The sequence below is a fragment of the Hevea brasiliensis genome, chromosome 2 (assembly GCF_030052815.1).
Source record: "Hevea brasiliensis isolate MT/VB/25A 57/8 chromosome 2, ASM3005281v1, whole genome shotgun sequence".
NCBI lineage: Eukaryota > Viridiplantae > Streptophyta > Magnoliopsida > Malpighiales > Euphorbiaceae > Hevea > Hevea brasiliensis.
This window is the reverse complement of record NC_079494.1, coordinates 121,400,418-121,472,100: the sequence shown is the minus strand read 5'-3', so window position 1 is coordinate 121,472,100 and position 71,683 is coordinate 121,400,418. Positions and strand designations below refer to the sequence as shown.

The following is a 71,683-nucleotide window of genomic DNA, read 5'->3' as shown; positions in this document are numbered from 1 at the left end:
TAATTTATGTAATTTGATTATAAGAAGAGGCCTACAAATGGTCTTAGCGGCGACTCTCAAGCGCTCTACCGTAAGACATGGGAAGATTTTTCAAAGCCTGATGAAAATATCATATTTTCAAGCCAGTTTCGGTTAGTGGGCTATTTGTAGTTTTGATAGGGTGAAGGGGAGCCGTCGGGATCTCATAGAGAGTTTGGTCTTTGCACGATGGGCTTCAAAGTCTGTTACAGCTTCTGCAAGTTGTGTTCAGAAAATGGTCGTCATTGTGTCACATTTCAGAGTCATCATTTCGGGAGAGGGAGAGATCGACTGATTGCCATTAAAGATTCGTTAAAGGAAGTTGGGGACGTGCTTATGCTCTTACAGCCACATCAATATTGTCTGTCTTTTTCTCCTCTTTTTTCTGACAGATAGCTGTTTGATTTTGCATCTGCTGGGCACAATTCAGAATTTCAATTTTCAGGCCATAGTTTACTTTCAAATCCAGGAGGTTTGGCTCCTTCTTAGATTCAGATAACTACGAATTAATGCGCATAAGATAGTAGCAAAATGTCTCTAACTTGCATAAATTTTCTCATTGAATAGGTTGTTGGGAAATTTTTGGAATCTGAAATTTCAATAGGATGTTGGCTTCAGAATTATTAGTCATTGACAAAGTTTGAATAGCTAGAGTGATTTTGGCATTCTTTGTACAACCATACGCACATTCCACAAGCTACTTACAGCTGTAAATTATTGATCCAATTTCTGGCTTCCAGCGCATTCCCATTACAAAATAAACAACACATTTAGTTTCAAAAATAATACAAATCTATTGACAAGGACTACTTTCTCTACTTCTCTACCCTGTTGATTAACTTCGTATGTGGAATGCTTTAATCTTTATGCAGAGATTTTTTTTTTTTTTTTTTAATTAGAAGATAGAATTCATTCATATTGAAAAAGTTATACAAATAAGAGCTTATAACCAACCAGTCCAATTACAACACTACAATTCTCTATATCTATAAGGCCCACAATCCATACAAAATAAATCTAAAGGAAACAGTTGACCGCGAAAGGAAACGAGCATGGATCCTGAGAATGTTGTAGGGCCGCTGGGGAAGAATGGATTGGTGGGCAGAAGGAAGAACAGGCTATGATGCCTGAAAAGGTCCTAGCAGAACTCTTGTCTTGTCGTCTATCCTAAGCAGCAAGACCAAGCAATCCGACCAGAGCATGAAGACTATGTAACCCAAATCACCTTTACATGCAACAAGCCACTCGCAGAGAGTGATGGAGAAGAGCTCGACTGGCAATAAGAATCGAAAAGGTCGGCCATGGATGTCAGAGCTAGCTAAAGACCCTTGAGATACCCACATCTTTTAAAACGTTATCCTCTCCTAGCCAAAAAGAAGGAAAAACCAGTTAAAGAGCTCATTGGACCTGCATGCAAACATACTCAACAAAGCCAATCAAGAAAAGTCCTCTTCTTTCAAGCACCAAATCGATGAGCACAAATCAACAAAATACCATTATTTATGCACACACCCCTCCTGAAAGATGGCGAGGGCAACACCCACTTTTAAAACAGTGAAAAGGAGGTCTCCCCCTAACCAGATCGGACAGGTGAGACCACTCGTCGACAAAGAAAAAGCCTGGTGCCTAGAGGTAAAGAACTGAACCGAGAGGAAAACAAGAGAGTAAAGATTTTTAACTAGATAATGAAGACTTCGGACTAGAATACTAGCCGGTGAAATAACCTAAGTATATTTTATGCAGAGATTACAATCTTGGAAGACAATAGATAGGCATGCAACCCTTAATCGCTTAGAAGAGAGTAGAATAATCCTAATATCAATCTAGCAAAAAAAAAAAAAATCTAATATCACGGAAGATCGCTTGATGTTGTGAAAGAGCTGAATGCTTGTTTTAAAAGTGGAAAGACTGCTTCTGATTGGAACAGGAGTGGAAAAAATCAAGAACAAGACGGGCTATGATATCCAGAATAAGGAAAAGAAAACAAAAACCGGGTTCGTTAGTTTTTATATTAGAATGCTAGTTGATTCATGTTAACTGGCAGAAGGCAATTGGGATAACAGCCAAATTGGTTGTCGTTTCAGCAAGCATTTCATCGATAATTAGGCTTTGTCATGCGTGAAAGATATATAGATGATAGTGGGTACTATACAATTATAACTATCGATTAGCTATTTATTGAGTAATTATTAAAAAAAAAATCATTTCATACAATTGTTGTATAATAAATAGATTTTGACCATCGATTATAATAAGACTCACAAGAATTATACTACAATCAATGGCTATAAAAAATTTATCGTACATACAACAATTATATTATGCTTTCTGTTACAATCACATGAGTTTACTTTCCATATTATAAAAAATATCTACAATTTTATAAAAAAATGAATATTATTTTCATGTAAGGAGTATACTATAATTTCTTATATGTATTTTATCTTTTTATTTTTAAAATAATTATTTTTTTATAAATTTAAAGTCTGTTTTTCTTTGAATTATTGATGCATACATTTTACATAGTTAATTAAGTTAGATTTCATGACCATTTTATTAATTTGTTAGTCATTTTCAATTAATTTTATTAGTCATTTAGTTAACTTTACATAATTGTCAATTTCTGAACTAATTTATAATTTTGCTTTTGCTTTGTAGATAAAATGGTGTTTTGAGGGACTAAAATATAATTGTGTAAGTAAGGAGTAATTTTTAGATCCAAAAGTGCTAAAATGAAGCTTAGAAATTAAAAATTATGAAGTTGTTGAAATCCGCATTACTTATTGCATAATCTGTGCAGTTTTTGCATAGAAATTAGAAGGAATTGAATATCTGTCGAAAAGTGCATAACTTGCTGCATAGCTTATGCGGGTTCCTTATGCAATTTCACGGAAGAGACCTGCACCTGCTGAGACTTACACAACCAGCAGCATAACTTGTGCACTTTCACACTTTCCTTATGTGTAACACCCCAAATTTTTAAATTTATTATTTTGTGAGTAATATTAATGTTTTAATTTTATTTAAATTTTAAGAAATTATTTGAAATTTTTTGGATTTTAGAAATTAGGTTTGATTTTACGAAAATATAAAACTTTGATGATTTTTAAATATTAATTTAAAGACCACGTGGCAAAACTAAAAATATATTTGGATTCTATGGATTTTTCTGAGTTTTCTGGAATTTTTTCGAAATTTTTGGACCTCGTTTTTTATCCCAAGGCAGAGTAAAAATTCAATTTTGGGTACCCTGAATCGAATCAGCCGAATCGAACTGGACCAAATCGAGCCAGCTCATTCTTCTTCTTCTTTTTCTTCCTGCGAGCGTTTCCTCTTCTCCTCTCTCTCCCGTTTTCTCTCTCCTCCCTCACCCCCAGGCCGCGTTGCTGCCTCCCCAGCCTCCCCATCTCGCCGGTGCGTCGCCCCAGTGCCTCCCCACGGCCGGCCATCATCCCAGGTGGTCGAAAAACGTGCGCGAACTCCTCCCCTGTGCGCGCGCGATGCTTCAACTTTCCGGTCGAAATCCGGCCGATCCGGCCACCAATTGGGCCAGGTCTTGTGTCAAACACCATCTACACCTCGAGAGCTTTCCATAAACACTAAGAACACCAAAATCCATAGAGCGGTTTGTCCAATATTTGTCCGGGAAGTTTTAGCCTATTTCGAATTTTGGACTAGATTTCTCGTAAATCGTAAACCCCACGAGGAAACCGAGAGTACCAGAGCGCTCCACTCGTCGAGAGCTTCGCGGCAATATAAATTTCGAAATTTTTCGACACCGTTTTTCGGTGGGTCCCATGAAACTTCACAGCATTTTTCCGAGCATTAAATGAGCTTAGAAAAATTCCTTAAAAATTTTATACTAACCCCCATGTTGTGGGCTTCGTGTAGGTACCTTCAATTCGAGGAAATTCGATAGTTGTCCGGGTCTGTGAATTTCCGACCAGACAGACTGGCTACCGAAAAAGTCTTGGAATTGGATCGAGATTTTGGCTACCCCACCATTGTCCGACACCCTAAGCGCGTTCCCGAAATCGGAATTGGCATAGATAAACCTGAACCTTGCTTTTTCATAATTTTCTAGTGCTTAAATGGGATTAAAAATCCATAAAATATTCATGGTAGCTCAGAAAATTATTATTCTTTTTGCATTAGCCTAGTAATATTGCTAAGGACCGCAGGGCAAAGTTTTAGAGTTTATTTGGGTAGTTTTTGCAAAAAGGGTCAATTATAAGGATTAAACTATAATTTTACATATTGTAATTGATGACTGTTTAGATGGGCCTAGGAGGGGCTGTGTGATATGATTGAGTTATGGGTGTATAATTGGTGGATATAGAAGTGTGTTTTAAACCCATTTGCAGGTTGGGTAGATCCTAAGTATAGGAGAGACTCTGCCGAATTTTCGGCACGACCTAGAACGTCTTTGGTCTTTTTCTTAGTTTGTATTGAGTCAAATTTATTAAATGATTTTAATAAAACTGTCAGGTGAGCCGGGACAACCTTCTTCCTCCTCCCAGCCACCACAGTGACTTCGGTTAAGTCTGTGAGTAAAATATTAATTTTAATTGTAATTTCGATATTATTATATGTTCAAGCATGCCCATGCATCACTTATATGTATATATCTATGTAGTTAAACTCTAAGCACGTTTAATGTTGCATTCACAACTGTTAAAGTGCCATGGATGTTATTGTGGTAATTTGGAGCAGTGTGCGTGCGTTGACGTGCGTGTGATGTGGTGTTGGCTATAGATAGGACGGGTAGATACTGCTTGAGATCTTCGCTGGGACCCGGTCCTTCTGGGTAGACACGGCTTGAGTTCTTCGCTGGGACCTCGATTTGGTTTATTAAGCGAAAGTCTGACTTGAGTTCTTCACTGGCACAGGTTGGATTAAAGAGAGCTGTATGGGGGAACAGCTCCCATATATTTATGATTTGACATTACTGGGTGTGTGAGTCCTCCAAATTACCTTTTTGCGGTTATGATTTGAAAATATTACTGATATTGCATTTCACTCTACAGGGTGCATTAGCTTTATATAGTTATAAAGATTATGGTTAAAATTGATATTTTACTCTCTGAGTCGAACGCTCACTCATGTTCATTATTTTTGTAACACCCCTATTTGTATAGCCTGGTATATTTCACTGTTCCGGTGACCGATGTCGGTCCGGACAATTAAGGGGATTAGAACCATACTTAAGACAACTAGAGAAACCATAAACACAAATAATTAGTAATGTTCAATTAGTTAAGTATAAATAAGAAAAACAGAACATAAGAAGTTAAACGAGCCAAGAGTCACAGCGATGGGTGACCTCCTCGGGAACGACTGCGAAGTCATTTTAAACTCAAATTTCGAACCGTAAAATGTGACGTTGCTGTCCTTAGAACCATTATGAACACAGTGGAAAAGAGAAAATCACGAAAGAATCGTTAAGCTACCAAATAATTAGGTCGTGAGCCAAGAAATATGGAATTATTTGCAACCGGGATGAACTACGAGGGGCAATTTGGTCAATTAACCCCGAGAGCTGACTCCTGACCTAACTGTCAAATAAAATTGGAGAAAAGAAAATTTTGGAATCAAGAATTAAATTAAAGAACTAATAGAAAAAAAAAAGAAAGAAAATAGAAAAGTAAAAAGGTGATGACATCATGCATGATCTCATGCATGATGCCATAAAGAAATTAATTAATTTATTTATTAATTTGGATTTTTAGTCTTCTTAAAGTGATAAAGATAAAAGAAAAGAAAAAAAAAAAAAAACAAAAAGTCATCTTCATCTTCTCCCAAAAATGTCACTCTCTTCTCTCCCTCACAAAACCACCATGAAAGCTCTATTGTGAGCTTGAAGAACTAAAAATCCCACCACAAAAAAATAGTCTACCATATATAAGACTTGTTTGGGCAACTAGAAAACAAGATCTAAGGGAAAGAAAGAAAAGAAAACTTGAAGAAAAGGGAGAAGAAAATTCTGCACACAAGGTTAGTAAACTAAACTTGATTTGTTAGTTGATTTAGTTATGTTCATAGCTTAATTAACCTAGAAATATACTTGAAATGAAAAGAAAATATCTCTAGAGGACCAAAAGAAAATTCGTCCAACCTATGTAGGGGTGAGAATTGCATGAGTTTGGTTGGATAAAATATGTTAGAAAACTTGAATGAGTTGAGGAATTGTGTTTGTATGGTTGGAATTAGTATAATGTAACAAATTAAGTGAGTTAGGGTTTTGGGACTTAGGGTTTGTGAACCAAAAATGCAAGAAATGAGTAAATGGCATGTTTGACTTATTGTGAAGTGAAAAATGGTCAATTGTGACCAAATGAGTTGTGTTTGAATTGTTGGAAGTGAAGCCAAATTCGGAGATTGCAGCATGACCAAGTCAACTTTGAAGGACCAAAGCTGAAATTTTACAAGTCCAATTGATATGGTACCAATTGGGGATGAAAATAGACATAAAATGACACAATTTTCATTTAGAAACCATGCCTAAAAAGTGACCAAAACTTAGTGAACCAATTGACCAAAGTTGCATAAGAGCAGGCTGCCACTGTACAAACTGACTAAATGAACAGTGTTTATTCATTTGGTCATAACTCGAGCTAGGCAGGTCAAAATGACCTGAAATTTTACCAGTGGTTATATGAGATATAGACCTAAAACTTTCATGAAGAACACAAGTCCAAATTCTGCCAGCAACCAAGCCATTTGGCCACCCCAAGTTGGTGACTCAAATCTGCCAGCACCAAAATTTGCCTAGAAAATCTGGGTTGTTTCCAATCCGGCAGCCCTATTTCAAATGGCCATAACTTGAGCTACAAAACTCCAATTGGAGTGATTCAAAAATGAGAATAAACTTAAGACAATAAAGAACATTTTCTATGAAGAAAGGTTTGCCAAATTCCAACAGTAGATTGACTAATGGAATAGTGCAACTTGGAGCACCAAAACTGAAAATTTGACAATTTGGCCAAAAGGACTTAAGCTTTGAGAAAATGACCAAAACCAACAAATTTAATGACCAAAATGTGGTATGTGGGTGAAGTTGGAGTTCCCATACCTATTAAGCCTTAAAAAGTCAACAATTTGACTTGAATAGTGTAGTGAATAGTAACCCGAAATACAAAAACTTCGAGAACGTCGAATTTAGCGCAATAAAGCTAGTTATAAATGAAGTGGAATTTATTTTTGGATTTATGCTAAGTTATGGTACTGAAACACTGTGAAATTGTGTGTTTCAGCTGAAAAAGACTTGGAAGCTCTGAGAGACTGAGTCAAGGCCTAGAGGCGACTCACGTCAGGTCTGTGCACAGTAATTGTTGTTTAAATATATGATTCTTGAAATTTTGATTTTTCTTGAGTTAATTACGAATTGTGTTGCCATTTATGATTGTGAATATGACTTTGAAAATTTGCCAGATTTCCAATAAATTATTTGCATAAATTGTTTTGAATTGATTTTATGTTCACACTTAGCATGACAGTATCACATTATTCCTCCTCCATTTATGGGGTTGAGATCGTTTATTTTCCTCCCTCTCTGGCTTGCCAGTTGAGGTTGAGATCGGATGAGTACTCATTAGCTAGCTAGCCACCTCCCTCATTGATTTTCATTAATGGGGTTGAGATTGCTTTGTCGTGGTGTACAACACGGCATTGATCGGAAATTTTGTGTTATGGCTTAAGTTGTGTATATGATTTTGGCAACACTGTGTTTAATAAATTATTTGACTAAATGGAATTGTTATGAGCTTTGATATTTGTGAAATGTGATTGAGAAGTATTCAAATTGTGTTCATCAATGAATGATTTATGTATTGCATTTTAAATTTTTATTGTGCACCACTGAGTATTTTTATACTCAGCGATAGCTCATTTTGCTGTCGCAGATAAGAGCAAGGAGAAAGCAGCAGAGTGAGCTGCTATCAAATTGTGGACCACATCGATCATTTTGTACGGATATTATTTTATACCCTTGTAGATAATTTTGATGTAAATATGGAAATGTTGTATGTATCAATATAAAGTTGAGCAGTTGTAAATAAATTGTAATAATAATATTATTTTTGGATTTCCTTCTGTAAATTTAATATTTGTACATATGAATTTCATGTTTTATGCATTGTGAATGAAGTATTAAATATTTTGAGATGATGAATTTTGATTTGTATTGTGGAATTACTTTGAAATGATTTGAATTGAGTTGATTGAGATTTATTGGAGGTTGAGAGTTGTGAAAAATTTTTGGAAGTGTTTTTCTCAGGTATTTGAAGAACTGTTTTCTCCAATTACAAACGGAACTCTGTCAAAATTTTTATAAAATTTGCGGCAAAATTAAAATGGACAAAAATTTTTACTAGTATTTAAACTTTGAATAAATAGTTTTTAATTCCTACCAAAATGCTCACCACTTTCAAAATGTAAGAAAATTGTTTTAAAATCCCTTGTAGGTGAAGTTCTCCATTCCACCTATGGGACAAAACCGTGAGGCTTATGGCCAAAGCGGACAATTCCTCTAGTGGCTGGTTCCCGATCGTTACAGTAGGGTACTTAATGAGTTATCGGTAGGTGAAGTTCGGTAGTTCATTAAGTATTCTACGGGATCATATTATGCCTTACAGAGGGGTAAGGTGTGACATGTTTTAGTGGTATCAGAGCATGGTTTTTCAATAAATTTTGACTATGTGTATGAACATTTTATTGATAAGTACAACTGCTCAAGTGTCTTTAATTGATATATATGACATATTTACATCATGAATATGCACTAATGGAGGTCAACCTCCTTGTGTTTGATCTCAGGAAGTAGAAAATTTGGGAAAACGGAATGGAAGGAGGAGATCATTCCGAAGAATAATCTGTTGAGGCCGAGGTTCAAGAGGAAGCCCAGCACTCCAGAACGTGAGTGGGTCAGCCACTCCAGCTCCTGCTCCAGCGCCGCAGTTCCCTGCTCAATTTGCACAGCAGATGGTTGCGTTCTTCCAGCAAATGGCGGGTAATGTGCCACCCCAAGTTCAAATACCGATACATAGCGCAACCATTTCTCGGCAATATGAAAAACTGATGAAATTTGGGGCCACCGAGTTTAAAGGCACTGTGGATCCACTGGAGGCAGAACAGTGGTTGGAAAGAATGGAACGAGTTTACAGAAAACTGCAATGTACGGAAGAGATGAAGTTCGAGTATTCTATTTCCTTGTTACAAGGCGATGCATATGAATGGTGGAAGACCATCCCCCACAGCCTGGTTGAGCCGCTTGTGCTGACATGGACAGACTTCCTGAGGGAATTCAGGCAGAAATGGGTTCCTGATGCATATGTAGATAAGAAATTGCAAGAATTCCTGAGTTTGAAACAAGGGGACAGAACCATAGCAGAATATGAGAGAGACTTCTCAAGGCAAAACCACTATGCTGGAAGCTTAGTCTCCACCCCCAGAGACAGATGTAAGAGGTTTGAGTCCGGATTAAGGCCGAATTTGAGAATGCAAGTCGTGGGTTTTCGACATCAGAATTTTGCTGAATTGATCTCACAGGCCTTGGAACTAGAAAGGATAGAATCTGAAGGGGCAGTGAAGAAGGGTTCACAAGAGAAAGAGAAGGCTGAAAAGACTACGGGACAAACATCTGAGAGTGGTTCTGGAAAGAGGAAACAGTTTGGGGGATCCAGCTCCCGTAGATCCGGCAGAGGCAGATTTTCTGGCCAAAGACCACCCCGGTCTGGTCAGCCGACCCAACAAGCTTCTCGAGGATCTCTATCAGTCCGGCAGTGTGAAACGTGTGGTAGAACTCATGGTGGGGTTTGTTTCAAGGCTACTGGTGCATGTTTTAACTGTGGAGGAAGCGGACATTTCGCTAAGGATTGCACTAGTCCGCGCCGGTCTGGATCTTTTGCCACATCTGAAGGATCAACCCAAGTCTCTGCACCTAGAGGGTCACCGTCAGTTGCTAGAGGTAGAGGCAGAGGTAGGGGTCCTGGTAACACCCCTGGAAGTCAGAGCACTGTTAACCAGCCAGCATCCAGTGGCGCACCAGTTAGAGTGTATACCATGCGTCAGAGGGAAGAGGCTGAAACATCAGATGTTGTAGCTGGTATTTTCTCCATCCTTGACCAAGATGTGTATGTGTTATTTGATCCTGGCTCCACACATTCATATGTTAGTGCTAGTGTGATGTGTTCTACTGCTATTCAGTGTGTACCAATGGATTATGATGTGCTAGTAACTAGTCCATTAGGCCAGGAGGTCAGGGTAAATAGGCTATATAGGGACTGTCCTTTGGTGATCCAAGGACACACCTTTTTGTCAGATTTAATTGAAATGCCCTTCAGAGATTATGACATTATCTTGGGCATGGATTGGTTAGCTGCATCATGCCATGATTGATCAGAGACTAAAGATCACTTTTGGTCTTCCTCAAGATGGTGATGTAGTAATACATGGGGAGAGACGATTATTGCCTTCAAACATCATTTCAGCATCGCGGAAAAATGATTAGAAAAGGGTGTGAGGCGTACTTGGCACATGTGATAGACACCCAAGTGGGGAGTCCAGCACTGAAGGACATTCCTACTGTGTGTGACTTTCCGAATGTGTTTCCTGATGAATTGCCAGGATTACCTCCAGAAAGAGAAGTGCAGTTTGAAATTGATGTTATGCCTGGTGTGGACCAAATCTCCATAACGCCATACAAAATGGCACCAGCAGAATTGAAAGAATTGAAAGTGCAATTGCAAGAATTGCTTGACAAGGGCTTTGTAATGGCCCGGCCCACTAGTGATATTGTCCGCTCTGGGCAGAAGCCCTCACGATTTTAAAATGCGTCAATAGGGGTTAGGAACCTCCATCTTATGAACCCAGCATCTCTCCCGTGTTTTGTCGATGTGGGATTTGCCTAGGGTGTTACAATCCACCCCCCTTATGGGACTCAAGCCCTCACGAGGTTTGCCCCACCATAGTTCAAGGTTGCACGCGAGCGCTCGATCCCACAAATGTAATGGCCCGGCCCACTAGTGATATTGTCCGCTCTGGGCCGAAGCCCTCACGGTTTTAAAACGCGTCAATAGGGGTTAGGAACCTCCATCTTATGAACCCAGCATCTCTCCCGTGTTTTGTCGATGTGGGATTTGCCTAGGGTGTTACAGGCTTTATCCGCCCTAGTGTGTCACCTTGGGGAGCGCCAGTATTATTTGTAAAGAAGAAAGATGGCACTCTCCATTTGTGTATTGACTATCGGCAGTTGAATAAGGTGACAATAAAGAACAAATATCCATTACCCCGCATTGATGACTTATTTGATCAGTTAAGGGGTGCAGCTGTATTCTCCAAAATTGACCTGAGATCAGGTTATTATCAGCTAAAAGTACAAGAGCAGAGTATTTCTAAAACTGCCTTCAGGACCCGCTATGGCCATTATGAGTTCTTGGTCATGCCATTCGAGTTAACTAATGCTCCGGCTGCTTTTATGGATCTGATGAACACTATCTTCAGACCATACCTCGACCAGTTTGTTGTTGTATTTATCGATGATATATTGGTCTATTCGAGGAATGCAGAAGAGCATGATAGACATCTGCGGATTGTACTGCAAACTTTGAGGGAGAAACAACTATATGCCAAATTGTCGAAATGTGAATTTTGGCTGAAGGAGATATCCTTTTTAGGGCACATAGTATCAGCAGAGGGTATTAAGGTAGATCCTAGCAAGATTGAAGCTGTCCTTAATTGGAAGCCACCCAGAAATGTTACGGAGATTCGCAGTTTTCTAGGGTTAGCTGGATACTACCGTTGATTTGTGAAGGGATTCTCCATATTGGCATCTCCATTGACCAAGCTACTTAGAAAGGATGTGAAATTTCAGTGGATAGACAAATGCTAGCAAAGTTTTGATGAATTGAAAAGATGTTTGACTGAGGCTCCAGTCTTGACTTTACCTACACCGGGTAAAGAATATACAGTTTACAGCGATGCTTCTCACAATGGGTTAGGTTGTGTGTTGATGCAAGATCGAAATGTCATTGCCTATGCATCACGCCAGCTAAAACTGCATGAGAGGAATTATCCGACACATGATTTGGAGCTTGCAGCTATCGTGTTTGCTCTTAAGATCTGGAGACATTATTTGTATGGGGAGAAGTGTTACATCTATACAGATCATAAGAGTTTGAAGTATTTGGGCACCCAGAAAGAGCTTAATTTGAGACAGAGGATATGGTTAGAGTTGATAAAAGACTATGATTGCCTGATAGACTATCAGCCAGGGAAAACTAATGTTGTAGCTGACGCCCTAAGTCACAAGACTATGGCAAGTCTACAGGTTACTCCTTTGTCTTTGGTATATGAGTTGAGATTATTACATGCCAGTTTAGAGATTAATGATGAAGGGCGCAAAGAATTGCATGGCATGTACAGTTGTTGATTGATCGATCGTAATGGTCGCGTAATGATGAAAAGTATCAGAAGCTGTTGGAAGAAGTTCGGCAGGGCAAGAAACCAGAGTTCTCAATCAGAGATGATGGTCTATTGCTACACCAGGATAGAATATGTGTTCCTAATGATGTTGATTTAAGGCAGATTATTTTGAAGGAAGCACATGAGTCTCCTTTTGCTATGCACCCTGGTGGTACAAAAATGTACAGAGGGCTAAAGAAGCATTATTGGTGGATGGGTTTAAAAAGAGACGTGGCAGAGTTTGTATCCAAATGCCTAACTTGTCAGCAAGTAAAGGCAGAGCATCAAGTACCAACTGGGTTGTTACATCCACTGTCAGTGCCAGAATGGAAATGGGAAATAATAACTATGGATTTTGTAATGGGACTTTCAAGGACACAGAAGAGTCATGATGCAGTATGGGTTATTGTTGACAGACTGACTAAGTCTGCTCATTTTCTCACAAATCAATGGACTACAGTTTAGACAGATTGGCCAGGTTGTACATCGATGAGATTGTGAGACTTCATGGAGTGCCAGTATCCATTGTATCAGAAAGAGATCCTAGGTTCACTTCTAGATTCTGGGGTAGTCTTCAGAGAGCCCTAGGAACTAGATTGAACTTCAGTACTGCATTCCACCCACAGACAGATGGCCAGTCTGAGAGGGTAATTCAGATCTTGGAGGACATGCTACGGGCTTGTGTGATTGAGTTTGAGGGTAGTTGGGATACACACTTGCCTTTGATTGAGTTTGCTTACAACAACAGCTACCAATCAAGCATTGGGATGCCTCCATATGAAGCTTTGTATGGCAGAAAATGTAGAACCCCGTTGTGTTGGGATGACGTGAGTGAAAGAAAAATGATTGGACCCGAAATTGTTCAACAGACTGAAGAGAAAATCAGGGTGATCAGAGATCGACTTAAAGCTGCATCAGACCGTCAGAAGTCCTATATTGATTTGAAAAGAAGGGATATTCAGTATGCAGTAAGTGAGAAAGTTTTCCTCAAGGTTTCTCCTTGGAAGAGGATTATGAGATTCGGCAGGAAGGGGAAACTAAGTCCTCGTTTTATCGGACCATATGAGGTATTGGAAAGAGTGGGTCCTTTGGCTTATCGTTTGGCACTACCTCCAGAGTTAGAGAAGATACATAACGTCTTCCATGTGTCTATGTTGAGGAGGTATCGATCACCCATCTCATGTACTATCAGTAGAAGAAATTGAAGTAAATCCAGACCTCACATATGAGGAAGAACCCATAAAAATTCTGGCTTATGAGGTGAAGCAGCTACGGAACAAGCAGATACCATTGGTAAAAGTCTTTGTGGAACCATCATTCGGCCAGAGGCTACTTGGGAACGAGATGAGGACACGAGGAGACAACACCCACAACTGCTCAGAGATTGATACTGTAAAATTTGAGATGAAATTTATTTTAAGGGGGAGAATTGTAACACCCTATTTGTATAGCTGGTATATTTCATCGCTCCGTGACCAATGTCATCCGGACAATTAAGGGATTAGAACCACACTTAAGACAACTAGAGAAACCATAAACACAAATAATTAGTAATGTTCAATTAGTTAAGTCTAAATAAGAAAAACAGAACATAAGAAGTTAAACGAGCCGAGAGTCACAGCGATGGGTGACCTCCTCGGGAACGACTGCGAAGTCGTTTTAAAATCAAATTTCGAACCGTAAAATGTGACATTATGGTCCTTAGGACCATTATGAACACAGTGGAAAAGAGAAAATCACGAAAAAGAACTGTTAAGCCAGTCAAATAATTAGGTCAGGGAGCCAGAAGAAATATGGAATTATTTGCAAATCGAGATGAACCGGCGAGGGGCAATTTGGTCAATTAATCCCGAGAGCTGACTCCTGACTTAACTGTCAAATAAAATCGGAGAAAAGAAAATTTCGGAATCAAGAATTAAATTAAAGAACTAATAGAAAAAAAAAAGAAAGAAAATGGAAAAGTAAAAAGGTGATGACATCATGCATGACCTCATGCATGATGCCATAAAGAAATTAATTAATTTATTTATTAATTTGGATTTTTAGTCTTCTTAAAGTGATAAAGATAAAAGAAAAGAAAAGAAAAGAAAAAAAAAAACAAAAAGTCATCTTCATCTTCTCCCAAAAACGTCACTCTCTTCTCTCCCTCACAAAACCACCATGAAAGCTCTATTGTGAGCTTGAAGAACTAAAAATCCCACCACAAAAAAATAGTCTACCATATATAAGACTTGTTTGGGCAACTAGAAAACAAGATCTAAGGGAAAGAAAGAAAAGAAAACTTGAAGAAAAGGGAGAAGAAAATTCTGCACACAAGGTTAGTAAACTAAACTTGATTTGTTAGTTGATTTAGTTATGTTCATAGCTTAATTAACCTAGAAATATACTTGAAATGAAAAGAAAATATCTCTAGAGGACCAAAAGAAAATTCGTCCAACCTATGTAGGGGTGAGAATTGCATGAGTTTGATTGGATAAAATATGTAGAAAACTTGAATGAGTTGAGGAATTGTGTTTGTATGGTTGAAATTAGTATAATGTAACAAATTAAGTGAGTTAGGGTTTTGGGACTTAGGGTTTGTGAACCAAAAATGCAAGAAATGAGTAAATGGCATGTTTGACCTATTGTGAAGTGAAAAATGGTCAATTGTGACCAAATGAGTTGTGTTTGAATTGTTGGAAGTGAAGCCAAATTCGGAGGTTGAATGGTCATGCTGCTGGCAGCATGACCAAGTCAACTTTGAAGGACCAAAACTGAAATTTTACAAGTCCAATTGATATGGTACCAATTGGGGATGAAAATAGACATAAAATGACACAATTTTCATTTAGGAACCATGCCCAAAAAGTGACCAAAACTTAGTGAACCAATTGACCAAAGTTGCATAAGAGCAGGCTGCCACTGTACAAACTGACCAAATGAACAGTGTTTGTTCATTTGGTCATAACTCGAGCTAGGCAGGTCAAAATGACCTGAAATTTTACCAGTGGTTAGATGAGATATAGACCTAAAACTTTCATGAAGAACACAAGTCCAAATTCTGCCAGCAACCAAGCCATTTGGCCACCCCAAGTTGGTGACTCAAATCTGCCAGCACCAAAATTTGCCCAGAAAATCTGGGTTGTTTCCAATCCGGCAGCCCTATTTCAAATGGCCATAACTTGAGCTACAAAACTCCAATTGGAGTGATTCAAAAATGAGAATAAACTTAAGACAATAAGGAACATTTTCTATGAAGAAAGGTTTGCCAAATTCCAACAGTAGATTGACTAATGGAACAGTGCAACTTGGAGCACTAAAACTGAAAATTTGACAATTTGGCCAAAAGGACTTAAGCTTTGAGAAAATGACCAAAACCAACAAATTTAATGACCAAAATGTGGTATGTGGGTGAAGTTGGAGTTCCCATACCTATTAAGCCTTAAAAAGTCAACAATTTGACTTGAATAGTGTAGTGAATAGTAACCCAAAATACAAAAACTTCGAGAACGTCGAATTTAGCGCAATAAAGCTAGTTATAAATGAAGTGGAATTTATTTTTGGATTTATGCTAAGTTATGGTACTGAAACACTGTGAAATTGTGTGTTTCAGCTGAAAAAGACTTGGAAGCTCTGAGAGACTGAGTCAAGGCCTAGAGGCGACTCACGTCAGGTCTGTGCACAGTAATTGTTGTTTAAATATATGATTCTTGAAAATTTGATTTTTCTTGAGTTAATTACGAATTGTGTTGCCATTTATGATTGTGAATATGACTTTGAAAATTTGCCAGATTTCCAATAAATTATTTGCATAAATTGTTTTGAATTGATTTTATGTTCACACTTAGCATGACAGTATCATATTATTCCTCCTCCATTTATTGGGTTGAGATCGTTTATTTTCCTCCCTCTCTGGCTTGCCAGTTGAGGTTGAGATCGGATGAGTACTCGTTAGCGAGCTAGCCACCTCCCTCATTGATTTTCATTAATGGGGTTGAGATTGCTTTGTTGTGGTGTACAACACGGCATTGATCAGAAATTTTGTGTCATGGCTTAAGTTGTGTATATGATTTTGGCAACACTGTGTTTAATAAATTATTTGACTAAATGGAATTGTTATGAGCTTTGATATTTGTGAAATGTGATTGAGAAGTATTCAAATTGTGTTTATCAATGAATGATTTATGTATTGCATTTTAAATTTTTATTGTGCACCACTGAGTATTTTTATACTCGTGACTCATTTTCTTATCGCAGATAAGAGCAAGGAGAAAGCAGCAGAGTGAGCTGCTATCAAATTGTGGACCACATCGATCATTTTGTACGGGTATTATTTTATACCCTTGTAGATAATTTTGATGTAAATATGGAAATATTGTATGCATCAATATAAAGTTGAGCAGTTGTAAATAAATTATAATAATAATATTATTTTTGGATTTCCTTCTGTAAATTTAATATTTGTACATGTGAATTTCATGTTTTATGCATTGTGAATGAAGTATTAAATATTTTGAGATGATGAATTTTGATTTGTATTGTGGAATTACTTTGAAGTGATTTTAATTGAGTTGATTGAGAATTATTTGAGGTTGAGAGTTATGAAAAATTTTTGGAAGTGTTTTTCTCAGGTATTTGAAGAACTGTTTTCTCCAATTACAAACGGAACTCTGTCAAAATTTTTATAAAATTTGCGGCAAAATTAAAATGGACAAAAATTTTTACTAGTATTTAAACTTTGAATAAATGGTTTTTAATTCCTACCAAAATGCTCACCACTTTCAAAATGTAAGAAAATTGTTTTAAAATCCCTTGTAGGGTACTTAATGAGTTATCGGTAGGTGAAGTTCGGTAGTTCATTAAGTATTCTACGGGATCATATTATGCCTTACAGAGGGGTAATGTGTGACAATTTTTCAAGCTACAGGAGGATTTTTGTTGTGGTTAACCTGCTTTTCTCCTTCGTAGATTGTTTATTAATATTTGTGTAATTCTATTAACTCCTAGAATTTCCGCATGTGTTAGAAATATTTATTTATTTTGGGGACTGTAATATAATTGTCATGTTGGGCCTGTAAACTTATTATTATATGCATGTTTGTTGGACTGGATGAGGGAGCTGAGCTCCCATTTATTTTTATGACATTTGAGTATGTGGAGGGTGAGCTGAGCTCCCCAATTGATTATATATTGTGTTTACAGGTCGGGTAAGTCAAAAACTCCCCGTTGAAAGGTCCACTTTATGGCCGGACTCTGTCCAGTTAAATTCTTGAAATTGGGCCCAAATGAGTCTTAGAGTTGGGTTAAGGAATAGTTAGGCTTACTACGGGCCTCGGGGGTTTTAGGCTGGCCCAGGTCCTAGTGCCGGTCTGGCCCATAAGTTGGGTCGTGACATTATGCAACTTCACTGAAGGCTTCCAGACATCCCAAAATCTGCACAGCCTGTGCAGATCCTGCACCACTTGTGTACTTCTTCATTAATTGGCTGAAGAAGTAAATATTCTCACGTGTGTAATAACTTTATTTCATCCCATTTTAGCCTATCTTAGGGTTTTTGTCAGGGTATTTAAGCATCCTTACATCACATTTTATAAAGGAGGGAAGAATAATAAGGGAGAGAAGAAATTTTTGGGAGAAAGAAGAGAAAGAAAAGAGAAGCACGCCATTTTTTAACTGCTCTAGCTGGGATGTTGACTCTTCTTCATCAAATTCTTCACACCAAACATCAGGTTTTTCAGTTTTAATTTTACTTTTCATGTTTTATTTCTTCTTCTTCATAAAATCTTTTGTATTGAATATGGATTGGGAGTAGTTTTCTTTGATTTTGGAGTTTAGGATGCAATATTTGAATTATTTTTGTGGATTTAAACTGAATTAATCCCAATTTAATAAATTTATGAGGTTTAATTCATTTATTGTATGCTTATTCACATGCTTAATGAAGGGCCCCATTAAGTTATATTCTTAATCCTTAGTTGAAGTATTGAAAGGAGAAGACCAAGTGATAGATAATAAAAAAATTGAACTTAATTAGCTTAGATTTAGAAATAAACTAAGGATTAAGAGGGATTAATAGATCGATTAAAGAACCTAATGGGTCTTGGTTGATTTTAACTCCACGAAAGTAGGATTAAGTTAATTAAGGCACTCTTTATCTCACTCGAAAGAGATTTTAAAGGATTTTAGAATTGGTTTCCTTTAAACTCATAAATTTCATAGATTGGGCTAGCTAGGAAATTTTCAAATTGACTTGAATATAAATCCTTAACTCTAGAATCATCTTTTATCAATTATTGTTTAGAATTTTACTTTTGAGTGTTAAGTTAACTCTTATTTCATCAATTTTCATTATTAATATTCTTAATTTCTTTATTTAGCCAATTACTAAATTGGTCATTATTCGAATTTAATTTTACATTTTCATGCTTTAAATTTCAAATTTTCAAATTTCTTTTATTTGTTTAATTAAATTACAATTTTAGTATAGTTTATTTTACATCAAAAATTCAATTGAAAACACAACTCTCCGTGGGAATAATATCTTTTTCTATACTATTTGAAGGACCTGTATACTTGCGGTCGTCCACATCAATTATTATTCCATATATATGCTCTTTATTTGATTGGAATGTCATTCCATGTAATAGGGTATAAGTACTAATGTAGACCTCAGGCTGAGGAGAAATTATTAGGAGTAGCTCCAATTGTTTGGCTCCTTGATTTCCACCGGCGAATCATTGGTATTCATTTGGATTATGAGGCTGTTCCTAGTTCCTACGCAGAAGGGTTACGCATTCGGTAATCCTTCTGTGTGAAAATGAAACTAGCTTCAGAAGCCAATCTTTGGTTGAGAAGGTCCATCATCATGTAATAAAATTTTTATGTGGTTGCTTATGTGTTACAAACAAAAGATTTTTTTTTTTTCTTTCATTAGCCATACTAGGGAAAAATCTTATATACAAAGCAGTCCACAAGTGGCGTTCTTATTCATCGGCATAGGTATATAAGTCAACATTTTCATCTCCTTTTCCATCTTTCGTCATTGTTCAATAAATATTTCAATTCTCTCATAGACTAATTGTGGCTTTGATGCTTCATTACAAGTGTAATTCTGCTCTGCCATTATACTGGTTTTTGCCTCAAATCAAAAGCCAAATTTAGAAAGCTCAATTCTTTTTTGCAGCAGCTTGTAAGTTTTCTCCAGAATTTTATTCGGACTCCTAACTTCCGTGTCCAACATGGGGAGAAGGGACTGTTCACAGGAATTGGTCCCCGAGTTGCTCAGTGCTGGCCCTTCTATTGGGATTATTCCATTTGAAATATCATTATCGTTTTGCTATATTTCTCCCAAATAATACCAATAGAATGCTATAATCAACCAACTCCTTTTCTAGGATCCGAAGAGAGAGAGAAAAGACGGAGAGAGAAATCTACAGTAGAAAAATGCATAGAAAGAGAATCCAAGGTGGGGGAGAGGAAGGAGAAAGAAAAATACAAGCCATCATCCACAAAATTAAATGAAATCCTTGAGAAACAAGTACAAAATTATCCACAGCAGGTAAGAAATTCCTCCTCAGCACTGACTAAATACGTTACTAGTAAATAAATAAAATGAAAATTCATGTCTCTAAGGTTGTAAAAGCAAATTCAATAGAAGCTGAAGCGTCCAGTGTATGAATGAGGTATGTGAGCACCAGGGCAACTAGCATCAACACGTAGGCGATTCCTTGATCTATAGAAGTCCCTGTAAGGTATCAAATTTAACCAACACATCACAAAACCTTCTGATTATATTTAGTTTTACACCAAAATTGAGCACTTAAATATCTACATTACATCAAAGATCTAAAAATGAACAATGCCATTAAATTAAAAAAAAAAGTTTTCATGATTTCAGATCTAGGAAAAAACAAGTGTAGGGAAAGTTAAAAAAAAAAAAGTAAATAAAACAGCAACAGATCTAAGAAAGCAAATGCAGAAGCAAAACTGGTGAACTTACCATCGCTGGTCGGAGCAGGAGCCTGAGCCCGAGATGAGGGAGAGAAAACAAGGAAAATAAGAGAGAACAAGGCAAAGAAACCAAGGAAAGACCTTGACGAGCCGCAAACTGCCATTTTGTTTTTGTTAATAAGGATAAACAATGTATGAGATGTTAGCTGGGGAGGGACTATTGGAGATATTTAAGGGGAATTAATTGACTAAAAATATTTATTGCAATTTAAAAAAATTAAACAATCATTAGATTGGGCTCAGAATTTTTTAAATTAATTTTAAACACATTACTATGGACAATAAAATCCATTAAAAACATACACTTTTAAAAATTATTAAAATATGGCCTTAAGTAAACAATTACTAACCACATATAAAGATTGCTTAAAAAGATTCTTCATTGGTCCAATTAATTAAATTAAAATTAGTAATATATAAAAATTTTATTATGGGAGTGAGTAATAAAATTGATATAAAAAATTAGTGGACTCATATTCAAATTGTTTTGGTTATGTTCATATTTTAATAAATTTTTTTATTTAATTTAACTAATAAAAAATTAATCTTTTAAAATTTTATTACATTTTTTTAATTAAATATGAGAATCTATTAAAAATATTAACCTTTTAAATATTTTTTTATTAAATATTAATTATGTTTTATTGCATTGTTTCAACTCAAATTAAATAAAAGAAGTATTGTGATTAAATAAAAAATTACAACGATTAGTTTACTGGATAGTTAATCTTAATGATTTAAACAATTTAATCTTATAATAGGTCAATAAAAGTTAAATATAAAAATTTATTAAAATAAAAAAAAATTAATGGGCTAATATTTTAAAAATTTTTAAATTTTTTTTATATTGATCTAATTAGACAAAAAAAATTAATGAATTCATATTTTTAATTTATTTTAAAAAATCAATATTTTAAATTTTTATTAAAATTTTTTCAAGCTAAATGTATTTAGGTCATTATAAATTAGAGTATAAATTCTTTTATATCTTAAATTTTTAAAAATTAAAAAACATTGATATAAAAAAGAATTTTAACTTTGTTCAAATAATAATAAATATGAAAATATTAATAATTTAATTCAATTGGATTAATTTAAATTTAATATTTTTCCTTTTAAGTAACTAATTATAGTTTAAATAAAAAGAGGTGTGGGTGAGAATGAGAGATGAAACCTTATGCCCAACAGTCACATTCACATAACAAGCTTTAGTTTATTTTATAAATAATTCTTATTTACATTTATACATCAACTAATTATTAATTATTATTTTAATTAAAATCATAGTGTTTCTTAATAATTGAGTTTTTATATATTTTTTATGTTTCATATTAAGTTAATAGATTTCCATATATTATTTTTTATAATTATTACAATATTATAAATCAACAACAATTTTCAAATTGAAAAGCTATGTAGTTGTGATTTGAGATTTTTCATATCCAACTTGGATTTTTTTTATTCAACTTTGAAATTCATTTTCTGAAGATCTTTTTTAAATAGTGAGATTGAGATCATTTATAACATCCTTTGATTTAGAATTCAATAATAATAAAATAAATTCAACTTGAAATATGAGCTTGACAAAAATCATATCATCAAAGAAAGACAGCCATATAGCAATCTAATATTCTAAAATAATGGATAACATGATTATTGAATTGTATTGATTTCTCAATTTTATGTTAATTAATTATAAATTTTAATTTTAAATTAGACAAATTTCGTTTTGATTTCAAATCTTAACAATCTTCCCGTGACTGCCTCTTTAGAGCTTGATGACTAAAAAAATTAACAAATAAATTACCATTAGTTTAATGCGCACTAAATCAATATTCAAAGAATTTTATATTATTATTAATGTTTAAAAATAGAACCATTAAAGTAGAGGCACAGTAAATTTATCAAATTTTATATACTAGTACATTATATGTGGGCATACAATTATTTTTTATCGCAAACACTTTCTTTTTCAGGGAGTTCGGATATTTCTTTATTTGGTGTATAGACAAGTTAATAGACCTGCTCATTTTTTAATATAGGCAGCTTGTTTTATGCTAATTCAACTGAAAGGAGTGAACCTCCAAATTTTTATCTGATATTTTGTTGATCCTATGTTGGGTGTAAGTGACAGTCTAATGATGGGATTAGTTTGGATAAACTAAGCTGAGTTTGGGCTAGAATAGTTAAAGGACAATTTCCTTGACAACAATTCGAAATCTTATTGCCTTAGAACTCAGGCTCAGGCAGTGCAACAACCCAAAAAAAAAAACCCATGAGAGACGTAAGGAAGATGCCATGGTACATAAGAAGCAAGCTGGTTCACAAAAAATTCCTTTCGCTGATGTTATATTTTTGTCACGAAATTTCATGATTTCATCAACCATGAGTACATCTTGTACCCTACACTCTGTTTGGTTAGGGAAAAGAGAGGAAAAAGAAAATAAATAAGAAAAAATAAATGGAGATACTCACTTTTCATTATTTTAGAAATGATGGGAAAATAAAAAAAAAGAGAAAAAATAAAAATTATTTTACCCTTGTTATTTTCTCTCCAAATTGGAGAAAAATTAAAGTAACCATAGAAAAAATTTATATTTCAATTGATGAAATTACATATATACTCTTATTTTTTTATTTAAACTTTTTAAATAATTTATAGAATTAAGAGTAAAATAGTAATTTAAAAGAAAAAGTATTACTTTATTTTCCTTCCTATCTCTTAACAAATATGATTTTATTTTCCTTTCCTTTACTATTTTTCCTCTATTCCAAACAAAAAAAGAAAAAAAATTAAAGAATAGAAAATAAAAAATATTTTCCTCTGTTATTTTCCTTCCTCCACTGTTACATATCCAAACATAGCGCCAATCTCCGGTCCTGCCTTTCCTGCTTTGCGGCTTTTGACTGCTGCATGGCTGAGGGAGATGAGTGATCGAAAATTCAAATTCAAAATGCATTCAATGGATTGTATTGTCAGTTTGTCCACACTAATATAGACAGATCCATAAGAACTCCAGCTAATTAATACGCTTCAGACATCCTGGTTGCTGGACAGAAACCACAACACTGATGCAAACGAGAAACCAGACTTCGGTCTCTGTACCTTCTTTATGGCCAAAGAGCAAGTCAAATTCATTTTCTAATATTTAATTAATAGTAGTCTAAAGAAGGAAAAGAAAATTGACAACTAAAAATCTGCCATGCATATTATTAAATAAAAATGCAAAGATCGGATAAATCCATAACCCCTCAGATAATCCAATACACATCAAGCAATGCATCTACTACGTAAGTAGATCACTTTAACAGATTGAAACCTCCAATTTCTATGAACTGCCACAAAACCACTCGGTAGCATAGATAACCGTCACATCATATTAGAAGAATTGTACATTAAAATCACTGTTCTACCGTTTGCAACATGGGACCAAATAACATGCTGCACATGTTACGTTGCCACTTGCAAGATATTAGGTCAAATGGAGCATGATAACTCAAAAGAAAAATACTTATTTACCCCCCGCAGCCCCAAGAATTACAAAACACCCAAAAAGCATTTAACTATCTAAGAGATCCAAGCTAGGCAGCAAAAAATAAAAAAACTACGAGAAATGAAGCCTGAATTCCCTAGATATCAGGATGACAATCAAACACTGAACTCTGAGAAACCTGATACATTGAGAGATTCTGAATCTCCAAAATATGAATGAAGATTTAAGAAGAAGCCCAACAAAATCAAACAGCCAAACAATTAACACACCACAAATCATCAAGCTTCCCATAAAACAGGAAGACAAAGAACTCTGATGTAGTCTGTCTACATTTATTTACAACCACTCCGGCAGTGTGCATTTAGCTCTATCAGTGTCCTGCAAATGAGAAATTTCAAAGCTAGTTACGAGAATACAAATATAACTTACAAGCCCAAGCAAGTAACTAGAAATAAGTGTCCATTCTTAACATACCATGTTCAAACTGTTAATTCTGAATCCACAGTTCCAGTGGCATTGCCTTCTCCTGTTAAAATTTGGTCAGGATCCTGTATTAAAACATCAAGTTCTTAGTATTTAGTAAGATGTATAACAATAACAAAAGTAAGGAAGTGGTGCATCTACCTCCACTCCCCATTTGATGTAATCTGGGGATTCACATGCTTTATATTCATCAACCAAACTCTCAATTATGTCCCTTGATTCATCGAATTCAGAAAGATCATTGTCCTGATCACAATTTAAATTGCATCAGAAAAATGAAGGCACTGCAGTGCAAGCTCTCCAGTGTTATTAAGGCGAAAGGCGACGCTAAGGCGATAGGCTACCCTATGGCCTTAGGCAAGAGGCGAGAGGCGAGGCGAGAGCCTTTTTGAAGCAATGCGCTATAACCTAAATTACCTAAATTATATATATACACATACATACTTTTAATATAAAAATTCATACCTTTTAACAAGTTTAAGAAGTAAAAAAGCATATTAAAAAGCATATCAAACCTCCAATTAATAGAACATTAACTATTTAAAAATAAGTAACCATTTGCAAATACATAACACACCTCAATCTAACATATTACAATACCCATTTAATAAAAAAACATATCACAATTGACAATTACTCATGCTCCAAGTCTCCAATTAATAGGACCTAATTTCAAAATTAAATAATCATTTGCAAATACACACCTCAATCTAACATATCACAATACTCATTTAATAAAAAGCATATCAAAATTGACAATATCCATCTAAAAATACATATCACAATGCCCATATAATAAACAATGAAACAATAAATTAAAAAAGAAAAAAAAAGCGGCTGCTGGGTAATTAAAAATGGCATGACTGTGAGAGAAGAAAGCATAGAAGAAGAGAGGAGGAGGAGAGAAGAGAAAAGAAAAAAGTTAAAAGGCAAAAAGAACGCAGGAAAATAAGTGTTGCAGTTAGATTAAAAATGGCGTGACTATGAGAGAAGAAAGCATAGAAGAAGAGAGAAGGAGGAGAGAAGAGAAGAAAAAAAAAAGTAAAAAGAGAGAAAGAACGCAGGAAAATAAGTGTTGCAGTTGGATTAAAAATGGCGTGACTATGAGAGAAGAAAGCATAGAAGAAGAGAGGAGGAGAGAAGAGAAGAAAAAAAAAGTAAAAAGGGAGAAAGAACGCAGGAAAATAAGTGCTGCAGATTGATTAAAAACGGCGTGACTGTGAGAGAAGAAAGAATAGAAGAAGAGAAAAGAAGGAGGAGAGGAGAAAAAAAAAGTTAAAAAGAAAAGAAGAAAAACATGGGTGTTGCGACAGACTTGAGAGAAGGGAAGAATTGAAGAAGAGAGGAGAGGAGAGAGAGGAAGGAAGAAGCAGAGGAGAGAAAGACAGGAAGGATGAGAGAGAGAGACATACCTTACTCCTTGGGTTGTTCTTCTTTCCCTTTTTCAAGCAGCCGTAGAGTCATGGGTTGAAATTAAAGTCTCCTCTTTAGGGTTTTTAACTCTTGCAGTTTAAAGAATGAATTAAAAAAAAAAAAACATTATGTAACAGAGGCGTCGCCTCCCTCGCCTCACGCCCTGCGCCTCTCTCTCCCAAGCGGTCGCCTCATGCAACCCAGGCCAGGCGGAGCAAAGCAAGGCTCTAGAGAGTCACCTCGCCTCGCCTCACCTAGCGCCTAGCCCGGTGCCTCAGAGCACCTTTAATAACACTGAAGCTCTCTCAAAGGAGAACTACTAATTCAAAATTGTTCAACACTATTCAAAAAAGATATTATGGACGTACACGGTTCCTGGTTCTTCCAAACTAAACTGAACCAGAATTATTATAGTAGAAACCAAATCATATTGAACTTATTTTACTATTTTGGTATGGTTCTAATTCATCATCATTCCCAAACCGAAAACCATACCAACCATGCAAGACTTGTACTGAACTAAAGAATTGAAGCAAAAAACAATTTTATACATTTATTTTTTTTATGATTTTTAGATGTATTATACAATTTAACCTAATTATTATATACATTTATATGCAATTAAGATTGCAGTATTTGTGTATGTATGATTATAATTAAGACTTTATACAACCTAATATTATCTCCTAGTCATCTAGCTTTTCACAATTTTAGTCAAATATATTAAATCAACCTAAAGTCCTTAATTATATATGTAAATTCTAGTTATATATAAAACATAATGAACTAAAAGAAGAAAAAAAATGGAACAAGACAACATAGTTTATATAAAAATTATGCATTTCCTTTTGAGAAATTTCAAATTAAACCTTAAAAGATATATTTAGCAGAAGAGGATGGTCGAATGGAACAAGAGATCTCTCCAATTTAAATATTGTTCTTAACCACTGAGCTAACAAATGTTAATTTGATCCCATATATAATAACAAATTTTGAAAGCTAAAAATATGATTATTAGCTAATTTTAAACCTTAAAAATTCATAAGTATAATATTAAAAATGATGAACTTTTGATTCTATATTATAATATGTTGTAAAGTCTTTACAAGGGTAGGTCATACATATGAAATGGAGGTTTAAGTTGGAAGATATTAATTAGTAAATATACATAGTTAATATGAAAAAAAAAAAAAAAACCAAGCACGCATGACAAATTTGTGGGATTTGTCCCACATTCACCAAATTGATTATGAGGGGTTGACTTCTCTAAAAATTTTACTATTCCTTTTACTTGAGGGGGGAATTGAAAAAATAAACTGAATTTCGGTTTGATTCAGTTTTTCTTTTGATGATTTGAGAACAGAGGACTGAATTAAAATTTCAATTCTATTTGATTTCGGGGATTTTTCTTTTTATCCCTGAACCGAACCACGTACAACCCTATTATTAAATAGCATGAAGATTGCATGGGAGCGTTTCAAAAAACAAACTTATGATATTTATGATGGAAAAGCTAAGATCTTTGTTCATGAAACTAATAATTAGAGATCAAGCAGAACAATGTATGGTAGTTGGTAGAGTCCATAAATTGATACAAGGACTTGAAATGCATGATTTTTACCATGATGAAAGAAACTTACAGCAAACATTGGGAATTTCCGATAGTTATCAAGAAAAGCTTGTTTCTTTCTCAGCTTCTCATATTGGCTCAAACATTTGCTGAAGAGGTGTCGGATGCTAGTATGGCTTGCTAGCATGAGACCACTTACCTGCATATGCAGCATGCATGAGTTTATTCTTCCTCAACATTTAAAAATATTATTCCAATAAACAAATGATAAAAGGTGACATGGAATCCAACCAGTCAAATTATACAATTTAATCAAAATCCTTATGCTGCTCCAGAAATTCTATAGAACAATAAATCAAAGGAAATTTACCAAATAAAAGACAAAAAATTGTGTCATACCCTATGTGCAGTTTGGACATATGGAGACTTTCTTGACAGAGCAACCTACCAAAAAAACAAGTAAATTTAATTCAATATTTAGAGGAACCGAATAGGCAGAAGTTGAGAAAGACTGTTGCTATGTTTTATCAAAGACAAGGACCTGTATACTAGCAGGGCCCCACTCAATAAAGTTAACGAGCTTTCTTTCACGAATCCTCTGCAAACTTTCATGAACCTGATAAAAGTGTAGGCAATGCAACATTTTGAAATCATTTATACAAAGAGTTAGTTGAACAAAGTGCATGTTCCAAATAAAACACATCCATTCCAAAAATGTTATAACGCTGTCCACCCTTCACTAATCTTCAAAGCAACATGTAAGCAGCAATGCAGTTTAGGCAAGAAAAGTGAAACCTAGAAAACAAAAAGCAAGAGTAGCATATCCGAAAAGGAAAATGAAAAAACCAGTAATTGCACTGCATACCAAATATGCAATAAGCTAGCAAGGCAAATGTTAATCAAGTTTCTTCAATATTATGTAGCTGCTTATCCAGAAAGAAACAAAATTGATTGGCTAATAAATACAACAACAAAGCCTTTAACTCTAACTAGTTGAGTTCGACTATATGGATCCTTTTTCGCCATTTAAGACACTAAATCTGCATCAATATCCAGATTGGCTAATAAATAATCAAGAAAAATCAATCAGTCATCTTAGCAGAACCTGGTCTTTCCACAACTGCATTTACTAAGAAAATACCATGACCAAACCCAAACCATCTAAGAAGAGCATTGGGGCTGGCACAAAACCTTTTCCTTTGTGTGAAATAACTCTTTAAGATTACTGCCATATGCCATCTTTAAAATGGATAGATAAGCTAGCAATAATAGGTAGTGAACCAGATACACAGACAAAACCTCCACAGAAATGCATTTGTAGTTACTAGAACATAAAGAGAATAATGAAAATCATCATCTAATGGATAACTTGCATGTCCATGAAAACTTCACACTAAAAAGTTCATGAACAGTATAAGATGATCACCTGAGTAGGGTCCACTTCTCCTTGAATGATGTTCAAAATTGAGATGTACTTTGCTTGACTAGCTTCTTTTGTTCTTGCATAAGAGGACACCATGATATTCTTTGTCTGCAGAAAATCACACCAAGGAAATACTTAACTGCTCCTATGTTGAAACATTTACAAGTGAAATCTCTCACCTGCAGAAGTCTTCTCATCACATCCAGCACAGTGGTTTTACGAATCACATTAGCCTGCCAAGAGATATAGTTACATCAGACTTCGATGTTTTGAGTAAAACACAACAAAGGCAGATAATGAAAGACTAAGAAATGAAATAATCAATATCATCAAATAAACTAATTATTGCATTAGAAACAATCCTGCAGCGGTGTTCCTAAATTGCATTTGACTTTTGAAATTCTAAATATTGTTTACCTGAGACTTTTCATTAATTACATAACCACCTACAGAACTGCGAATAACCCAAAGGTCCCAAACTAGGATTATCACAAAAAATTTATTAAGAAAATAATATCAAGTTAGAATCTTACCTGGCGTTCCACCGTTAGAGGTGTATATCCTGTCATAAGAAAATGGCATCTTGGTGTTGGAATTAAAGATGCAAGTAGACCAACCAAGTCATTGTTCATATAACCAGGATACCGTAATGTGGTTGTGCTTGCAGACATTACAGTAGATACCAAAGAGTTAGTCTGAGCAAAAGTTGGATTTGACAGATGTAGGCGTTCCACAGCAATTCTATTTAGTGCAGTGTTGTCAAGAACAACAACACAATCAGCATTTAGTGTCAGTCTCTTGAGTGTTAAAAGTGAGTTGTAGGGCTGGACCACCACATCACTTGTCTCCATCTGATTAGGAAATACACTGTATGTCTGAATCAGCTTTTTGCTATATCTATCATTAAGAGTCTCCAACAGATATGAACCCATACCTTCATTAGAAAATGAGCAAGCGGTCAACAGCACAAGCAAGATAGTAAAAGGCAAATCTTTGAATTCCATTGCTCATATTATATGCTACTGATTTCATTAGTATATTATGTAGCCACTGAAGCTATGCACAGGAATTCATAACCCTAATAAAGAAAATAAACCTGAGCCTGTTCCTCCAGCAATTGAATGGCACAAAACAAAACCCTCAAGACTATCACTTCCATCAGCTTCTCTATCAATCATGTCCATTATATCCTCTTCGACACCCTTTCCCTGATCACCAATGAACAGAAAAATCCCAGATGACAAACTTTAGTTGATCATAACAGCATGTAAGCATAAATATTCTGAGGAAACTAAAACATTTGACTCAGGATAACCATAATAAAATTCAGATATTTGTATCATAAGACAACCAAGCAACAAACCTGATGATATCCACTCGCCCAGTTATTTCCAGCACCACCACCATGATCTGAAACAAAGATGTTCTCATGATTGTACAGATTTCGGTACTCACTGTTTTGAATACCATTAATTACCCTAGGCTCCAAATCGATCAGTAAAGCTCGTGGTATGTAATGCTGATCATCAGCTTGGTAGAAGAACACATCTTTCCTGTCACCTCCCTGCAGCACCAAGGATTTTAAAGAGATAGGTTAGTATAACCCTTGGATTGACAGCATATTTTCTGTAAAACACAGCTGAACAAGGTTGCAAAAATTCTTAACCACCCATAACACCAGCAAAAGAAATCTTGATGTGCATGTGAATGCGATCCACTAATTCTCCATACAATTAAAGGCAATACTGTGTTTATTATATCAATCTCTAATATACACTAAGAAAGTTGTTATAGTAAAGCTTTAATGAGCCAGTCATTGACGTACTCTACAACTCCACTCAGCTAAATGGAGTGGCCACTAAATTTCCTAACTATTTTGTACCCTGGTGCCATGTCCTCCACCAAAAAGTTACACAAATATGATTCATAGACAAATGGAATATGTCAATGTAATCATTTGCATTCTAAAAAATGACCAACAATTAGCGTAAGTACATAATTGATTAGTACTTATTAAAAGCATATCGTAAAACTGACCTAAGACTAAGGTTGATTACACAATATTCTCAGGGACAGCAAGTTCGCAGACTAATTGCACGACATAATCATTCAGTAACTTGGAGAAAACTATACCAGCTCACACATATTCAAAAAAAAGGTACCAGCTCACACATATTCAAACAAAAGGTTCAACCCCTAACTCAAAAAGAAACTTCAACAAAGACCAGCATACCTTCTCTGTATCAAATTTCTCAGCGAGCAAACAGTAAACACGGAAATATGAGGATAAGAATATATAGAAAGTGGAAAGTGATGGACCTGAGTGGCGAAATCCTCGAGAATGCCTTCTTTGCTAATACCGTGCTCAAGGCAGAGCTGCTTCCAGAATTCCATGCCGACCTGGTTCCCGCATTGTCCTACTTGCAGTGTGATGATTTCTCGAGGCATTCTGTGTCTATGTTCTATTCCTTCTTCTCAGGAAAACTAGGGTTAAGGATCGAGAGAAAATGTTTGTATCTGGCGCGTAGGGGTTTTAAAAAGGTTTAGAAAGAGGGAAAGAAAAATGTGGGAAGTAAATACCAGAAATTTTGACTTGCGAAAGCACTGTAGTGAGGAGCGTTCGGTGTTGTGCCGGCTAGATAATATTGCTCAGCGATTAATGCTAACGTGCGTCAAAAGTGAGCATTGCCTTTATAGGACCAATGACTTTTCCTTTGATCGGACCTTTATACCCCGTATAAAGGTTATAAGGACCCGGATTTCATAATGGGCTTGTCCAGGTCTCACCCTTTCGGCCTTTGCTACCCCACTCTCCACTAACTTAGTGGCACTAAGCCCAATATTTAAAAAAAAATATTCATCAAAAAAAGCAAGGAGGTCAGTATTGAAAGATCATAAAATACTCACATAAAAAAGCATGACCCAAGAGATGATGATATACCTCTCAGTCATTGTGGCACCGTGAAAGCTCTACTTTCTCTACGTTGTCTCCATAAGGAAATTTATGAAGGGCCGATGTTTCCTACTGAGCTCTCATAGAGCGCGAATTGCCGAGTGCTGTCATTACCCTTGAAACAGTAGCTATCTCCAGGAGCTTTTTACCATATGGGTGGAAGCAGAAAAAGAATTAATAAAAAAGAGATTTGTTTGAGAAAAATTACAAATTGAAGGTGAGTAGAGAAAAGAATTCTAATTATATTGGCGTTAATTAAGCAGGCTCCTAATATTAATAACGTTTTGAAGAAAGAGAATGTAAAATTACATGTGATTTGTACGACTCTTTAAAGATATTAAATAAGATTGAACTCTAATAAAATGAGTTTTGGTGATATATAATTGAATTTAAAATGAGTTTAAATTTAAAAAATAATACTTATTATGAGGTTTAGATCGAGTTTCATGTTGAATATTTGTTATTTGAACTCGTTTATATAAATATTTAATTAAATATAAAATATATAATTTTTTATAATAATATTTATGAATATTTATATATTTTATTTTACATAAAATATAATTTAAATATTTATGAAATTATTAAAATTTTAAAATATAAAATATTAATAAAAAATAATGTGTAGATTATTAATTAAAATATATAAAATTAATCATGTTTGATTATTTTTCGGATAATAAAAAACATGTTTAGAATGAATTTGAATAGTTAAAAATAAATTTTAATCGAATTTAGGTTTTAAGAAAATTAATCAGGTTCCGATATGAAATAGATATAGACAAGGGAGATAATTGACCTTAATAATAATAATAATAAGTGTTAATAAAAAAAAACTAATTAACATACCTTAAAATAACATGAAATGAAGATGGACAAGAAATATGACTGCCTAGCCCGAAGAACATTAAAATTAAAATAAAGGTGATCATAAATAGCAAAAGAAGGGTTTTTATTGTTAGGTGGACATTGTTCTTACTAGCACCCAATGCACCAAAAAAAATATATAAAAACTCCGAGAGTGCTAATTATAATAACGTTCAATGTTAATGACATCCCAACCCTTAAACAATCCTCTTCATTCAAAACGCTACTAATATTAGTGTATTACTTAATTAACGCCAATATAACTGGTCTGCTCAGCCCAAATTTATAATTGTTCTCAAACCCCCTTTCTCCTTCCACCCCTATGGTAAAAAGCTCCATCTCCAGAAGTTGATCGAAGCTGTCTGGATCTTCTGAAGGTAATCTGAACTTCTTGATTTTTAGGGGCTGCCTGGGCATGCATGGCAATTTCTATTCATTGTGTTCCAGTTTGGATAGTTTTGGGTCTGAGGCATTTTTGTGCTTGTAAGGGCCCGTAAATCAGGATTTTGGATCCTATATAATACCAATGAAAGGTTCAGAAGTTCCTTGTACATAATACCGATGAAAGCTTTCTCCAGTAATGTATTAATTATTTATCCAGGACCACAGGCCTCAAAGGCACATGCCCAATGTATCTACATCAGATCGAAGAAATGCCATAGCAATTTCATTGCATCCATTCTCGCAAGGACTACAAACTATGACAGAATTCACATATTTAGAAAAGCTTTCTCACAAGATTTAAAGACTTGAAATTCCACTTGAGAGATCTTTCATTAAGACAAGGGATTTTTTTATTATTTTTTTATTTAAAAAACTACTATTTAAAACCATAAAGGAAAAGGAGAAAATTAAGTGGTTGTAAGCATCGTTTTTCTAAGATAAAACTGCTAACAAGTATCATTTTACATATTTATTGTTATTTGTTTCGGATCATTTTGCTTCCTCTGTGGCCAGACGACCTCTAATGCTCCAATTTTAGGAAAACTCACCCATATGCTTTTATTTTCTTTTCAATTTCATTAGGTGGTCCATCAAGCATACATTATACAAGGGAATGTTAATGAATTGATGTATAACAATGAAAAGCAAGCAGTAAAAGGAATCATGACCAAGCACATTAGGAGGCAACAAGTGAAAATCCCATTAATTGATCACACTTAAAAAGAAAAGCAAATAACACAAGAAGCTATTAAACACACTATCACTAGCACACATTTCTTAATTGCTACGTTACATACATGCACTTCCCTTCAAAATGGATATCCAAGCATTTCATTTCATCTCAAACAGCATAACACTCAAACACCTGAGAAGAAGAGGAAGAAGCATAATGATCAATGACCAGAATAGAATTAAAGTCTCTAGTTAGGCCAAAGAAAAGCTCCCATGGCAAACTTCCTCTTGTATTCAACATTTCCGGTGATGGGTAGGCCGTACTCTTTTAGCAAGCAATCAAGCTTCCATTCTGGCATGGTGTCGTACTCGGCATGGGTGTATCTAGGGTAGTGCAAAGGCATCTGAAAGTAGCCACACCGATCCTTTGCGTGCTCACTATTTGGTCGACCGCCAATGTTCTCAGCTGGCCTTGCTACCGACTCCATATTTTTGCCCAATAACCTATGCTCTAGCTTTGCGTGTATCTTATTGCCCTTTTTATAGAGGCTTCAGTGAATGTGCGCGCATGGGTAGGTGAGACTTGAGATTTGCAAGAGAGAGAGAAGGAAAGGAAAATGTAATGTAGCGTAGGGCAAGGCAGGGCACCAAACATCGTCGAGGTTAAGGCAACATTGTAATTAATTACTGAGAAAACAACGCTTTGTCAGAGTACAATTTTGTAAGATTTAATTTTGGCGTGTGAAATACTTCGCTGGCATTAACAGGAGAAAGCTAATTTCCCATTGACTTGATAAACCCTTTTTTTTAAGTGAAAAGAAGATTCCAGAATGTAATAAGATGCCCAAAATATCCCCGAATTATTAATCAATGCTTTAATTTACAACAACCAACTGACAATGGACTTTACTCCTTAATCAATTAAAACTTTGTTTTTCTTCCCCCTCAAAAGATCCCTTTCTTGGATTGCTATTACCAACTAGTTGAAGGTTACATATTAACATGACTATATGAACATTGCATATATATTTATTGACGAGAACTATTGCTCTCCAGAAACATCCCTCGAAACAATTGTTGCTATAGATTATTTGGGAGAAGGATTTAAGATTTTACTTGTATTTGAGATGTCAGGTGATATTATAAAAAAAAGAAGACTAAATTAAACTCGATTTCGAAATTTCAAAGACCATTTCTAATTTCAATACCATAGAAACTTTTTTTTTTCTTTTCGTTACTTTAACGATTGATTAAATCCACAAGTTTTAAGGCAGATGACAATAATTCAGTACCACAAGGCCTTGTGGATTGTCGAATCAACGCAAACATAAATAGTCACCCAATTCTTCTTGTCCACACATTACCTGCGCGACCATCCAAGGAGGGCATCAATTGCCTCAATAATCGAAGTGCATTTACTATGCGAAGTACACTATTCAACATGGCGGCCATTGCATTATTAACACAGTTACACCTAAAATAATTGGTCATCAAGAGTATGGAAAAAACAAAAAGGTGTATAGACCACATATGGTGGCTTAACTCTTTGTACAATTGCTGTCGGTTGGTGGTTGGAACTCCAGGCAATTGAGGACAGAGATCCACCCATGATCAACTAGCCAGATGTTGTTTCCATATAAAATGCACTTGTTAATATCCGATATCTTCATCCTCTTCTCTTCCCAGGACCAAGAGGCCATTAATTCAGCATGATCCGCACCACAGGTATGGCACATGACCATGGTGGTATTAAATATCATAAGTGATCAATGCTCTATTTTTGTAGCAGATTACCAGGAAAAATATGCTAGCTTTTACAGTATCAATTTTAAACAAAAACTAACCAAATAATTGTTAGCGTTCAACGAAAAGGATACATCATGACTCATGAGACTGTTCTTCTTTCAATAGAAACATCTATGAGACTCTTTGGGTCAGCTTTTCCCACGGAAGGGAGATCCACTAGCATACCTGGGGGTGCAAAATACATGTGTAGCGACATCATGCAAATAATAATTCCCAAGAAGAGCTGCACCAACACAAGAAAAAAGAGGGATATATACGATCAATATTTCACAATTGCTAAACAAATTAAGGAGCAGAAAAGGCCCAAATAGCATCAGATGATGTTAAAATAATAGGAATTTGTTCACACACACACACACACACACACACACAGGGGGTTGGAAAGAAAGAATGTGAGTAGGTTGGTTAGAAGCATATGGAAGATTACCTGTAACGTTGGCCTGAAACTAAATAGGAACACAGATAGAACCATAGTCAATAACATTGCCATTGATGTCGAATACACCTAAAAAGAGTCAAAGAAACAAATAGCAATTAAGAGAGTATTAAAGAAAATGGACTACAAAGATTTAACCATAACTTTCATCTCTGCATCGATCAGGATATCAAAACATACTAAATAGTAAGCAAATATCAGAAACTTAGGACGAAATATTACACACCTACATGAACACAAATTTACAGTAGAACAAAAGGAAATACCTTGACAATGTTGTCAGCATATTTCATTAACCAAGAAACTAAAAGTCCAGAACACCCTAGATTTAATACCACCACCCAGGTTGTGATAGTGTATCCATTGAAGAGGCGTTGCCACCATGGTCCCTTCTCAAATCCACCTCTGAAATCATCCAGGACAAGCCGAGCCAGGTTGAAAATTGCACCAAACCTACATAAAGAATGTCCATTATTAATTTTATCCCTTCACAGCTTCAAACAACAGAGGAATTTTGGTCAGCTTAATCACTCTTCAGTCAACAGATGTTCACCGCATGACAACCTCTGCTGATATAGAAATTATATAACTGAATCCAAGGAAAAATCATTGATTCAAGACAGGAGAATTAATCCATTTTCTATCTTCCTGCTTCTCTTTCTCTCTCTCTCTCTCTCTCTCTCTCTCTCCTCAGTACTATTTATACAAAAAGCAAATGTAGCTTTTGGCAGGGAAGCTTACAACTGATCAGTAGAAAAACAAAAGATCAGTATTCTTAATCCCCATGTTCTTTCTCAATAATCTGACCAAGATCACCTGATCCTGAAATTGATCAGAGGAAGTCCACAGAAACTTCCACACAGACAGAGTTCATCCATTTACTAGAAAATGGTTAAAACCCATACTTCACACAGAAAATCATTCTAGAAGATAAGGAAGTTGGATGAGCTCTCAATAACCTAAGAACAAACCTAATTATGTCACAAAATCCATTTTCCACAGATTTGACCAAATGAATAAATGATTCTCTTCAGTTTTTGGATGCTAATCATGACGGTTTTGTGTCAATGCAATTGGTTGACCTGAAAAACAGTACTGAATAGAGGAAGGGTGAAGTATTAAAACGATGACAGGACATTTGAGATTTTCACATTCATCTAATAGTTTATGAAAAATCAATGTCTTGTGGAAAGAGAGGATACCTAGGTATATAATTGTACGTTCTGCCAGTATAAACTATCATTGTTCTTCTTCATCAGGAATTCTGTATAAATGCCAGCTAATGCTGAAAGACAAGCAGACAGAATTCCTAACATGTACCCCTGAATTGGCGCAGAGAAAAGGGAGTCACAGGAAACCTCTCCACAGCCCTTTACCTTTATCAAGAGACCACAGAAGAGTCATTCTGATAGTGATGGTCACAATCGTAGCTAGGAGTTATATTCTTATTGTATTACATAGAAAGAAGCTCATTGTGAATATAAAACAAAATTTAAGAAACATCACCATTCTTCAACATTATATTTGGTTGGCTCAATGACGATGTGACTATTGCCTATAAAATGCTATGCATGTCTTATTCACATGGCACAAAGTTAACATTGCTTGGAAAAGGGGAAGTATTTTCAGTGGCACCTGGCTAGTGGCTGTCCCAACAGCCAACAGAACAATTGCCATCCACTGCAGATTAGAAAGCTTCTTCCTGAGGAACAGCCTGAAACAGGAAAGAAAAATATATGCTCATTTACAGGTGTTACACACTTACACCAACACCAGGAGCAAGGGGAAAAATGATTTAAATTAAATGCAGTAATAGTAACCTGAATAAAATTCCAGTAATAACAATCTTAAGATTGCCCATTATCTGGTAGGTGGATGTATCTACATAAATCAAAGTTGCAAATTGAACATTGTTGTGGATCAAGTAAATGATGGAAGGAATAGGAAACAACCGAATGCTCTTCCAATCCGTAGTCATCTTGGGAAGAGGTGATTTCTGGCACTCTCTCCATAAAAGACAACTAGAAACTAGAAGCTGCAGATTAATGTTTACTAAGATCATCAACTGGTCAAGACAATTCGGCCACTTAAGGCTACCCAAATTTGAAATAGCAATGTGAAGTACCTTAAACACTTCAGCAAGAAAAGGAACAGTGGTGTAATCATACTTATATTTCCCATTACTTTGAGATAGTGTAGTTATGATACCCTGAAAAGGTATAAATAAATAAATTAAATAATATTAACTCCTAAAATTGGAAGCTGCAAACACATTATAGAGGAAATTCTGACAGATTATTTCATTATTTCTTGAATAAAAAAATATATATAGTAGAAATTGGAGTGCTTTAGGGTTAGGGTTTCGATAGGGACAACAGTCGGAATTGGTGAAATAAGGGAAGAAGTAAGGTTTGGTATCCGATTAAACTTGTTTTGTTTTACCTGAGAACTAGTGAAAATGGTGAGGAGAGAAGCAACTATGCACCACTGCATTTCTTCTCCGATCCTCCAAGCTTCAAAAACGAGCTAGAGCCAGACACGGGAAAGACTAGGACAGTGGCTTAGCAAATCGTCACGGCAACTTCAAGCCGAACGCGGCATTTTGATGTACAAATAACCGATGTCGTTTCGCCATGTAAATGATTCAAGTGCAATCAATTAGCTTTACTAAAAAATGGGTTTTCTTTAATTTTTTTTTCAAACAGGGTTTTCTTAACAAGTTATTTTTATTAGAAATTAGTAAAATTTTATGTAAATAATTATTTATTTTATACTTAAATAATTATTATATTTCATAAAATATTAAAATATTAAAAATAAATAAATAATTAAAAATTGATTACAAACAATATATTTTACTAAATTCTTAAATTCAAAAGAAATATGATCTTTAATTTTGTAAAAAAATTATTAAAAATATAAAAAATTTATTGGTATTAAAAATTATTTAAGAAAATAATTAAATTTTATTTAAAATAGTTATTTAAAAATGAAATTATATTTTAATTTAAATTAAAATTAATTTAATAATTATTTAAAAATTAAATTTTAACCTGAATGAAAAAGCTTTACTTATATGCCTAATCATTCATAAACAACACATTATATAAATTTCATGATAAATCATATTTAAAATTATAAAATTATAATAAGATCAATTTAAAATTATAATGTGCTATTTTTTTATTAATTAAGGGTACAATTATAAAAATTTTCCCGCATTCAATATTGTGGAAAGAATTGTATGGTTGGTGGTTAGCACGTGAGAAGGTTGGTGTTGGTATGGACATGGGATAAATTTTAAAAATTGCCACTAAAGAATTATAATAAAAATATCTTTAAATTTAAAATATAATATAAAATTTTATAAATTTTAAAATTTTATATAATAAACTTTTAATAATTAATTTATAAATAATATATTCATGTGAATAATTCAAATTGATAATATAAATAATTATTATTATTTTTTATAAATAAAATTCTTGTAATATACACTTATCACTTCATTATTCAATAGATTTTAAATTTTTCATGGTTGATTTATCATATAAAGGAGAGAAAATTTTTCACGACATTGTTATTCTGAATTATATAAATTGATTATTGATAATTAAAAGAATTATATTATATAAAATTTGAAAATACAAGGGATTATATGATATATTTCTAAATTTAAGGACAAGATAACTAATAAAATTTAGAGGAGCGTGTGCGTGGCCATTCACAGTTGCCGCATCCTTTTGGGCCTGGCCGAACAATCAAAGGCCCACTAAAATCTAAATGAATCACGCCACTGGCTATATGGATCCGCCTCCTGAGGTGTATCACCTAATTGGGCTCCAACCATTTCAAGCCCTTTTTCTCATTCTTTCCTTCTTTACAATTTACTCTCTTTTTTTTTATTATTTTTTTTTAATTTTACAGTTGCAAAATTAAGAAACAGGGAACTGAGAGCTCTTACCGTCTTCAATTCTTACCCAAATATATGTATGTATTATGAAGAGGTTTTGATCAGAACCCAGTTGTGACCTGGTGAGTTTTCATGTTTTAGACTCTTCTGCTTCAGCTTTTTAGAATTTTTTTAGGCTGGGCAGTCAATAGAGAGGTAAAAAGACACCATACCTATCTGAATGTTGATTTTTTTTTTTTTTTTTCTTAATTTTATATTTCTGTCAAAATTTTCCGATCTGCGATGAGATAATGAGTATGGGTATGTGGCTGCAATCAGAAATTTTGATGGTCATGCTGTAATCTTTTTTTTTTTTGTTTCACTGTTTTTGAAGAATTAACCCTTTCTCTTACAATCGCCATATATAATCTGCTCTCCTGTCTCCTCCTTTCCTTTGAATAAACTGTGCTTTTCTATGTATCTAGCAAAAATTTTCTGTTCATCGCGTCTTCTTATTCAAGTAAATATGCATGTAATTTGCTTTTGGTTATTGATAACTTTTTTTTTTTTAATTCTAACAGGAATTAGGAAGCAATCTTTAAGTAGTTAATAATTTTGATTTTGATTCTTGATGCATAGTAGAATACTCAAGATGACAAATCTTGCAAGTGAAGCAAATCACGAAATTGAGCTGGCGGAGGAAGACAAAGAAGAGAGGGAGAGTGCTGCCTGCAATGTTTCAGAGCAACCAAACTCAAATTTTCTTGTAGAGCTGAACCTCCTGATTATGGTTCTTTCATTATTTTCTTTATCATCAGGAGAATGCTTAAATTGCAGGCAGAATGATATAAAGAGTATCAAAGATTATGAACATGAAGCAAAGGCCAGGATATCAAGATTACAAACCAGAAGACAAGAAATACACCAAGTTAAGCATCTGGGAAAACAAGCGCAGAGATTTCAACCAGCCATAAAGGATTGCAGGTAAAATTCTATATTTCCATTTTTTTTTTTCTTTTCCTTCTACATACGTGGAATAGTTATGAGTTCATCTTCTATGAGGTTCTTGAATTTGACAAAGGTGTTCCATTTGGGTTTAGGCATGGTAGAAAAATGTAAAAAGAACGATACCATGAAGAAGGAAAAGAAAAAAAAGGCAGTGTTGCCTGAAGGATTTGAAGTAGCTCAAACATTATTGTGAGACTCTACTTTAATACCTCAATAGTAGTAACATCATTGTGATTACCAATCCTATAGTAAACAAGCACAAACGTTATTTATTTAGATTTCTAAGACTATTAAATATAAGACTTCTTCGGTATTATCCTTATTCTTCCTTTTTTTTTTTTTTAAGCAATTATCCTTGTTCATGGTATTGCTTGTCTTCATTAACACAGAAAAATTGTACAATTTACTGCTTCAGAGGATGAAAAACAGCAGGGAAATGCCTCAACTTGTAACTCTCCCATCCAGATATTATTTTAAGCCTTGATATATGGTATGACTATTGGTGTCGCACAGAGAAAACCATAATGGAATTTTGCTTTCCCCTGGGAAAAAATAGTCAAAGATGGAGATGGACAATTTAATTTTTGAACCAATGTTGGGCAAATGCGTATGTGGTCCTGATTTTAGTTGGAAGGATATGACCCGTTAAAATTTACAGGAAGCGATAGCTCGCCTAAACCTGACAATGTTTCACCAATCACCAGTTCATATAGCGCCTTCATTTGATGACCATGTTATAATAGATTATTTAAAAAAAAATGCTATTTAATTTTTATATTTCAATAAAATTAATTACTTAATCTTATATTTATAAAAAATTATATTTTTTCATTAGTTAATGTTAATCAATTTATTACTTAATTTTTTTTATTTTAAAAAAATTAATTAATTTATATGTTTTGAAAACACTATTATTTAGTTCTATTTTAGTAAAATTAATGAGTTAGATCTTCGTAGTATGAAAAACACAATTTTTTAAAAATATATTTTTGAATAAAAATAAAAATTTTACTGTAAAGATAAATATTTAGAAAATTAATTAATCTTTTTATATAAATCGTTTATACCATTTTTTATCAGCAGATGAATAGTAGTGAGAGAATGAGAAGAAAAAAAATATGAGTGCCAAAGTGAAAAGAACACGAGAAAAAATAAGTGAAGATAGTAGAGAAATAAGAAAAAATGATTATAATAATTTAGATATAAAAAATAATTATAAGATTAAATATTTAACAAAATCAAATTATATAGATCAATTAATGTGTTTTTTTAAAATATAAATACTAACTAATTAATTTTAATAAAATAAAAAAATAAATAATAGTTTAACGAAAAAATTAAGAGGTACAATTTAAAGAAAGTAAAATATAAAAACTAAGTAATATATTTTTTAAAATATATAAATTAAATAGTTAATTTCATTAAAAATGTAAATATTAAATATAAATTAAATAATTAATTTCATTAAAATGTAGATATTGAATAATAATTTTCCCTTGAAAACAAATAGAGTTCATGAAAATGCTATCGTCCAGATAATAATAGAATCCCGCCCACGAAAGCAGCAAAACATGTAAGCTATCACCAAAATAAACCATCCTATAAAGTGGGATGATTCCATTTGCCGTGTAGAACTGATGATGAAGTCGTGGTTTCATCAGTAACACAAGACATGCAAAATCCAGTACAGAATCACGCATTTGTAGACATAGGAGTTAGCATAGCAAGCTTTCCCCGTAAGAAGATATATCATCAGTATGGAAGGGGGCTTCATTCTCTCGCGCCAAAGAAAAAATATAAATAGGTAAATAAAAAAATTATAAAAAAAAAAAGCTGAGAGAAAAGGATAGGAAGACCGATCTATGCTCAGAAAATCTCAATTCTCATGGAGAGGCATCCAATTGAATTTCGTAAGTTGTCCCCTCAACATACTTATTGACAATATAAATGAGAAGCTGAAAACTACAGCATGTTCTCAAGGAAACAGAGAAGGGAAAACAATTTATGACAGCCTTAAATGCATCTTTAAACTCACTCACATAGAGAAATGTGGAAGAAAATTACCCTAATTTACCTTCTACCCATTCCCTTGCCTACAAAAATAGCACACTTGTTCAACGATCATCAGGGAGGAGCCCACGCTTCAGTCTGATATTCTAATCTCAACTCCTAGAATGTCCTTCACCACCTCGTATGTCACAAATGCAATTGCTATAGATGGGACTACCTGGAAAAAGAAAGCAGAAGAATTGAATAATGTCCTCTGTATAAGAGTTTAATATTCAATGTGAATATACTGCAATCATGCACACATAAAAAGCTTTATAAAACCCAAGTGGAAAATTTTTAGTGATCTTTTAACATTTTCAATGGCTTGATTAGATGTGAATAAAGTCCAAGTAAACTATCAACAATGGTGAAGCACTGAAGGTTGTAATACCACTCGTGCAAATGATTATGCAGGCAAATAGTTTTTTTATGAGTCAAGGCATTCAGACAAATATATGAAATACATTTTTTGTCGACATTTGCGCAAAAAATCTCAAGATTTCTTGAACCACGAGTAAAAAGTGCACAACAAAATAACCCCAGTCCTATTTGAGCAGCAGCCTGGCCATCTAACCATCTCAACTAAATCTCTTTCTTAACAAACGGCAATTGTGTGAATTGAGGTCACCCAACTCCTGAAACATAAGAAAACATAATGACTCACCTTTACAGAATTAGGTACCAAACCCTTGTATAATGCTCCAAAGCCCTCATACCGAACAGTTTTCCTGAATGCATCAATCATGCCAGTATATTCAAGGGGGGCCTTGCTCCTCCCATCACCAGTGACAATAGAAGCAGCATCTTTCCATCCAACCATCTGCATTCGCCGGCGAATAACATCAAGAGGATAAGCGACAGTTTGGCCAACAGTTCCAGCAGCAGCCCCACAAGCAAGCCTTGTAGTCACACTCAAGTCAGAATCTTGAACTAGTCCAAATGGTTTAGCTTTAACTAACCAATCCTTTAGTGATTCATACACAGCAAAGTTAAGACCTACATATGGGATCTGCCAGGCAGAAATAAGATATGTTACACAGAGCAAACAAGAGAAATCATTTTGTTCCTAGAGTCGCATGAAAATTCTGAGCAGTAAAGTTATTAGCACCACCACCACCCACAATTTCATTTGTCCCACTTATCACCCAACAATTCAACACTGAAATTTACAACAATAAACCCTGAAAGTATAAATCTTCAGAAAGATGCGAGAGAGTTGACAGAGAGGTGAGTGTCAGGAAGAAGGAAAAGCAAAAACCATAATTGCATAAAAAGACTTGATCCCAGCAATAAATTACTACCACATTTTTTCAGTAAGTGCTAATTATAACAATCACAGTAATTATTCTCAATTAGCATGTCCTTTTGGCTGAAAACCAACAAATTCCAAGAGAACAGAATTTCAATTTGAGAAGCAAAAGACCTCACATGTACAAGGTGATGCAGGACAGCCTGCAGGTCTTAGAATTAATGTTGAAATTTGAGGCTTTGTGAAAACTAAAATGAGCAGAAATTTAGGTGGAGAATTAGGTTTGTGAAAGGATTGAATTGAGAAGCAAATTTAAACCAGAAGATTTGTGGGCTGCAAACAGTAAAATAAAAGGTTAAGGCTTCACGCCTAAACTTCCTTAAGCACCACTTAGGGTTGAATTACATCACACAACTCAAAGCATAAGTGCTAGAATTCGTATTGATAAAAAAAAAAACTTTTTTTACAAAATTACAAACATGGTATTTATAGACTCAAAAAGTAGTCCTTAACCTTTAAGGATTTGGACTTTCAAAAGTAAATCTTAACCTGTAAGTAATCCTTGACCAACAAGGAAATAAATAAAGATTCCTATAAAAGTCTAGATCTTTCTAGCAAATCTAAAATTACAAAACTATCCATGCAACATACATAAGTCAAACACTAAAAGAACTACAAAGTCCTCTATAATTTCTTCAAACAAATTCTATATTGAAACTGAACCATAATCCTAAGCTTCTTGAGTGTTTGGCTATGAATGTTCTTGAATTCCTTGGCTGCATCATAATGTGTCAATGATTATCAAATGATCATAGGTTTAGATGATTATGATATTACAGTGTTGTCAGATTCCTTTTTCTTATATAATATCCTCTTAGATTGAAAACTTAATACATGGTGTAACTCAAGGAAAGGATGACTTACAACTCCAATGACAGAGGGAAGCCAACCCTTGTACAGAGCCCGTGGACCTTCTTCCCGAAGCACAGTTGATAAAGCATGGAACATTCCTCTATATTGATAAGGTGATTTATCAGTCTGCAAAACAAGAATTTTATTTTATTTTATTATTTTATTTTATTTTTTTTTGGGGGGGGGGGGGGGGGGGGGGCGGGGGGGGAGAAATTTAAACTGAGAACACACAACCAAATTGGAAAAGGATCTGCAAGCAAATGGAGTCTGAAAGACTAAGACAATACCTGTACAGTTAGCCTGCCTCGCACCATATCCATGGGATAAGTTGCAGACATGGCAATTATTCCTGCACATGCTCCGGCTCCAAGGCGTAGAAGAGGAGTGAGCTGCGCATCTTCTGCAGGAAACAACCAGAGGAGGGAAGGGGGATATAAGGAATAAGATAACTCACATAGGCTCTATCAAGTGCCATCCGTTGCTAACAAGCAGGTAAAGAACCAACTCAAACTGAACAAATATTATCTAGCCAAACATTGAAGTGCACACAATATCTTTATGACTGCAAAGAGAGTGTAAAATAATAATTCAAAAAATTAAAGACATACCATTGCCAGTTTTCTGTTGATACAGCCACAATATTCCCCTGTCATATGGATATAGAACAAAATCAGCAGAAGAAAAATATATCACTAAGATGGATCAAAGAAAACTTTGAACCATGAACAAATGTCATTTCATATGATTGAAAAAAGAAAAGAGAATTGAGGAACAGTAACACATGGTATTGGTAATAGAACCAAAGAACCAAGCAGCATACCCTTCCTCAGGAAATTATTTTATATCACGTAGAAACATCACCTTTTTCCCCTGACAGTTAGAGAGAGAAATGTAGAATGCTTGCATATACTTGCTCTAATTAAGCTATCAATTCTGAATAATTTATTTTGCTCACATATTACTAGGAATTATTAACATTCCCACAATGACCTCGTCAGTTCAACAGACCTACCATTTTCCTTTAATATTCATGGACCTAAGCAAATTCAGTACAGTTAAACACAAATAGCAAGTTGGGCTTCCATACATATATTCTATAAACAAATACATTTTGCATTAAACAAAGATATTTATACATTGAATTCCTGTCCAACCAATGAATTATAAACTCTCAAGTAAACATACTTAGAAGCTTCTTCATAGCTGAAGAACTTCACAGCTGAGTTGGGGACAATTCGTGCACAATTAGTGCCGTTGCCTTTAAACAATCCACGAAAACCCTCAGTTCTCCATATGTATTTTAACCCTTGAATTGTTCCATTGTACTTTATGTTGCGGGGATTTTGAACCTGCACATTACAGGAGTTAATCAGTGCAAAATTTATGTTGTGCATGTGCAAGACATGAATACACACACTACATGCTACATAAGCAATCAATTCAATGAAACAATTAAAAAATGGTCTAACCTGTAGCAATATCTTCAACCTTTCCAATGGAGCAACAGCTGTACGTGACCTGAACACATTTGACCATTTCAGTCAGTGAAAGTCAAACCTAGCAATATCATAAAGATGCAAAACCCCTGCCAGCCACAATAATAATTAAAGGCAGTCCTCAGGGGCCAAACAAATTAAAAGAAAAAAAACTAGCCTTTCAGAAGTGCCACCAGCCATTCCATTTAGTTTTAAAACGAATAAGCTCAGAACTGTCAAGTTAATAAGAAGAATAATCTATATAAAATATTGAAACAAGCAAATATTCACACAAGACAAAACAAGTAGGATATAATGTGAGTTCTGAAATCTTGTTATAGTAAACAGCATACTGAATTTGAATCTAACCACAAAATCCTAGACATGAAATTTCTAACCCAAACACTTGATTCTTTCTGCTAATTACATCAGAAACAAAACAAAGAAACCGGAAAAAAAAAATTGATTAACCGCATGCAGTGTTTAGAAAGTGTCGATGACAATACCAGAGTTCTTATTGTGAGTTACTAATTCAATTTTTATGGAAGTAAAAGAAGTGACTGAAAAAGTTGAGATTATTTCACATATTAGCTTTGCCTAATCTTAAAAACCAGATTGGATGGCTAACATCAGGTTCAAATTTTGGATAATACTATGTTTTTCGATTTTTCGTGAGAAGCAAATTGGCCAATCTCATAATATTTCCAAAGAACCAATAAACAAACAACATTAACTCCTACTCCTCAGTGTATATGTTTTAAGTTAGGTCCAAATGCAACAAAAGAATATGAATTTGAAGCATAATTGTCCAGCTTGGCTAATAATGCAGTGAATCTTTAACAAAAATGACACTGTTTATCGGAAAGAAAATCTCAAATTTTATTTCTCAGAAGCAATTGCGCATATAAATGAATTTCAACCTGTCCCGTTCTACATAATTTTAACCTTTCTCAACTTCTATCAGGTGAAAGCGTAAATGAACCGGCAAACCACAAAATAACATTCATTTCCAACAAAAGCATGATTTATTATGCCAGGAAGCAAACAAACTACCAAGAAAAGGAAAAAAGAAAACTCACACTCCACCGGCAACACCCCCAGCAACGAGAGACTTGCAGATACTAAGAACAGCATAGCTCGGGGCCTTAACTCCCTCTCTAGCCAACTTAGCCTCCTCCGCTAGACTGACGATAGTCGTAACAGCCGCTTCGCTCGTCTTCACATCCTCCGATGCCATGGATCAACAAAATCCTAAGTCGTGAAGAAAACTAGAAAAGAGATCTCTGTTTGGCGATCGATCAGTGAAGCCTTATCACGCGCGTTTATGGGAGAGCAAGTCTCTGCATTTCTCTGTCTGCACCAACAAAAAAATGTGGCAGTGGTGGTGGCAGGTGACGGCTCTTCGGAGAGGCGAAAGTGAGGTCTCAACTCTCAACTTTAGCTTGCTTGCATCAGTGTTCGTCCGTGCGTCTTGTGCGTGCGTGTGTTTGTGCGCGTGTGTGTAGACTGACGGCGTCTGTACGTTTGATTGGGAGTGCTACGTTTCTTTATTGCTGGCCCCGCCTTCTACCTGTTGTTGCCTACGTGGACATCGGAGTTTATTTCAGGTGCTCAGGACTCTGGTGACTATTTAAGGTGAATTTTTTTAACTTGGCAAATTGAAAATTTTATTATTGAAATATATTAAATTAATATAAAAATAATTTTTAATAATATGTAAATAATATGTTTAAAATAATATTTTTATAACAATAACTCAGATAATAAATAAGAGTGAGTCTTTCCATAACTAAAATAGATAACCCTACAACTTTTCAAAATGCAATTTTAATTTTTTAATTTAATTGTTTCTCTGAAATATCATTCATAAAAATTATTATAATTAATTTTATTAAGTGCAAAAAATTAATATTTTTCCTATTTAAAAAAATAATATCTTTCCATTTTGTTATAAATAATGATTTCTATAATAATTTAAATGCCATAATTTTTATATTTAATAAATAGAGGAACTCTATCATACCTATGGATAATGGACGTTTTTATATAATCGTTATTTATGTTAAAAAATCATAATTTTAATTTAGCGTTTTATATTTTTTATCATTTTTTTTCTTACTTTTATGTTTGTATCTAAATTTTTTGACATTGGGTGATCTGTATATATATATTTTTTATAAAGTTTCCAATTAATCACAATTATTATTTTAAAATAACAAGTTAGCCATATAGTTTTAAAGAAAAAAAGTAATTTTGTAAAATCATAATTTATAGTTTAAAAATATAAATTTAGAAAAAGAAAAAATATATTAAAAATTAACTGATAATATATACTGATGTCCCAAAATATGTTCAAGAGGGGGGTGAATTGGACTCTAAAAATAATTTTTCGGTTCTTGCTCAAAACCTTTGAAAAATTACAGCTTGGTTCAACCTAATTTTCTAATGTGAAATATGAACAATACAGCTCTATTGATCAATTGATTCAAAGTTGAGTCATAAGCAATCAGTATACTGATCTAACAGAATATATTGGCATTCAGTACAAATTTTAGTAATCTGAATAAGTTCACAACACAGCAAACAGAGCAGTACACCAAATATATTAGTTGACAGCAAATAAAACAATAAACAAATTAAATCAGATATCAGCAGATTCAGCAGTAAACCAATTTTCTTAGTTTGCAGCAAGATTAACAATAAACAGTATCAATTTTCATATCAGCAAAAACACTTCAATCAGAAAGTTAAAATGCATAAATGTAAAGAGTAAGGGTTGAGAAAATTGAACATTGAATTTTTATAGTGGTTCGGTTCAACTAGCCTACATCTACTCTCTCAAAGATCCCACTTTGAGTCTTCGCTTCGCTAATCTTCTCTTTTAAAGGCAAGAGACAAAAGCCCTTTACAAATCTTCTCACCAAAACTTTTACAAGTAGCTTTACATTTCTAACAAGTGTTATCCCAAATACTTTTCACAATCAAGTTTCAATAGGTGCTTGAATGACCTCTCATAAATGATAATAAAGTGTTTAAAACTCAATCTCACTCAATACAACAGAATCTATAAAGAATAGATGAGTAGGTAAGCCAATGATGAGCAATAAAAACACTTTGAGCACTTTGAATGAAAGATTTTATGATCTTAAAGGGTCAGGAACAGTAGAGAGACTTTCATTAAGTGCAAAATGGCCAAGGATAGGTGTATTTATAGCTTTGAAACATTTTTGACCGTTTGAGAACTCATTTGAACGTTATAATTTCAAATTTCAAGAAAATAGCCGTTATTTTTTCTTTTTCTGCGATGTTGTGCAGAGTTGAGACAGTTAACATACTAGAAAAAGTAGCAAACCAGTTAGCATACCAGAAAAACTTTTCTGCATAGCTTTGAAAACTTTAAAACTTTACACCAAATCATAATCAAATGTTTTTAGGCAATTTATGATATTTAAAAGAAAATAATTGAGGGATTAAAAATAAGTATCATTGGCTTCTACTCTTCAATTCTTTTCACAAGCAATCCTAAAAGTTTAAAACTAACTTCTATACTACATGTACCTTCAAATTTGATCTTCAATGCAACTTTGGAAGGTAACATTTTCTTCCTTTATCTCATTTGATTCATCATGTATTATCTTAAAATGTCATCCTTTATTCAAAAGCATGAATCCATCATGAATTTCTTGAGTCATTTTATTTGTTCTTTGAGAAGCACAACACTTAACACAAGGTTAGTTTGATTCTAGTTGAGTTTTGTTATCATCAAAATCTATACTCCTTTGAGCTCATAAGGTCAACATAAGCCATTCATTCACATCGATCAAAATTAGAAATAGGGATAGCAGCAGACAAAGGCGGACAGTTGATTAAATCAGTGGGATTAAAAAAATTTATTTTATTTAATTTAAAAAATATATATTATATATAATAATAAATTATTTATTAAGAAAAAACATAATAATGCAAGTAAATTTTTAATATGTAACAATAATTTAGAGAAAAAAGATCATAAAATAGTAAATTCTTATTATAATTTAAAATTTATTATTGTGTTCAACTAGTTATTATTTTCTGAAAGCATTTCAAGAAATTATTTTATTTAATTTATCTATCATAAGTCTTTTACTGGATTGTTGTAACATCTCTAATTTTTAAATAATTATTCTATATGTAAATATTATTATTTTATTATATTAAATATTATAAAATTTTATTTGGAAATTTTCTAAATTTTAAAAATTGGGTTTGATTTTTTTAAGACAATAAATTTCATTGATTTTTAAAAATTAATTTAAAGATCACGTAGCAAAACCAAAAACATATTTGAACTCCAAAAATTTTTATGAGATTTCGGTAATTTTTTCAGAATTTTTGAGCCTCGTTCTTAGTCCCAGGACAGAGTAAAAATTTAATTTCGGACATTTTGAATCGGACCGGCCTAATCAAATTGGAACAGATCGAACCGGTTGAATCTAACCGACCCATTTTTCTTTTTCTTTCCCTTCTTCCCCTGCGCACCGACACTCTCCGTCTCTTTCTCGTTTTCTCTCTCCTTCCTCCTTCCCTCGCCGGCCAGCCGCTACCACACCCTCTCCAGCTCACCGGCGCACCACCCGGAACCTCCCCTATCGCCGGTTGCTGCCCCAAATGCCGAAAAATCTGACTTGAAGCTCCCTCACACACAGCGCTGACCGTTTACCTTTTCGGGCAATTGAATCGGGACTTGTCCCAAAATTCATCTACACCTTAAGAGCTTTCTATAGATACCAAAACCCCAATTTTCATTAAGCGGATTGTCCAATTTGTATCCGATAAGTTTTAGCCTATTTCGACTTTTGAGCTAAATTTCTCCCAAACCGAGAACCCCACTGGAATTCCGAGAGTGCCAGTGTACTCTACACGACGAGAGCTTCGCAGCAATATAAATTTTAAAATTTTCTGACACCGAAAATTCAGTGAGTCTTGCGAACTTTGCAGTGTTTTATGATCTTCAAATGAGTTTATTTAATTTTGTAGTAATTTTATTCTAACCCCTGGTGTTGTGAGCTTCGTGTAGGTACTTTCATTTTGTGAAAATTTGATCGTCGCTCAAATCTGCAATTTCAGAGCGAACAGATAAGTTGTCGGAACCACTTCAGAACTGGGTCAAAGTTATAGGCTACTTTACTATTTTCAGATGCCCCGAACGCATTCCAAGCCTCAGAATTGATATAGATGAACCTGAACTCCAAGTTTCTTTAATTTCATAGTACCGGGTTTAGAATAAAATTTCATAAAATATTTATGAGTAGCTAGAAAATTATAATTACTTTTGCGCTAGCTCTATAATATTGCTGAGGACAGCGAGGTAAAATTTTAGAATTTTTAGAACTAGTTAGAATGACTATTGTAAAATATCCATTTTAAGCCTTATAATTGAATTGTTGAAGTGTGTAAGATTTGCCTGAATTGGAGGGGTCCAGGAGGGGTCATGTGATGTTGTTGAGATGATGTGTGGCTTTAAAAGTGTTATTTAAGCCCCTTTGTAAGTTGAGTAGGTCATAGGTACAAGGAAAACTCTGTCGAATTTTCGACATAAATTAGGGCGTCCTTTGCCTCTTTAAAGCTTTGTTTGAAATTAATACGGATAAATTTGTAATATAATCATTTAGGTGAGCCGGGTCAGTCTTCCTCCTCCGCTCAGCCTCCGCAATGACTTTTGGTTAATTAGCGAGGGGATATTGATTTTATTTACAATTTCAATACTATTGTTATTATATGTTACAGCATACTCATGCATCACTTATGGATATATGTATTAGCTACTATAGGCATGCTTTGTGTTACATCTTTACTTGATGGTTTGATGTGGGTGTCACCTAAGATAATTTGGAGTTGTGTGCGCGTATCGGCGTGCATGTGGTGTATTGGTGGTTGATATAGATAGGACGGGTAAATCGACTTGAGCTCGTCTCGCTTGGGGCTGGATCCTTTTGTGATAAGTCGGGGTGAGTACAACTTTGAGTTGATCTCGCTGACTCCCGCACTTGGATTGTAAGAGAAAGTCCTGCTCGAGTTGATTTCGCTGACAGGCCTTAGATTAAGAAAGCTTTATAGGGGATCAGCTTCCATATTATATTTATACTGATGTGACACATGGATGTGTGAGTACTCCAAATTATTTTTTGTGCGAGTATTATTGAAATTTTTTGAAATTGCTGATTTATGCTGCATTTTATCCCTAGGGATGCATTAGTACTAGATAGTTATAGAAATTATATGTAAAATCAATATCTTACTCTATGAGTCGAACGCTCACTTCTGTTTACCCTATTTTTTCATGCTACAGGAATAGTTTATTTTCAGAAATACCTGCTTCCTTTTTCGCAGGTTTATTAGCAATTATGTATTTGTGTTACTATATTCTAAATTTGTAATCTATAACTCCGCATGTGTTAATAGTAATGTTAATCTTGTCAGGTACTATGTTAATTAAGTTTTTTTTAATTAATAAAAGAATTTTTTATGATATTTAAACATTTGTATATGATGGTATCAGGGTTGAGCCGGGCTCCCCTGGCTTTAGCTTATGATGGTTATTGGGTTGGGTTGACCCGAATTAAAAATATAATATTTTATTTTACTTTATTTTATTTTATATGTTGGGCCTCAGTTTTGGGCCCTGATTATGGATTTAGGAATAGTAAAGCTTAGTATGGGTCTCGAGAGCTTTATGTCGGCCCAGGTCCTAGTGTCAGTCTGGCCCTTGGGATTGTGTGGTCCTAGAATTGGTCCGGCCCATGGAATCGTTTTATGACAATTGTTAAGTGTTCCACAACAAAACAATTATAAAACAATCCTAATAGAACCTATTTGCATTTATAATTTATTTAAGCAATACATATATATAGTGGTGAGCCTCTTATATAAAATTAAATTTTTTTTACAGTGCAAAAGCTCTATGTGTATTGTTACGCTCATCCCACATCAGCCAAATAATAGGGATTCCTGGGGCATATAAATGAGTGTGCTGCACAGCCCATCAGATGCATATTTTGGGGAGAGGGTAATGACTCGGTGACAAGTGGTATCAGAGCCAATCTTGTAATGATTCGACCTCACGCCAAGCACCTCAATGAGACCGAGGTAGGCAGGGTGGGCCAGCCGTGACGAGGGTGTCACAAGCTTGGGCGGGGGAGAATGTTACGCTCATCCCACATCGATCAAATAATAGGGGTTCCTGGGGCATGGGGCATATAAGCGGGTGTGCTGCACACCCTATCAGGTGTATCTTTTAGGGAGAGGGTAATGACCTCGTGAAAGTATACACGAAGAGATCAAATTTTACTATCAATTTTTTTATCAATAAATTTTGCAGGCAATCTGAGAAAATTTTACTCCAACTTTTTTTTTAATTTCAGCTCAAAGATTGTGAATAATAATAAAAAAAATTATTGAAATATTTTTCTTCTTGCCTTTTTGCATAATAAATCTATGAAAGAAAAAAAAAATCTTTTAAAAATAAATTGTGCCAGCATCCTTTTTCTTCTTTCTTCTAATTTTAATTTGCCCATGTGAGTATGAAATCATTTTATTGGACTTAAACCTCTTGTCATTTCCTAAGAATGTGTACAAATGTCTCAATATTAAATTAACTCTATACTTATGAAGGTAATTCAATATATGTTAGGAATTTTTTTTTTTAAATTGAGTAGGTCAACTGATTGCACTCACCAACATGTAGATCTGCCCTTGGCAAAAGGTAAGACACCTGTTAAAATCATCTTATTCGAACTTGAATCTAAATTTAATTAATATTTATACTACTCGAATTCGTTCCAAATTTGACTAAAATTTATCCTAACTTAAATTCGTCATAAACTAAATTATTATTACTTGAATGATGCCGAATTCATTTAATTTTATATTTTTTAATTAATAATTTACATAAAAATATTTTTTAATTAATATTTTATATTTTAAAAACTAAATAATTATATAAAATATTTAAATTCTATTTATTTAAAATTTAATATATAAATATCATCTTAAAAATATATAGTTATATTTAATTAATTATTTATATAAACATATTTAAATAATAGGTGCCTAATATGTTGAGTATTATTTTTTAAATTTGAACTCATATCAAATTCTATTATATACTGGTTAAATTCGTCTATTATAGTTTGGTCAGGTCACATATTTGCAAAAATACTCAACTCGTTTGCATCCCTAATTAGAAAGATTTTTAATTTATTGTCAAAGAAAAATAAAATTAGTTAGTTTTTTTTATAATTATAGTGAAATGAAAAAAAATGGAAAATTAAGTAATAACATATTTAAAATTTATTCGTGTGAATAGTTAATTAATTTATTACAAAAATATTTATAATAATGAGGAAAATATCTTATATTTTTATATTTAATAAAATAATACTAATTATAGTAATTACGATCACATTATAATAGCATAATTTAATCTAATAATTAAAAAAAATTTTAAAAAATTATAGTGTTAGTCATTATAATCATAGAAATAGGCTCACGCTATAAATAAATCCAAAAATTCTAAAGTGTATTATAATATTATAATTCTTGTTTTCCATTCTCATCTTACCTCCCATTGCCATTAAATTAAGTCACTCATTTAAAGAAATAAAAAGTATAAATATATCAATTAAAATCTTCATTAAAAATAATGTCAACATGACATTAAAAAATATTTTTAATGCAATTTAAAAAATTAATGGAATTTATTATTTATTTATAAATTTTTGCTAGCATCATGCTTTTTACACATTAATTATCTATTTTTTAGGTTAAAACAAATTTAGGAAATTCTTAGCAAAGCATTTATTATTTTGAAATTTGGATGGCCACCAACTGCCACCATAACTACTTTTAATTCCAACTAACCACACATTGCCCCCACTAAAGATTTTTTGTTTCTACATCATCAATGAGAATAAATTTTTCACTTATTCGAAATTTTTATTTATAAAGATGATGATAATAACTCATCATATTCCAAAAAAAAAAAAAAAAATCACTTTGATTTTAAAAGGAAACGGATAGTTTTGCATGTAATTTAATATATATTTTTATATTTTATATATTCTATAATAATTTTATAAAATTTTATTAATAATAAAATTTTAATTAACTATATTTTATATCAAGCATTAATATATGAATTTTTTTAATGGCAAACAATATAACTTTTTATTTGATAAAAAAATATAATAATATATAACATTTAATTTTAAATTTTAAAATAAGTTGTCAATGGATTATTCTTTATTGCTTTTTAAATTAGATGATATGTACTAATAAAAGAAAAAATAAAGTAACAAATGAATATTTTTAAAATATTCTTATTTAAATTTTTAGATTTTAAATATAAAAGTATTTTTAAGATAAATGTGTAAATTTTATAAACAAATTTTTAATGAAAAATTATTTAAATATATATTAATATAATTTTATAAAAATATTCATAATTTTCTAATATAACAAAAAATTTAATAAAAAATATTAATTTTTTAGAGATATATAATATGATATAATGCATGAAATTATAAATTTTAAAATTTTAAAATTTTTAAAAAGATGTAGTGAAATAAAATCTATAGAATTTTTTTATTATTATATAAAATTTTAATAGTTAAAATTTTAAAATACTTAAATAAAAAATAAATATGACTATAAAAAATTTAAATTCATATAACAATTATTAAATTAAATATTTATATATTATTTTATATATTTATTATATATATTTTAATTAATTTTTTATAAAATTTACATAAATATTTAATTAAATAATTAAAAAATTTAAATTTATATAAAATCGAGATGCATCGCAATGATTAATATGATAAATTAATTTTTTAAATATAAAAATAATAAAAAAAACACGTGCCAATCAAAGCGATCTTAGTATTCCTAAGTGGACAATAGAATGTGGTTTCTCTGAGCTTGGCAGCATGGATTTTTATGGAATTTTAACGACAGCCCACAATGCAAAGGTGTCAGTCCTTCCGAGAGTGTTGACGCCATCAAGAATGGGAAGCACGCACCCACTGACAGACACGTAGACCTTTGCTTCTGTAAACGGAAACCTAACGATGACAGCTTTAAAAGCCTTATCTTTACATTTATTGACAAGGCCAATTTGCCCATTGGCGAACATTTCAATGACTATCAAAACTCACCGCATCTGGAAACCCATTTCACGCTGAAGATTATTGTAATTCCACTTAAACAGTACACTTGGTTAGTGGGCCAGGGCAGCGATTATGATTACCCATAATTCGAACCCAACTCCAATATGGCCAATCCATGGGCCTGGAAAGAATTAGGCCCATAGTGTAAACTTGAAAACAAAAACGACACAAAGTAACTTGGTCAACAAGTACAGTGCAGATGCTTGCGAAGAGGTTGGATGAGTTGCAGTTTCATTGTATATACACACCGACATGAATCTAGGGTTAATTTTTATTATTATTAGTACCTACAGGAAAGTAATTAATTAAAGATTAAAGGAGATAGTGAAATGATGTGAAATTACATAGTAATTAACATATGCATGCACTCAATGATTTTGAAATGATTGCTTCTATAAACAGATGTATTCCTCCCTCTCGATACAGCCACCATTATATAAGTTGTCAAATGTCAAAACAAATACTGATTTTAAAAATAAGTAAAAAGGACACACATATTATCACCCGTTATGTTGAGATGGACCCAATTCTTGACTTTTTTTATTTGCCTTCTTATGCCAAATTCATTAATGTAAACCTAAATATTAATTAATTAGTACACTGTATTAGCCACAAATTGGGATTATCTTCATATCTACCATGTGTTTGCTTATTATTTCATGCTAAATTTTAATTTGTAATGAGAGCCTTAGTTTTTAATAATTTCATGTGTACTTTCAATTAATTAACACCACGTTCTCTGTATTACATTTTATTAAAAGATAATATTAAAAATTAAAAGATAATATTAATATCTAAAGCATATTAAAAGATAATATTAAAAATTAAAATCTCATAATTAATTTAAAATTTTCAAAAAATGTTAATAACATCTTAAAAAGATTAGGTCTATTAATCATAAAGTAATAAAATCTGCATGCATAATAAGGAATTATTCTATTATTATTTTTTGTTAGCTTTAGATGGAGCATGTTAACGTTTGTGATTAAAGTTTCTTTCCTTCTTTCCCTGTAAAGTAAGTTTTTCAACTCAACAAACACCGATAAATTTCAATAGTTGTTTACTTACTTTTTGGAGTCGTAATAGAATTGTTTTAAATTTAAAATTATAAATTTACATAATAAAAATAATTATCAATAATTAAATTATACGATTCAAAATAGTGATAATATATATAATTTTTTATTTTTTATATGATAATGATAAAATTAATTATAATTTTCTTTACAGAATAATTATGAAAAAATACTAATCTTATTTATAAGCTGATTATTAAAATTAGAAAAATTTGACTATACAAAAATTTTAAAATTTAAAAAAATTTTATATTATAATTTTAATTTCAAAACATATAAACATATAAAATTTATCCCAACAAACACACAACAGCATGTTAAATGTATATCACCATTATATTATTCACGCAATGATTTTATAATACCTGTTAATTTTAATACATATTTTAATTGCCTCAACTGCAGCTCATGAAGCAAGCATTGATGGATAAATATACGATATGATAATATGTGTATATCCTCTGAATCCTGAAATATACATATATATATATATATATATATATATATATATATACACGTCACATCAATTATTATTATAAAATTAGAGGAAAATATAAATGAAATAATAAATTAATAATAAATACTGACATGATATAATAAGTCTCTCTGATGTGAATATATATATAAAATATCTATTTGGAAAGGTATTTTTATTTTATTATTGCTATTATGAATAAATTCGAATTTATTTTGATGATCTTAATTTAATTATTATGTAATTAAGGCAAACTTCTTATTAACTCAACTAAAATTGATTGAGTGAAATAAATTAAATCAGTGGGTTAGCTTCCTACCTACTGATCTTTATTTCTCCGGTTTAGATATAGGTTATGTTCTCCATTCTTTGCACGCTTGAAAAGATAAAATGATATGACCATAATATTTGTATTTTCATCAAATAATTTCATATAAGGTGGACCCATTCATTAATTCTATTGTAAATGAATCATATATTGACACTGATTTATATATATAATTATTTGAAAAAGACAATTAATTTTGTTTAATTGGTATCTCCTGCCAACTAAAATCTAAATAAAAATACATGAATTAGAGAAATAAAAATTATTGAAAATTTTTATTCACTTTTTTTTTTAAACTTATTATTAATATAAATCATTTATTATTAAATAATTTTTGAAAAAAAAAAAAAAAAAAAATATATTATATATATATTACCCTTATAAGTAGAGGAAAGTTACAAGATTTAATTAAATCCTTAATTAAATCTGTTTTAATTAGTGGATGAAAATGAGAAACAAAATAGAAAAGAGCTCCAATGAGAAAAATATTTCATCTCTTCTATTTTAAATATTAATTGGGAAGTTGCCAGCAAGCCATTCTGGATTCATTGATTCCGTGGAAAAAAGAACAAGTACATGATGATGAAACCGGAAACAGTGAATTATATCTGTTTTTGTATATGTTCTGAAACACTGAGATTTAAACCGGAAACAGTCAACGGCCGGCCCTACTTCCATTAGAGACAGACGGCAAGGTCTGGTCGATAATTAAAAAGAAAAAAGAGCAAAGGCAACATGAAGCACGTGAATTATATATTAGTATATTGGTCCATTCTAACAAGGCATGTTTCCACGAATCTCGTGCAGCGCTTGCTTCCGGTTATGTTTGGCGGCGGGTTTTCCGTTCACATTATTGAGCAGGATTGCAGGACCCATGATAGCCGTGGGGTGGCCACCAACTATGGTGGACTCCGCTTTCTTTTCTTTTTTCCCTTAAAACCCCGAGTTTTCAGTTCTTCATTTTCTGCCTGATTCTTTACATTTAAACTATATTTATATATCACATTCATTTAATTTTAAATTTTATTTTCATACATAATTTACCTCTTTTTTTACAAAATATTTATTTAAATTTATTTTTTTAAGATTAAATTTATTTTAGTAAAATCATCTCTTATTATATATCTTAATTAATTAACATAAAAAAATGTAAAATTTATCTAATCATATAAGTTAATTCATTTTAATAAATCATATAATTATTTAATTTAACACATGCATCACCACCAATATTTAATATTTATACTGTAAGTTATTACCAAAAAAAATTGATAATGTTAGGTATTTTGATATTATAATAAGTGCAACTTGTACGTATAAATAAAATTAAATAAATAATATATTTTAATTAATTTAATACATCTATAATTATAAATTGTTAAGAAAAAAAAATAGGAATAAGATAGTATTAGGATGTCAATATATAACTAATTTTTCATAATATTTAATATTTTATTGTGATATAATCCATTAAAACCTTTCGAAAAAAAACCTTCAAGTATGGATAAAATTTAGTAAAAAAAAATTTTAATTTAATTAATTTAATGTAATAATATAAAAAGATACACATGGTAATTTAATTCTGATATTTTATTCAATTGTTATGATATATTTTTATTTTGATTTGATAGTACTAAAAGGAGAGCATAATCCAAAAATATAAGATTATGGCCGCCGCAGGGAAAGATGGGAAAGAGAAATCTTTGTTGTTTTGTGCTTGCTTTTTATTTCCTCTCTAAATCCATATCCAAGATTTTGATGGATCTTGTAATGTTTATCTTTATAAAAAAATAAAAAATAAAAAATAAAAGAGGAAATTCTATATCTTCTGTCCCACCAGAATATTACGAGCAAAAAAGAAAGATATCGAGTTAAATTTTTTTTCCTTCAAAAAACAAAAATTTCCTGTAAAATCAGATATTAATTTAGTAATAAAATAATTTTAAAATAATGTCTTCAAAATATGTTTATTTTATGAAAAATATTTTCATTTTTTTTTATATTGAGAATGTTTAAAAATAGATTAATGAAATATATTTTTTAAATTTAAATAAAATTTCAATTTTTTTTTAATTTTTTACAAAATACATGGAGTCTTAAGACCATCGGTGGGTGTCGGCTAAGGGAAGTAGCATGCTCTCTTCTATCTTCGAGAGATGGAGAAGAAACGTGCGCTGCAATTGCCACTTCTGTGGGAATAAAGTCATCAAGTTCATCACCATCCAGTGAGGGCTGGCCATGCACAGTTAAGCAAAGCACATTTTGGGACCCAATTGGTAGATTTCACATTTCCTGACGAAGACACCACTTGTTTGCATAAAGGACTCAAAGTCGTCTCATCTCCACGTCCATCCCAACGACCTGTCGTGTCACTATTTTCTTTCATGCCATTATTTGCCAGCAACTAGCCTTTGAATTTATATTTTCAACAAAACCATAACTTTGCAATGACTTTGATCATCTTGTACTGCTTTCTAGTTAACGCAATGACAAGTCCTCTCAATCCAATGTATGAAACTCAATATTCTAAATTAATTATAATTATTGGATTCATCTGAAAATTTGATTACTTATATTTCACTAATTTAATTAAATTAATTTACGTAAAATTTTGTAAAGGACAGACATCAATTGACAGTATCAGCATCAAAAGAACATCTCAAGCGAAGCCGCAAACGAAAGTAATTTTATAGAATGACACTGATATGGATTGCCGGAAGTAAAGTTTGGCAATTAACATGGCAAACACGTGCTAGAAAACTTAAACCAACCACTCATGCCCTTTTAGAAATTAAAATTGAATCGATTAAAATTAAATTAAATTAAAATGATCAAGCTTAACATAAATTTAGATTGAAATTGGATTAGAACTGATCAGTTTAATTTTAAATCAAATTAATTTAAAAAACCGATGTAACTATTAATTTCATCTAAAATTAATTAAAAGTTAATTATACATTAATTGTTTTTAGTAAATTGACATAGATGGATGAAATATAATTTGATAGCTACGTAGGTTAACTGCCAACTGCCACTGGCGTCTGCACTGAGTGGTAGTGGTCCGGAAATGCACTAGCTTTAAAGTCCAATATTATAATTATATGTCAATTTTAATAATTAACTTAATTAAATGACTTAATTGATAAAAATAATTTAAATATTTATCATATAATTAATATCGGCGGTATAAGGAAGAAAAAATAACACCATGGGTAAATTAATGATTCCAGGAGAAGAAAATATTAAATATATTTTACTTATTGAACATAATAAGTAGTGTTTGTGAATGCAGACGGTGGCCAAGTTCCATGCACTGTGATGAATATAAGACGCAGCCCTATTAAATTCCAAAAATTACCATAATTCTATACAGGAAATTACTCATTATTCTGTTTATTTTCAATTAAAAAAAAAATACATAGAATGAGAAAAAGCAATGCTTCCCCCGGCAAGCAACTATCATTGTATATCACATTTTACTTGAATTCCATGAAAATTAAATTATGAAATTTGATATTCTTTTTAATATATGGATGTATTCAGTGTATTCTAGTTTTATATTCATCATGTAAATTTATAATTTTGTTATATTATTATTGGACCGTTGTTAAAAATATATATTTTAAATATATTAATTAGAGAGTTTATAAATTAAGTGAAGTTGAACATTAGATGGTATCCATGAATTTAGTTAATAAAAAAGGAAATTATTATTTTATAATTCTTATAACTAAAATATAATGAAGCCATAAATCTGACTTATATGTTAATCAATTGGGCTAATTTATCAAGTTTTAGTGAACTATCATTTTTTTCTTTTTTTGAATTGCTATGATGCATTACACAAGAAATGCTACAAAGCACAGGAAATGGCCACCAACCAATTATAAGGCAATCTACTCTTAAGACTAACGCATTGTTCGGTAATATTTTTTAAGATAGTATTTAATATTTTAATTAAGTTAAAATATTACTTTATTTATTTACACAACTTCTGATATAAGTGTTTATATTAGTGTCATTTCATATGTAACACCCCAAAAATTTTAAATTTATGAGTATTTTTGGTATTTTAATTTTATTTGAATTTTAGGAATTTTTTTGAGATTTTTAGGATTTTAAAAATCGGGTTCGATTTTCCGAAAATATAAACTTTGATGATTTTTAAAAATTAATTTAAAGACCACGTGGCAAAACTAAAAATATAGCATGCTCTCTTCTATCTTCGAGAGATGGAGAAGAAACGTGCGCTGCAATTGCCACTTCTGTGGGAATAAAGTCATCAAGTTCATCACCATCCAGTAAGGGCTGGCCATGCACACTTAAGCAAGGCACATTTTGGGACCCAATTGGTAGATTTCACATTTCCTGACGAAGACACCACTTGTTTGCATAAAGGACTCAAAGGCGTCTCATCTCCACGTCCATCCCAACGACCTGTCGTGTCACTATTTTCTTTCATGCCATTATTTGCCAGCAACTAGCCTTTGAATTTATATTTTCAACAAAACCATAACTTTGCAATGACTTTGATCATCTTGTACTGCTTTCTAGTTAACGCAATGACAAGTCCTCTCAATCCAATGTATGAAACTCAATATTCTAAATTAATTATAATTATTGGATTCATCTGAAAATTTGATTACTTATATTTCACTAATTTAATTAAATTAATTTACGTAAAATTTTGTAAAGGACAGACATCAATTGATGACGCATCAAAAGAACATCTCTCAAGCCAAACGAAAGTAATTTTATAGAATGACACTGATATGGATTGCCGGAAGTAAAGTTTGGCAATTAACATGGCAAACACGTGCTAGAAAACTTAAACCAACCACTCATGCCCTTTTAGAAATTAAAATTGAATCGATTAAAATTAAATTAAATTAAAATGATCAAGCTTAACATAAATTTAGATTGAAATTGGATTAGAACTGATCAGTTTAATTTTAAATCAAATTAATTTAAAAAACCGATGTAACTATTAATTTCATCTAAAATTAATTAAAAGTTAATTATACATTAATTGTTTTTAGTAAATTGACATAGATGGATGAAATATAATTTGATAGCTACGTAGGTTAACTGCCAACTGCCACTGGCGTCTGCACTGAGTGGTAGTGGTCCGGAAATGCACTAGCTTTAAAGTCCAATATTATAATTATATGTCAATTTTAATAATTAACTTAATTAAATGACTTAATTGATAAAAATAATTTAAATATTTATCATATAATTAATATCGGCGGTATAAGGAAGAAAAAATAACACCATGGGTAAATTAATGATTCCAGGAGAAGAAAATATTAAATATATTTTACTTATTGAACATAATAAGTAGTGTTTGTGAATGCAGACGGTGGCCAAGTTCCATGCACTGTGATGAATATAAGACGCAGCCCTATTAAATTCCAAAAATTACCATAATTCTATACAGGAAATTACTCATTATTCTGTTTATTTTCAATTACAAAAAAAAATACATAGAATGAGAAAAAGCAATGCTTCCACCGGCAAGCAACTATCATTGTATATCACATTTTACTTGAATTCCATGAAAATTAAATTATGAAATTTGATATTCTTTTTAATATATGGATGTATTCAGTGTATTCTAGTTTTATATTCATCATGTAAATTTATAATTTTGTTATATTATTATTGGACCGTTGTTAAAGATATATATTTTAAATATATTAATTAGAGAGTTTAGAAATTAAGTGAAGTTGAACATTAGATGGTATCCATGAATTTAGTTAATAAAAGAGGAAATTATTATTTTATAATTCTTATAACTAAAATATAATGAAGCCATAAATCTGACTTATATGTTAATCAATTGGGTTAATTTATCAAGTTTTAGTGAACTATTATTTTTTTTCTTTTTTTGAATTGCTATGATGCATTACACAAGAAATGCTACAAAGCACAGGAAATGGCCACCAACCAATTATAAGGCAATCGACTCTTAAGACTAAGTAATACCTTTTAAGATAGTATTTAATATTTTGATTAAGTTAAAATATTACTTCACTTGTTTACACGACTTTATGATATAAGTGTTTATATTAGTGTCATTTCATAGCTTTTTTAAGATAATATTTAATATTTTAATTATAATAAAATATTAAAAATTATTTTGTAATAAAAATAATTAATTATACTTCATTTAATTATTTTGTAATAAAAATTTTAAAAAGTGAAAATTTAAATCTAACACTTTTTACATAAATAAAATATTTTTAATTACTGAACTAAATCAGACTAAACTTAATTTTTTTTTTCCGCAAATAATGTTAAGGTGAATTACTCTCTATGTAAATTAATTACCATTTAGACTGTTTATAGTTAATTTATTAAATAGTTAATTTATTATTTAATAAACTGTGTTAATAGATGTTTTTATTTGTAAATTTCAAGATGCATTCAATGTTTTCTTTTGTCTAAATTGCAAATTAAATTTATAAACATTACCAATATAATATAGTAATTATGCAAGAAATCTTATTTTACAATAAATATTATAAAATTGATTTATACATAAATATATGTGTAGTTTTTGATAAAAAAATAACTACATCAAATAATTTAATATAAGTAACATATTGTATAATTATATTTTTATATATGCTTTACACCTACATAAATATATGGCTCCCACAATTAATGTAAGGGTGATAAAATTTAATATTTTTATTAAAAAATTATATTAAGAGACAGATGTCTAATGGTCTAATACTATTAGGCCCATCAGGCCATAATCAGACGATATGATTGAATGATAATTAAGTGATTAATGATTACGGGACAACAGCCGCAAAGTAAAAAGGAAAATTGCTTCTTGCTATTTGACTCAGCCAACGGAGAAAAACAAAACTCTTATCTTAGTTAATTTTTTTAATAATTTTTAATTAATATATTAATTTAATAATATATATTTACTAGTAAACTTTAATTAAATAATATTAAAATTATTTTTAAATATATCTGTGAGCTCTTTTAAAAGCAGTTCAGTTCCCCATTCTTACACGCGACACACAAATTTTATCATTTCGTGATGATATTTTGTTGCCTAAAACTTGCCCCGCTTGGATTTCGATAATATTCACGTTTTCAGTACCGCTTCTTGTCGCTGCAAAATCTGTTTTTATCCATTTTTTTGCAGCTTTAGCTGTTCTGTATTTTGTCTCTCAACAAAATAGAAAAAAAAAAAAAGCAAATTCTCACTTTAAATGATTTTTATTAATTAAAGTTTAATTATGCTATGAATTATTTTATACTTATTTATTTTAAATACATCAAGTATAAAAAATTTGCTCTTAAAATTATCTAAAAAAAATATTTTCTATATAAAAAATTAAACAATTATTATAATTAAAATATATTAAATTAAAAATAGAAAATTATGATAAAAATAGTTTTTAATAACAATTCAAATATTAATGTGTAATTAACAAATATTGTCTAGTCAATGACTAATATCACGTTAAAATTGTCATGATTTTTTTAAGGGGTATGTTCTGTCTCTGAACTCTATGTCTGTGTGCGTATTTACCTTTGAGAAAAAAAAATCTTGAAGTCAAGAGGGGTGAGCTGGTGTATGTGAGTGTGGCCCAACTCGTATAAGTCTCCGGGTAGGGTTGAGCCTTCGAGTTTCCACATCGGTAGTAGATGTGTGTGTATATGCAGTTTATATGGGTTAGAATATATAATTTTATCAATAGGTGTATTCTGTCTCTGAATCATGTATATGTGTCTGCCTTTGAAAAAAAATAACTAATACCAAATTAATTGAATTAATTAAATTTTCACACGTCACGAGATAATATTATTATTTAATTTTATACATGTATCATAAGAATGATTCAAGACGCTACTACCTAATTGCGTATTTAAATTCCATATGAAATTTATTTAGTAAAATTAATGTTCATATTTAATAATAATAATAATAATATTAAACTGAATAATGTGTTGTAAAACGATGCACATTTATATAGTTAATTAATATTCCACATCACGTAGTCACCACTATGTAATTATTCTATTTAGTTAATTTAATAATGTAATATCTTCTAATTTTATATGTTGAAAAGTCATGGGATTTTTAAAACTAGGGTCCATCAACTCAGTAATGAATTAAATAATAATCGGAAGTAATTCTCAATTGTTGAGATGTTTTATTAAAAAAAAAAAAAAAAAGGAATTCAATCACCAATTGTATGTAGCCCTGGCAATGAGGGTTCCCTTGAAGAGGCTTTGTCCCATGAGTCCACCAACCTTCTGCGAGATAGAGATGTGACAAGACGCCCACTCATCTCACTTAGCCACTTCCAATTCCCAAATGGAGCATGCATTGTTTCCCAATTAATCACAAATCATATCTTTACATTTCGGCTATTCATGATTCCCTTCCATTTATGCTCCTAATTACATTCTACATCCTTAATTAATAATCTTGATTTAATTAATTACTAATTTTGAACATTTTTACCCGTTTAAGATTTTTAATGACAATTAAAAAAATAATTATATTATTTAAATTATAATAAAATACTCTTTAAAATTTATAAAAATAATTATTATATTTAATAAAAATAATATAAAATTAAAAAATTAATTAACACTGCATAATTTTAAACAAAAGTGAATGGGGCGAGTAATAATTAATAATTATATGAATATGACTGTTAAGAGTTTTAAAAATTAAAAGAATTTATATTTTAATTTTTGATATAAATTAATGAGTAAAAATTATTTTATTTTTTTTAAATTTAATTTAATTTAATAATTAAAAGTATATTATTTATTTATAAACTCATAATAAAATTCATGAAAATTGATTACCTTAATAATCTAAAAGCAGTGGAATGAATTTGTAGAACAAAATCAGAAGGAAAAATGTACAAAATAAAAGATAAAAAGGGATTCGGATGCAATGTTTTTCGCTTAGAATCTTGTCCGTTTCTCGCTAGAAAGAAAGGGACCCACGAGAAATCCGGCGTTGATAACATCTTTTTCGTAAACTTTTGTTGCACAGCAACCTAAACAGATAAAATACAAAGTCCCATGAACATGTAGTTCTCGCAAACAACTGAGGGCAAAACTGTCATTGCAGGCTATTTTAGCAATACAGTAGAGAATCGAAGGGCAAAATCGGCATTTTGTTAAATAGAATGACGAAAAGTGGACGCCATTGGCAAATGGTAGCGCTCAATGCTCATATATGTAATGCTACCCCAGAAGAATCTTCCGCTCATCTCCCAATATCCTCCACAGCACCCCAGCGTTAAAATTACCGACCCGACCCGACCTGACCAAACCTTTTTTTTATATGAAAAGCCTTCTTCGCCTCGCTCTAGCATTTGGCTTGTTTGCGCAAAGACGGAGACAAGTTGCAGAGAGAGACTGAGACAGCATCGAAATCAGTGATTTAGTAACGTCTATTGCTCAACCTCCTCTCCTTTTCCTTTCTATAAATTCGTTACTTAGAAACGCTCGCCTTTACCTCACCATTGTACCTGCTGAAACTGTCTCTTTCACCCTCTTTTGTCTTTTCTGAAAGTTGCTGCCGTTCTCTCTCTCTCTCTCTCCATCTCAGTGTGTCTCAGAGTCCGATTACAGGTATCGTATATGTTGCTTTGCCTAGAAAACTAGTAATTCTCGTTTGGTTTTCTGGATATGGTGTGTACTTTTTATTTCGTTCCTGTCAGTATTTGGCGATTTGCATGAATTTTCTCTTTGTATTTTTGTTTCTGTAATGGTTTTTCTGTCTGTCGCCTAAACGTTTGGTACTTTTTCCATGGCAATTCGCAAAGAGACCTTTCGCCGTTATTCTTTGTGAAGTATTTTCTCTCTCTCTCTCTCTCTCTTTTCGTTTTTCTGATTGATTTTTGGCTGTTTAACTTTTCTCTTTTCATTTTTTCTCGTGTTGTCCTTTTGTTTTACTATTAACGCGTAATTTTTTCTTTTTGAGTTTCAACATCAGCTTGAGAGTTTGAATTCTACTCGATTTCTCTCTGATTTATTGCTGTTTAGTTGTGCTTCAAAGCCTTTCTTCATTTTCCTGGCAATTTCTCGAAAGTTGACTGGCTGACTATCGTCAAACAAAGATCAAATATCAAAGCTTTGTTTGCTGATCCTCTTTACAGATTCTGACTTCACTCCATTACTAGCACAAATTAGCAAATCCTTTTTCCTACTGCAGTTAATCTGTGGGTTTGTTCGTGGGTTTTTACTTTTTCCTTGCCAAAAAAAGAACACACACACATCAAAGCAATTGTAACTTGTTCGGTGCTTATTTCCATTTCCTTTGATTCCAGATAGCGCTGAGGTGAACGGTAGAACATAATTGAATTTTGATTTCTAGATTTTCTTTTTCGTTTTTAATATTTTTGGGTACTACAACAATCCTACACTTACCTATAAAAAAAAATAAAAAATCCTGCACTTGGTTGTTCGGAGGTTTTGGATTGTTGGATTGACAAATAATTTGTATTTGAAGAATTGAATTAATTTCTGTCAATCTTTTATCTTCTGCCGAATGTGGCCCTTAATGCTAACTTTCTGGAATTATTTCTTATTTGAATGTGCCTGAGTTGTTAGACTTTTTCCTGGCAAGCATTTATTACTAGGGTCTAAATTAGCCCATTTTTGTCATCAAATTCAATCATCTTCACTCTGTAGACAACGTAGGCTCTCAAATTCTTTTTTGTTTCTGGTGCAGTTTAAGAAGTTTAGTGAAGATGTTAGAAAGGAAGATGGAGAAACTCAACGTTGATAAGGTGATCGAAGAATTTGAAGCAATGACAAAGGATACTGAGAGGGTCCAGATAGAGACCCTGAAGAAGATTCTGGAAGAGAATGGATCAGCTGAGTACTTGCAGAATCTCGGTCTTAATGGACGAACTGATCCACAGAGTTTCAGAGATTGTGTTCCCATTATTACTCACAAGGACATGGAACCTTATATTCAAAGGATTGCAGATGGCGATCGTTCCCCTGTTCTCACCAGAAAGCCCATAACAACCATATCTTTAAGGTATAAGCTTGTGCAATATGTTTATTTCATGATTTGGAAAGTTTTTTTTATCCATCAATGTTGGCTTAAAATTTTTACAAATATGGATTACTACAGTTCGGGTACTACTCAGGGAAAGCCAAAATATCTACCATTCAATGACGAATTAATGGAAGACACCTTGCAGATATATAGAACTTCTTTTGCGTTTAGAAACAGGTAATAAAACGAATTATTATCTTACCAGAAAAAAAAGCGTTTCACTTCTTGTCATTTTAGTGAGGATTATTGCCATTCACTGTAATGATGATATCTATCTATCTATCATTGTGATTGGCAAAGTAAATAACAGAGGGCAGTTATTCGTTCATTATTTCTCTGCTGATGTGGGAAGGTTTATATGATGCAGAGAGTTTCCTGTTGGGAATGGAAAAGCCTTGCAGTTCAATTTCAGCAGCAAGCAGTCCAAAACAAAGGGGGGTTTGGCGGCTGGTACTGCCACAACAAATCTCTTTCGCAATTCACACTTCAAAAATGCAGTTCAGACGATGCAGTTGAAATGCTGCAGCCCTGATGAAGTGGTATTTGGTTCTGACTTTCACCAATCGTTGTATTGCCATCTCTTATGTGGGTTAATCTTCCGTGAAGAAATTCAATTTGTGTCCTCTACATTTGCCCATAGCATCGTCCTTGCATTTCGAACCTTCGAACAAGTTTGGGAAGAGCTTTGTGATAATATACGCGATGGGGTACTCAGCAGCCGGGTCACTGACCCTTCCATAAGAAATGCAATTTCAAAATTGCTCAAGCCAAACTTTGAATTGGCTGAGCTGATCCATGAAAAATGCTTGGGATTGAGCAACTGGTATGGATTAATACCAGAACTTTTTCCTAATGTAAAGTATGTCTATGGGATAATGACTGGGTCAATGGAGCCTTATTTGAAAAAACTGAGGCACTACTCAGCTGAGATACCTCTGTTAAGTGGTGATTATGGTGCTACAGAAGGGTGGATAGCAGCAAACGTCAATCCGAAGTTGCCTCCTGAGTTGGTTACATTTGCTGTGCTACCTAATATTGGATATTTTGAATTCATTTCACTTGGAGACAATGTTGATAATATCTACACAGACCCCAAGCCTGTGGGTTTGACTGAAGTCAAAATTGGAGAAGAGTACGAGATCATTGTCACTAATTTTGCAGGTACTCGTCTTTTCATCTTTAGATTGAATTCTTTCTTAGAACTTAGATATTAGGATGAATTCCTTCAATTTTAGCTTAAATTCTTGATTTTTAACTCTGCTAAAATATATGGTCTGCCTACTACAGTCCTATATATTAAAAAAAAATAAAGTATTCTTTAAAGTCAATGGTGCAGAACATTTATCATCTGTTGATGCATTTATCCGCCGGTGATTTCTCTTGTATAAAAGCCATTTAATGGAGTCTGTGCCAAACTTTCTGCATCCCATGTGAGTGTACGAGACCGGGAAAACAGCTTCTATCCGAAGAAAATGTCTCTGCTCTTCATTTTATCATGTTTATCAATTATTTTGTATTTAATTCTCCGTTGGTATAACCATCACCAATGAGTACTATTCGACTTGACTCGTCTTTTTTTTTTTTTCCCTCAAACATATTAGATTCATAGAAGCGTCAAATTGGCAGAGAATGCAATACAAAGGTGATGCATGCATTCGACTTGACTTGTACGTTTTTGAGATAGGAGATGCATGCATCACTTTCTCGCTATTGTCAGTAAACTTAGCGTTTCATTTAGAAACATTTAAATATTTGACACCTTAGCAAGACCCTGGCTGTAGGTGTTTTTATTATAATGTTCCCCACATGTTGTACAGCATTAGAAAACAAGTTATTTTTGCAAGAAAACCCATGTGTGCTACATGTCGAATTGTTTCAAAGCTAAACCTTTAAATTTATTAGTGCTTACTGCATTGCAT

At 32.7% G+C, this 71,683-nt stretch overlaps 6 protein-coding genes and 1 long non-coding RNA gene across 19 annotated transcripts in view; 3 read left to right on the top strand and 4 right to left on the bottom strand.

Annotated features, from left to right (window-relative positions):
• Positions 1-19,960: 19,960 nt before the first annotated feature.
• On the bottom strand, positions 19,961-20,610 carry LOC131170719 (arabinogalactan protein 41-like). Its single transcript, XM_058130472.1, has 2 exons — positions 20,456-20,610; positions 19,961-20,200 (listed from the first exon to the last, which is right to left on the bottom strand). The coding sequence occupies exons 1-2, from the start codon at positions 20,568-20,570 to the stop codon at positions 20,076-20,078; spliced, it is 240 nt and encodes a 79-aa protein (XP_057986455.1). The 5' UTR covers positions 20,571-20,610; the 3' UTR covers positions 19,961-20,075.
• Positions 20,611-23,792: 3,182 nt separating this feature from the next.
• Positions 23,793-31,539, bottom strand: LOC110645085 (tubulin gamma-1 chain). Of its 2 annotated transcripts, XM_021798109.2 has the most exons (13): positions 31,430-31,539; positions 31,169-31,320; positions 30,213-30,413; positions 29,946-30,057; positions 29,383-29,783; positions 29,029-29,082; positions 28,853-28,957; positions 27,968-28,042; positions 27,826-27,870; positions 27,497-27,625; positions 24,585-24,689; positions 24,435-24,508; positions 23,793-24,338 (listed from the first exon to the last, which is right to left on the bottom strand). In XM_021798109.2, exons 2-12 carry the CDS (start codon positions 31,295-31,297, stop codon positions 24,440-24,442), a joined length of 1,425 nt encoding a protein of 474 aa, XP_021653801.2. In that variant the 5' UTR covers positions 31,298-31,320; positions 31,430-31,539; the 3' UTR covers positions 23,793-24,338; positions 24,435-24,439. The 2 variants fall into 2 exon arrangements, with proteins under 2 accessions (XP_021653801.2, XP_021653800.2); XM_021798108.2 differs by having other exon boundaries at positions 31,169-31,520.
• Positions 31,540-33,789: 2,250 nt separating this feature from the next.
• LOC110645086 (CMP-sialic acid transporter 1) lies at positions 33,790-38,636 on the bottom strand. 2 transcript variants are annotated; one of them, XM_058141349.1, is made up of 8 exons: positions 38,513-38,636; positions 38,153-38,236; positions 37,848-38,062; positions 37,663-37,741; positions 37,234-37,403; positions 36,294-36,480; positions 36,019-36,096; positions 33,790-35,814 (listed from the first exon to the last, which is right to left on the bottom strand). In XM_058141349.1, exons 3-8 carry the CDS (start codon positions 38,003-38,005, stop codon positions 35,671-35,673), a joined length of 816 nt encoding a protein of 271 aa, XP_057997332.1. In that variant the 5' UTR covers positions 38,006-38,062; positions 38,153-38,236; positions 38,513-38,636; the 3' UTR covers positions 33,790-35,670. The 2 variants fall into 2 exon arrangements, with proteins under 2 accessions (XP_057997332.1, XP_021653804.2); XM_021798112.2 differs by having other exon boundaries at positions 38,470-38,635.
• Positions 38,637-39,893: 1,257 nt separating this feature from the next.
• LOC110645071 (uncharacterized) lies at positions 39,894-41,420 on the top strand. 8 transcript variants are annotated; one of them, XM_021798088.2, is made up of 3 exons: positions 39,894-40,135; positions 40,559-40,903; positions 41,317-41,420. In XM_021798088.2, exons 2-3 carry the CDS (start codon positions 40,572-40,574, stop codon positions 41,402-41,404), a joined length of 420 nt encoding a protein of 139 aa, XP_021653780.1. In that variant the 5' UTR covers positions 39,894-40,135; positions 40,559-40,571; the 3' UTR covers positions 41,405-41,420. The 8 variants fall into 8 exon arrangements, with proteins under 8 accessions (XP_021653780.1, XP_021653779.1, XP_021653778.1 ...); XM_021798087.2 differs by having other exon boundaries at positions 39,895-40,062; XM_021798086.2 differs by having other exon boundaries at positions 39,895-40,135; positions 40,562-40,903.
• Positions 41,421-42,790: 1,370 nt separating this feature from the next.
• On the bottom strand, positions 42,791-48,074 carry LOC110645078 (mitochondrial adenine nucleotide transporter ADNT1-like). The gene is made up of 8 exons (XM_058141314.1): positions 47,692-48,074; positions 46,607-46,655; positions 46,323-46,486; positions 45,746-45,783; positions 45,425-45,537; positions 45,150-45,263; positions 43,641-43,985; positions 42,791-43,154 (listed from the first exon to the last, which is right to left on the bottom strand). The coding sequence occupies exons 1-8, from the start codon at positions 47,847-47,849 to the stop codon at positions 43,071-43,073; spliced, it is 1,065 nt and encodes a 354-aa protein (XP_057997297.1). The 5' UTR covers positions 47,850-48,074; the 3' UTR covers positions 42,791-43,070.
• A 19,850-nt stretch (positions 48,075-67,924) lies between these two features.
• The window catches only part of LOC110645079 (jasmonoyl--L-amino acid synthetase JAR6), a 5,200-nt gene continuing 1,441 nt past the window's right edge, over positions 67,925-71,683 (top strand). The window contains exons 1-5 of one of the 4 annotated variants that reach the window (XM_058141296.1): positions 67,974-68,326; positions 68,741-69,035; positions 69,429-69,743; positions 69,840-69,941; positions 70,132-70,925. In XM_058141296.1, coding sequence (XP_057997279.1) covers positions 69,448-69,743; positions 69,840-69,941; positions 70,132-70,925 — 1,192 coding nt within the window. In that variant the 5' untranslated portion in view covers positions 67,974-68,326; positions 68,741-69,035; positions 69,429-69,447. The other 3 variants (XM_021798101.2, XM_058141304.1, XM_058141300.1) reach the window with 3 other exon arrangements.
• LOC131176308 (uncharacterized) overlaps positions 70,932-71,683 on the top strand; it is a 1,367-nt gene continuing 615 nt past the window's right edge. The window contains exon 1 of the long non-coding RNA XR_009146418.1: positions 70,932-71,683. This exon is cut by the window's right edge and continues 69 nt beyond it. This is a non-coding gene — a long non-coding RNA (uncharacterized LOC131176308).

Bases quoted from the DNA above. Each gene is read 5' to 3' on its own strand.
- LOC110645085 (XM_021798109.2), bottom strand. From the start codon at position 31,297: ATGCCTCGAGAAATCATCACACTGCAAGTAGGACAATGCGGGAACCAG. The intron at 29,784-29,945 runs GTTTATTTTCTT...TTTCTAATGAAG, and splicing joins TGCTGGAGGAACAGGCTCAG to GTATGGGTTCATATCTGTTG. The intron at 24,509-24,584 runs GTAGATGCACCA...GTTTTAATACAG, and splicing joins ACATCAAATGGGGAGTGGAG to GATCCTGACCAAATTTTAAC.
- LOC110645078 (XM_058141314.1), bottom strand. From the start codon at position 47,849: ATGGCATCGGAGGATGTGAAGACGAGCGAAGCGGCTGTTACGACTATC. The intron at 46,656-47,691 runs GTGAGTTTTCTT...AAATGTGTTCAG, and splicing joins GGGGGTGTTGCCGGTGGAGT to GTCACGTACAGCTGTTGCTC. The intron at 45,264-45,424 runs GTATTGTCTTAG...CTTGTTTTGCAG, and splicing joins GAGGCAGGCTAACTGTACAG to ACTGATAAATCACCTTATCA.
- LOC110645071 (XM_021798088.2), top strand. From the start codon at position 40,572: ATGACAAATCTTGCAAGTGAAGCAAATCACGAAATTGAGCTGGCGGAG. The intron at 40,904-41,316 runs GTAAAATTCTAT...TCATTAACACAG, and splicing joins CCAGCCATAAAGGATTGCAG to AAAAATTGTACAATTTACTG.
- LOC110645086 (XM_021798112.2), bottom strand. From the start codon at position 38,520: ATGCAGTGGTGCATAGTTGCTTCTCTCCTCACCATTTTCACTAGTTCT. The intron at 37,404-37,662 runs GTGCCACTGAAA...CTCTTGATAAAG, and splicing joins TTGGGACAGCCACTAGCCAG to GTAAAGGGCTGTGGAGAGGT. The intron at 36,097-36,293 runs GTATTTCCTTTT...GACTCTTTTTAG, and splicing joins ATGCTGACAACATTGTCAAG to GTGTATTCGACATCAATGGC.
- LOC131170719 (XM_058130472.1), bottom strand. From the start codon at position 20,570: ATGGCAGTTTGCGGCTCGTCAAGGTCTTTCCTTGGTTTCTTTGCCTTG. The intron at 20,201-20,455 runs GTAAGTTCACCA...GATACCTTACAG, and splicing joins TCCTGCTCCGACCAGCGATG to GGACTTCTATAGATCAAGGA.